Source organism: Rutidosis leptorrhynchoides, chromosome 6 (assembly GCF_046630445.1).
Source record: "Rutidosis leptorrhynchoides isolate AG116_Rl617_1_P2 chromosome 6, CSIRO_AGI_Rlap_v1, whole genome shotgun sequence".
NCBI lineage: Eukaryota > Viridiplantae > Streptophyta > Magnoliopsida > Asterales > Asteraceae > Rutidosis > Rutidosis leptorrhynchoides.
In genome coordinates, this window is record NC_092338.1 from 293,522,039 (window position 1) to 293,594,127 (window position 72,089).

Genomic DNA, 72,089 nt, shown 5'->3' on the forward strand with positions numbered 1-72,089 from the left:
AATTAGGAAAACGAACCAAGTCCGAAGAAGAAGAAACCAGTGATTCAGATTAGAGGGTTGTAATCATGCTGTGTATTATATGTATTATAATGTGCTTGTACTTTTATGTTCTATGTAAAAATTGCTTGTATTGTTTATTATTTATCTTTTACGAATCTAATCCTTGTCTATTTTACAGTATAAAAACAAAATGGACGTTAAGGGTAGACACCCGAATATTTTAGAAGACCTACCAGAGGATATGATTGAGGAAATCTTGTCTAGAGTCAGTCATAATTCATCAGCACATTTAGTTATGGCGAAATTAACTTGTTAAACATTTGAAAGACTTTCCAGAAATGCCTTAGTTTATAAAAGGCTTTCCTTTGATAGGTGGGGTATATCATATTGGGGAGACTGTAAGTTAAGCTGTGTTTTCTTTAAAGAGTTAAATACGGGGAACCCAAATGCAATTTTACGCTACGGATTAAGAACCTATTTTGGCTCAACATATCCCAATATAGGATTTCGTGAGTTAGAAAGAGCTTCTAACATGCAACATAAAGAAGCATGTTATACTTACGGGTTAGTGATGTTCGCTTCTTACCAAAGTGAGAAAAAGAATATCGGGTTACAACTTTTAAATAAAACCATCCCACAAGTGACGAATTCGGTAGTTGGGGTGAGAAACAAGGTTTTTAGATTATTACGGGGCTGTTAGACATTACGAAACCCTCGTCCTTTTGACGACATTACAACATGCTGCCTAGCCAATGGTCATAACGGTTATTTTCCACAAGACCAAGGATGGGAAGTCGTCATAGTAAAACCAGAATGCATGACTTGTTTCTGGACTTATGAATTACGTGTCTTTATTTCCTTTGCTGAATAACTTGAGTATTAACTAGATTTATCTTCAAAACTGTCATGTATCAAAGAGTACTACGAAATACTATTGACTACTCTTAAAATTCTATATGATTAACTCAATTCTTTTGGCTATTTTTAAAGGAAATGGCACCGGCGACTCGTCAGAATTTGAACATGAGCGAGGAAGACTTTCGTGTTTTTCTTGCAGCAAACATAGCCGCAGTACAGGCTGCGATGCAAAATAACAATAACTCTGGATCTAGCAGTGGAACTAATTCCACAAGAAATCGTGTAGGATGCTCCTACAAAGAATTCACTGCCTGCAAACCTTTGGAATTTGATGGAACTAAAGGACCAATTGGATTGAAACGGTAGACCGAGAAAGTCGAATCGGTGTTTGCCATAAACTGAAGAGGTCAAAGTTAAGTACGCTATGCATACCTTTACAGGTACTGCGTTAACGTGGTGGAACACCTATCTTGAACAGGTAGGACAAAATGCTGCTTACGCACTACCGTGGTCGGCATTCAAGCAATTGATGAACGAGCAGTACCGTCCTAGAAGCAAAGTCAATAAGCTCAAGATAGAGCTTAGAGAGTTACGAACACAAGGGTTCGACATTACCACATATGAACAACGATTCATAGAGTTGTGCCTATTATGTCCAGGAACGTTCGAAGATGATGAAGAGAAGATCGACGCGTTTATAAAAGGGTTACTAGTAAGGATTCAAGAAGATGTGAGTTCACATGAGCCCGCTTCCATACAAAAGGCAAGTAGAATGGATCATAAACTCATAAATCAGATTGAGGGAAGAATTAAAGAGCAGGTGAAAGGACCCGTTCATATACATTATAAACGATTCACAATAGTTGATTACATCGCGAGGTATTTGACCTCTATATGATACGTTTTACAAATATTGCATTCGTTTTTAAAAGACAAACTTTCTTTACATCAAAAATTGACGCCATGCATACCATTTCATATTACATCCAACTATAATTGACTTAATATTAATCTTGATGAACTCAACGACTCGAATGCAACGTCTTTCAAAGTATGTCTTGAATGACTCCAAGTAATATCCTTAAAATGAGCTAATGCACAGCGGAAGATTTCTTTAATACCTGAGAATAATCATGCTTTAAAGTGTCAACCAAAAGGTTGGTGAGTTCATTAGTTTATCATAATCCATCATTTCCGTAATAGTAATAGACCACAAGATTTCAGTTTCTATAAATATCCGTACACTCGCAAGTGTATAAAAGTATTCTATAAGTTGTAGGCACCCGGTAACAAGCCTTAACGTTCATGTTTTACCCTCTGAAGTACACCAGATCAAGTGTGTTTAAAATAACCTCGAAGTACTAAAGCATCCCATAGTCATGATGGGGTTTGTCAGACCCAATAGATCTATCTTTAGGATTCGCGCCTACCGTACATAGACAAGTAGTTTAATGTTACCAAGCTAAGGGTATATTTCTGGTTTAAACCCACATAGAATTAGTTTTAGTACTTGTGCCTATTTCGTAAAACATTTATAAATCAGCGCATGTATTCTCAGCCCAAAAATATATATAAAAAGGGAGCAAATGAAACTCACAATACTGTATTTCATAGCAATTATGTATATGACGGCACTGAACAAGTGCAGGGTTTGTCTCGGATTCATGAACCTATATTAAGTATATATATTTATATGTTGGTCAATATCTGTGTAACAATTTAGGTCAAGTCGTAGTGTATCACAATCCTAATGCTCGAGACCGACATGCAAAAGTCAACAAAAGTCAACTTGACCCAAAATGACTTCCAAAATCTATACATATTTATTATATAACTTATATATAGTAGTTTTATATATTTAAATATATTTATCAGATCTTATTATACTAAATAATACAAGTCATTTATTAATAAATAAAAATTTATATTAAAATTCATATATGATAAAAATATACTTTTATATATCTCAAGTAATAAAATTTATAAAATTCACTTAATATCATAAAAATATAGTGGTATGTATTATTAATGTAATTACATTACGTGTGGTAAAAATATCTTTGTACGCATATTTATTTGATAAAATAATATTGATAATAATGATAATGATAAAAATAATAAAATGATAGTTTCAATAAAAATATTAATTTTTAGTAATAAAGATAATTTTAGCAATAACATCAACTGATAACAGTTATAATAATCGTTTTAATAATAATAATAAAATTAATGATAATTCAGTTGACCATATCTTTTAATCCGTTCATCGAAACCACATGATTTCTAAATGAAAAGTTATTAATTTTTTTCTTCAGCTTTTCAACGACATGCATATCATATAACTTATCTCAGTAGCATATGTATCAAATTCGTGATTTATCATAAACTATTTAACGACGAAACTAAGCATACAAACATGCATAATCATATATACTCGAGCACTAGTCAGGGATACACTATTAATATATAAAAGATAAGATATGAATGCTCACGTATCAATATTGTGATTCAATATTGCAGGAAAGTACGTAGACGCAACGAAAATGATAAACGTTAGGTTGACCTCACGAGCAATACCCTCGATCAATACCCATAACCTTCATAGCTATAACCCATAATTTCCTTAGCTCTATCCCATTTGAAAACTTATTTTGAAATCGTCTGAATATAACTCCGTCGTAGTATTTTATGTATACTAATAATATCTTGAAATAATACTAAGTAAATATATATATATATATATATATATATATATATATATATATATATATAATTCGATTGAGAGAGTTTAGAGAAATATATTTTCAAGTTTCTATGAAATAATGAAACCTATTAAATTCTATTTATAATAGATTTTTGAATTATTAAAGTGAATTATTAAAGTATGAATTATTAAAGTGAATTATTAAAGTATGAATTATTAAAGTGAATTATTAAAGTATGAATTATTAAAGTGAATTATTAAAGTATGAATTATTAAAGTTAAAGTAAAGTAAATGTAAAGTTAAAGTATAGTAAAAGTATAAAATTATGTACGTATAATATGCGTATAAAAAAATATATATAATGTTAATTTAAATCGTTTTATATATTTAATAAAATAAAATATAAATATTGTTATCTTTATCATACTGGTTAAGTATTGAGTTGTCAAAAAGAATAGATTTCTTAAATCACAGTGGACCTCATAACATAGGCCCGTAATCATATCATAACGTATCTGATAATTCAATTATTTGATATTATCTCTTAATTCTGTCGATAAATATATCGAAACAAATATGTTCATGTAAAGTATCATATATCTAATACTTTGTTAATGTTTTCAGTTAATATTATATATTATATATACATATCTATATACACATAATTGTTCGTGAATCGTCGAACACGGTCAAAGGGTAATTGATTACATGAATGTAGTTCCAAACTTTTTGAGATTCAACATTACAAATTCTGCTTATCGTGTCGGAAACATATAAAGGTTAAGTTTAAATTTGGTCGGAAATTTCCGGGTCGTCACAGTACCTACCCGTTAAAGAAATTTCGTCCCGAAATTTGATCGAGGTTGTCATGGCTAACTATAAAAATGTTTTCATGACGAATATGAGTTGATAAATAGAGTTTTATCATCATTGAGTAATATAGATAAAACAATTTGATTACGCGAAGAGTATAAGTGAAGCTATCGCAAGAGAGTGAAATGAGTAAACGTATATTCGTTTTAACCGATGACGTAGTTATGATTGATTTTCGGAATTCATGGGATTTAAAGAAAATCTTTGCAATAAGATTTGGTTCTTCGGCGATTAAGGAAATCAGGATCTTCTTTGATTAAATGCGATAATCTGTCTCGATTTCTCTGTCTGATATTTTACTATAATTCCACCCCCTTCGTTTCTTTATTTCCACAGCTCACAACTTCTAGTCTTTCTCCCCAATTCATACTTTAAAGCATTCGTTAATATGCTTCATCCAGTATTGATTCTTGATATACTCTTAACTTTCATATCTGTCATTCTTCTTTTTCATCTACCACCGGAGGAAGTTATTTTCTTCTACCATTACCTTGGGGTTATTGTGTTTTTTATTCTCCCGTGTCTTTATATTGCTATATGCATTGATATACACAGTTTGTAATTTCGGAATTGTTATCGGGCTTTATATTCTCCATTATATTTCGGAGCTTCATGCTTTCGTTTTCTCTTTTCGACCTTAAGTCAAGCGGATAATGGTCCAGAATTCATAGATATGAATTTTTGGATGAACATAGTTAATGTTCCAAGAAGAAAATCTTAATGGCACGATCTTGATTTGGCAAATTACCAGAATATTCGAAAATATAGAGCTATCAAGATGATATGTTCTTAATATGTTTGGAAATTGGGTAGAATGTAAGAGTCGTGTAAACAGTACATGATGACGGTATGTTCTGTGAATCATCACGTTCCATTAGAAACTCAGCATGACTTACTGTAATATAATCACGTTGATCAAGTGTCATTATATTATACTAACTCATGCTTCAATTCCCAACACTACTTCAAAAACATTCCTATTTTAAATTCAAATTTTTTTTTTTTGAATTTAGAAACTAACAAAGTTTCTTTTTATGTTGTAACGCAGATATTGCGAAGAGATAAAAGATTTCGGATAAGAATAGTTGTGAAAATATCTTCAGGAATATCGAAGATATTATAATAAAAGATACGATAATATGGATGATGAAGAAGATTTGTCTGTGAAGGTTTAGAATAAGAAGTAAGTTGTTTGCTAACGATTTCAGTAGACACTGAATCATTTGGATCCTTTGAAGGCAGGTTTAGTCTTTGTGATTTGTCCACAGCCTCCTTCATGGTCTGCTCAATCCATTTTCCAGTTTCAAACCTTCTCTTTTTCTCAGCTTTACCACCATACTATTCTTTATCATCAAACTTTTGACTGTTAAAGTCGTTTACAGTTTTTGCTGCTTCATCAGCATTTTTCCAATTTTGGAGAACTAGTTCATAGTTTGGGATGTTTTTCAGAAAATTCACATTTGAAGTATGTAAGTCTAAGAGATAGACGTTATATGTATAACTTTTGACGTAAAATTGTCGCGAAATTCAAAATACTGATTGCTAATTCCCAGTAGTTGGTGTGACAATTATTGTTACAGGATGTAGGTGAGTACATGATGGGGTTTTAATGAATAAGTATAGTGGCTTTTCGGAGAGGCTTAAGTCGAAGGTTAATGAAGTTGTTGATAAGTTTACTGCTAATGTGGCGAGATATGAAAGGTTCCCCGGTAACAATGATGAAGCGGTAATTGTTATAATAAGGTTTATTCGTATAAACAAATGAAGGTGATTTGCTGGAGCTGTGACAAAACTGTCTATTTTGGAAAGAGATTGAAAAATTATATTTGGTAATAAATATCAAAGGATCTAACACGGATACGTGTTAAACTATAACTTTGGTTTCGAGAGCTTTTCAGATGCATGACAGTGGGTAATATGTGGTTGGATCATCATCTCGCATGTCTTTAGGAATTTTGAAGTGTTTGAACACATATTGTAATTGTTAATATACATATGATGTTCTAAGATTTTGAATGATACAAATATTTTTTGTGAGTTCCAAGAATAGAAATGAGGTTCTAGGACAGTTTTGAAGTCAAAGTATAGTTTTGAAAGATGTAGGAATCTAAGAGTGATGATTTCGGTTATATCTTGAATCGAATTCTGAGATTTCAAAATCAGAATATGTAATTAGATTTTGAATGAGTATGGTTGTTTTGATTTCTATAAAAGAATGTATATTATTGTGAAAGTAGGGAGTATAATGGACGATTTGCTGAATCAGATTCGAAGAATGTAACATATTAATTGTGAATTTATATATATCTCTCGGGTATTACCTACCCGTTAAAAAAATTTCACAATTAATATTTTGTACAAAAGAATTTTATTACAGTCTTTATGGAAATATATATGTGTATATTTCTTCAGATGTAATATTGATTTAATGAGTTAATATTAAATTAAACTCATTTGATTTATGGTTAAGGCTAGGATAGATAATTTCTAAACTTTAGAAATTACATAATCGCCGTAGAATGTTTCCCCAATGAAGTTATGAATCAATACTTCATCGTTGTGGTATTCCTTGGTATCTACATGGCGTATGACGTCGATGCTCGTGGGACAGATTGTGAAGTTGAGGTTTGCGATGCGGTTGTTGTTGGTGGTGGTAATGGTACTGTTGATGTTGTTGATGGTGGTACTGGTTATGCTGCTGGTGCTGCTGCTGGTGTTTGTAACCTTTGCACCATATTCTCCAAAGCCACTACCCGAGCGCGAAGCTCGTTGACTTCTTCTATTACACCGGGGTGATTGTCGGTTCGGACGAGCGGATAAATAAGATCTAGAATTTGGTGTAGTATACAATTATGACAAGATACTCTGGAAATGAGAGAGAAAATGGTGTTTCGGACAGGTTCGCCGGTAAGTGCTTCAGGTTCATTGCCAAGAGGGCAATGTGGTGGATGAAAGGGATCGCCTTCTTCTTGTCTCCAATGGTTAAGTAGATTACGAACCCATCCCCAATTCATCCAGAATAGATGATGGCTAATTGGTTGATCCATTCTGGTCACACTGCTTTCGGAGCTCATGTGGAAATCCATATCGGCATAGCTGTCGGAATCCGAGGAACTCGAACTGGTTGAGGAATCCATCTTGTATGATCAGGGAAAGAATTTTTTTGGTATGAAATAGATTGTAGAATTTAGATTTGGTATTCTTCAATACATAATTTACATATGTATATATAATACCAAAATCCCATAAATTACGGAGGAATCTTTGAAAGATGTCAGTCAAAGTTCACAGTAACAGATATGCTAAGATAAGAATTCGTCTATAAACTATTATACAATAAATGTAGGAAAAAGCGTCTAGACTTAAGAATGATAAGCAGGTAATTTCCTAAGGATGGTAAGTAGATTATTTCCGACTAAAAATGATAAGCAAAACTTTTGACATGCAGACACGGTCGAAGTCCAGACTCACTAATGCATCTTAACAATTATCAGTTAGACACACTAATGCAAGACCTGGTTCGCTAAGACCACCGCTCTGATACCAACTGAAAGGACCCGTTCATATACATTATAAACGATTCACAATAGTTGATTACATCGCGAGGTATTTGACCTCTATATGATACGTTTTACAAACATTGCATTCTTTTTTAAAAGACAAACTTTCTTTACATCAAAAATTGACGCCATGCATACCATTTCATATTACATCCAACTATAATTGACTTAATATTAATCTTGATGAACTCAACGACTCGAATGCAACGTCTTTCAAAGTATGTCTTGAATGACTCCAAGTAATATCCTTAAAATGAGCTAATGCACAGCGGAAGATTTCTTTAATACCTGAGAATAATCATGCTTTAAAGTGTCAACCAAAAGGTTGGTGAGTTCATTAGTTTATCATAATCCATCATTTTCGTAATAGTAATAGACCACAAGATTTCAGTTTCTATAAATATCCGTACACTCGCAAGTGTATAAAAGTATTCTATAAGTTGTAGGCACCCGGTAACAAGCCTTAACGTTCATGTTTTACCCTCTGAAGTACACCAGATCAAGTGTGTTTAAAATAACCTCGAAGTACTAAAGCATCCCATAGTCAGGATGGGGTTTGTCAGACCCAATATATCTATCTTTAGGATTCGCGCCTACCGTACATAGACAAGTAGTTTAATGTTACCAAGCTAAGGATATATTTCTGGTTTAAACCCACATAGAATTAGTTTTAGTACTTGTGCCTATTTCGTAAAACATTTATAAATCAGCGCATGTATTCTCAGCCCAAAAATATATATAAAAAGGGAGCAAATGAAACTCACAATACTGTATTTCGTAGCAATTATGTATATGACGGCACTGAACAAGTGCAGGGTTTGTCTCGGATTCACGAACCTATATTAAGTATATATATTTATATGTTGGTCAATATCTGTGTAACAATTTAGGTCAAGTCGTAGTGTATCACAATCCTAATGCTCGAGACCGACATGCAAAAGTCAACAAAAGTCAACTTGACCCAAAATGACTTCCAAAATCTATACATGTTTATTATATAACTTATATATAGTAGTTTTATATATTTAAATATATTTATCAGATCTTATTATACTAAATAATACAAGTCATTTATTAATAAATAAAAATTTATATTAAAATTCATATATGATAAAAATATACTTTTATATATCTCAAGTAATAAAATTTATAAAATTCACTTAATATCATAAAAATATAGTGGTATGTATTATTAATGTAATTACATTACGGGTGGTAAAAATATCTTTGTACGCATATTTATTTGATAAAATAATATTGATAATAATGATAATGATAAAAATAATAAAATGATAGTTTCAATAAAAATATTAATTTTTAGTAATAAAGATAATTTTAGCAATAACATCAACTGATAACAGTTATAATAATCATTTTAATAATAATAATAAAATTAATGATAATTCAGTTGACCATATCTTTTAATCCGTTCATCGAAACCACACGATTTCTAAATGAAAAGTTATTAATTTTTTTCTTCAGCTTTTCAATGACATGCATATCATATAACTTATCTCAGTAGCATATGTATCAAATTCGTGATTTATCATAAACTATTTAACGACGAAACTAAGCATACAAACATGCATAATCATATATACTCGAGCACTAGTCAGGGATACACTATTAATATATAAAAGATAAGATATGAATGCTCACGTATCAATATTGTGATTCAATATTGCAGGAAAGTACGTAGACGCAACGAAAATGATAAACGTTAGGTTAACCTCACGAGCAATACCCTCGATCAATACCCATAACCTTCATAGCTATAACCCATAATTTCCTTAGCTCTATCCCATTTGAAAACTTATTTTGAAATCATCTGAATATAACTCCGTCGTAGTATTTTATGTATACTAATAATATCTTGAAATAATACTAAGTAAATATATATATATATATATATATATATATATATATATAATTCGATTTAGAGAGTTTAGAGAAATATATTTTCAAGTTTCTATGAAATAATGAAACCTATTAAATTCTATTTATAATAGATTTTTGAATTATTAAAGTGAATTATTAAAGTATGAATTATTAAAGTGAATTATTAAAGTATGAATTATTAAAGTGAATTATTAAAGTATGAATTATTAAAGTGAATTATTAAAGTATGAATTATTAAAGTTAAAGTAAAGTAAAAGTAAAGTAAATGTAAAGTTAAAGTATAGTAAAAGTATAAAATTATGTACGTATAATATGCGTATAAAAAAATATATATAATGTTAATTTAAATCGTTTTATATATTTAATAAAATAAAATATAAATATTGTTATCTTTATCATACTGGTTAAGTATTGAGTTGTCAAAAAGAATAGATTTCTTAAATCACAGTGGACCTCATAACATAGGCCCGTAATCATATCATAACGTATCTGATAATTCAATTATTTGATATTATCTCTTAATTCTGTCGATAAATATATCGAAACAAATATGTTCATGTAAAGTATCATATATCTAATACTTTGTTAATGTTTTCAGTTAATATTATATATTATATATACATATCTATATACACATAATTGTTCGTGAATCTTCGAACACGGTCAAAGGGTAATTGATTACATGAATGTAGTTCCAAACTTTTTGAGATTCAACATTACAAATTCTGCTTATCGTGTCGGAAACATATAAAGGTTAAGTTTAAATTTGGTCGGAAATTTCCGGGTCGTCACAAAAGGCGGCCGAAGAAGCCAACACAAAACAACTCAAGAGAAAGTGAGAAGAAACCAGTGACAAGGGTCACCAATACAACAACAACAACAACAACAATTACAACAACAACCGCAACAACAATCGCAACAATAACCGCAATCCTAACAATAGCTACAACAAACGTTCCAACAACAACAACAACAACAACAACAACAACAACAACAACAACAACAACAACAACAACAACAACAACAACAACAACAACAACAACAACAACAACAACAACAACAACAACAACAACAACAACAACAACAACAATAACAACAACAACAACAACAACAACAACAACAACAACAATAACAACAACAACTACAACAACCGTTCCAACAACAATAACAATCCCAACAACAACCTCAATAACAACAACGGCAAAAAAACCAAAAATGCCAAAGGTGTGAAGAGTACCACCAGAATGGGTTTTGCATGACATTTTGCACCAAGTGTAAAAGAACTGGTCATGGTGCGAAAAAGTGTGAGGTCTACGGACCAAAGTTTAACAGAACTAAAGGAACAAATAGTGGCGAAACAAGTAATGCTGCCTTTGTTTGTTATGGATGTGGAAAACCGGGCCACATTAGAAGTAATTGCCCGAATCAGGAGAATACTAATGGACAGGGCCGCGGAAGAGTTTTCAATATTAATACGGCAGAAGCGCAGGAAGACCCGGAGCTTGTTACGGGTACGTTTCTTATTGATAATAAATATGCTTATGTTTTATTTGATTCTGGTGCGGATAGAAGCTATATGAGTAGAGATTTTGGTGCTAAGTTAAGTTGCCCATTGACGCCTTTGGATAGTAAATTTTTACTCGAATTAGCAAACGGTAAATTAATTTCAGCAGATAATATATGTCGGGATAGAGAAATTAAACTGGGGGATGAAACGTTTAAAATTGATTTAATACCAGTCGAGTTAGAGAGTTTTGATGTAATAATTGGTATGGACTGGTTGAAAAAGGTGAGAGCAGAGGTCGTTTGTTACATAAATGCGATTCGCATTATGCGTGAAAAGGGAAAACCTTTAATTGTGTACGGAGAGAAGAACAATGCGAAATTAAATCTTATTAGTAGTTTGAAGGCGCAAAAACTAATAAGAAAAGGTTGTTACATCATTCTATCACACATCAAGGAAGTTAAACCTGAAGAAAAAAACATCAGTGATGTTCCTGTAGCAAAAGAATTTTCCGATGTATTTCCGAAAGAATTACCGGGATTACCCCCACATCGATCCGTTGAATTTCAAATAGACCTTGTACCAGGAGCTGCACCAATAGCTCGTGCTCCATACAGACTCGCACCCAGCGAAATGAAAGAATTACAAAGTCAGTTACAGGAACTTTTAGAGCGTGGTTTCATTCGACCAAGCACATCACCGTGGGGAGCTCCTGTTTTGTTTGTCAAGAAGAAGGATGGTATATTTAGGTTGTGTATTGACTACCGAGAGTTGAACAAACTTACCTTCAAGAACCGCTACCCACTACCGAGAATCAATGACTTATTTGATCAACTACAAGGCTCGTCGGTTTATTAGAAGATTGATTTACGTTCTGGGTATCATCAAATGCGGGTGAAGGAGGATGATATTCCAAAGACTGCTTTTAGGACGCGTTACGGTCATTACAAGTTTATGGTTTTGCTGTTTGGGTTGACTAATGCACCAGCTGTGTTCATGGACCTCATGAACAGAGTGTGTGGACCGTACCTTGAAAAGTTTGTCATTGTTTTCATCGATGACATACTTATTTACTCAAAGAATGACCAAGAGCATGAAGAACATTTGAGAAAAGTGCTAGAGTTGTTAGGAAATTCTGTACGCTAAGTTTTCAAAGTGTGCATTTTAGTTGGAAGAAGTTCAATTCCTCGGTCACATAGTGAACAAAGAAGGTATTCAGGTGGATCCAGCAAAGATTAAAACCGTTGAAAAGTGGGAAACCCCAAAAACTCCGAAGCACATACGCCAATTTTTAGGGCTAGCTGGTTATTACAGGAGATTCATCCAAGATTTTTCCAAAATAGCAAAACCCTTGACTGCATTAACGCATAAAGGGAGGAAATTTGAATGGAAGGATGAACAAGAAAAAGCGTTTTAATTGTTGAAGAAAAATTTAACTACGGCACCTATATTGTCATTACCTGAAGGGAATGATGATTTTGTGATATATTGTGACACCTCAAAGCAAGATCTCAGTTGTGTATTAATGCAACGAACGAAAGTAATTGCTTATGCGTCTAGACAATTGAAGATTCACGAGCAGAATTATACGACGCATGATTTGGAATTAGGCGCGGTTGTTTTTGCATTAAAGACTTGGAGGCACTACTTATATGGGGTCAAAAGTATTATATATACCAACCACAAAAGTCTTCAACACATATTTAATCAGAAACAACTGAACATGAGGCAGCGCAGATGGATTGAATTGTTGAATGATTACAACTTTGAGATTCGTTACCACCCGGGGAAGGCAAATGTGGTAGCCGACGTCTTGAGCAGAAAGGACAGAGAACCCATTCAAGTAAAAACTATGAATATAATGATTCACAATAACCTTACTACTCAAATAAAGGAGGTGCAACAAGGAGTTTTTAAAGAGGGAAACTTAAGGGATGAAATACCCAAAGGATCGGAGAAGCATCTAAATATTCGGGAAGACGAAACCCGGTATAGGGCTGAAAGAATTTGGGTACCAAAATTTAGAGATATGAGAGAAATGGTACTTAGAGAAGCTCATAAAACCAGATACTCAATACATCCTGGAACGAGGAAGATGTACAAGGATCTCAAGAAACATTTTTGGTGGCTGGGTATGAAAGCTGATGTTGCTAAATACGTAGGGGAATGTTTGACGTGTTCTAAGGTCAAAGCGGAGCATCAGAAACCATCAGGTCTACTTCAACAACCTGAAATCTCAGAATGGAAATGGGAAAACATTACCATGGATTTCATCACTAAATTGCCAAGGACTGCAAGGGGTTTTAATACTATTTGGGTAATAGTTTATCGTCTCACCAAATCAGCACACTTCCTGCCAATAAATGAATATGACAAAATGGAGAAGTTAGCACGACTGTATTTGAAGGAAGTCGTCTCCAGACATGGAATACCAATCTCTATTATCTCTGATAGGGATGGCAGATTTATTTCAAGATTCTGGCAGACATTACAGCAAGCATTGGGAACTCGTCTAGACATGAGTACTGCCTATCATCCACAAACTGATGGGCAGAGCGAAAGGACAATACAAACACTTAAAGACATGCTACGAGCATGTGTTATTGATTTCAGAAACAGTTGGGATCGACACCTTCCGTTAGCAAAATTTTCCTACAACAACAGCTACCATTCAAGCATTGAGATGGCACCGTTTGAAGCACTTTATGGTAAAAAGTGCATGTCTCCGATTTGTTGGAGTGAAGTGGGGGATAGACAGATTACGGGTCCAGAGATAATAAAAGAAACTACCGAGAAGATCATCCAAATTCAACAACGGTTGAAAACCGCCCAAAGTCGACAAAAGAGTTACGCTGACATTAAAAGAAAAGATATAGAATTTGAAATTGTAGAGATGGTCATGCTTAAAGTTGCACCTTGAAAGGGCATTGTTCGATTTGGTAAATGGGGAAAATTAAATCCAAGGTATATTGGACCATTCAAGATTATTGATCGTGTCGGACCAGTTGCTTACCGACTTGAATTACCACAACAACTCGCGGCTGTACATAACACTTTCCATGTCTCAAATTTGAAGAAATGTTTTGCTAAAGAAGATCTCACTATTCCGTTAGACAAAATCCAAATCAATGAAAAACTTCAATTCGTCAAAGAACTCGTCGAAATAATGGATCGTGAGGTTAAAAGACTTAAGCAAAACAAGATACCAATTGTTAAGGTTCGATGGAATGCTCGTAGAGGACCTGAGTTCACCTAGGAATGAGAAGATCAGATGAAGAAGAAATACCCGCACTTATTTCTGGAAGATACGTCAACACCTCCAACTGCTTAAAATTTCGGGACGAAATTTATTTAACGGGTAGGTACTGTAGTGACCCGAACTTTTCAATGTTTATATATATTTAATGAATTTGATATTTACATGATTAAGTGTTTCCAACATGTTAAGCAATCAAACTTGTTAAGACTTTATTAATTGAAATAGGTTTCATATAGACAATTGACCACCCAAGTTGACCGGTGATTCACGAACGTTAAAACTTGTAAAAACTATATGATGTCATATATATGGATATATGGATATATGGATATATGGATATATATATATATATATATATATATATATATATATATATATATATATATATATATATATATATATATATATATATATATATATCATATCATATCATTAAGTATATTAACAATGAACTACATATGTAAAAATTAGACTACTAACTTAAGGATTTCGAAACGAGACATATATGTAACAATTATCGTTGTAACGACATTTTAATGTATATATATTATATTAAGATATATTAATACATCATGATATCATGATAATGTAATAATTTAACATCTCATTTGATATAATAAACAATGGGTTAACGACATTTAACAAGATCGTTAACCTAAAGGTTTCAAAACAACATTTACATGTAATGACTAACGATGATTTAACGACTCAGTTAAAATGCATATACATGTAGTGTTTTAATATGTATTCATACACTTTTGAAAGACTTCAAGACACTTATCAAAATACTTCTACTTAACAAAAATGCTTACAATTACATCCTCGTTCAATTTCATCAACAATTCTACTCGTATGCACCCGTATTCGTACTCGTACAATACACAGCTTTTAGATGTATGTACTATTGGTATATACACTCCAATGATCAGCTCTTAGAAGCCCATGTGAGTCACCTAACACATGTGGGAACCATCATTTGGCAACTAGCATGAAATATCTCATAAAATTACAAAAATATTAGTAATCATTCATGACTTATTTACAAGTAAACAAAATTACACATCCTTTATATCTAATCCATATACCAACGACCAAAAACACCTAAAAACACTTTCATTCTTCAATTTTCTTCATCTAATTGATCTCTCTCAAGTTCTATCTTCAAGTTCTAAGTATTCTTCATAAATTCTATAAGTTCTAGTTTCATAAAATCAAGAATACTTCCAAGTTTGCTAGTTTACTTCCAATCTTGTAAATTGATCATCCAATCTCAAGAAATCTTTCTTATTTACAGTAATATATATTTCTAATACAAGGTAATACTCATATTCAAACTTTGATTCAATTTCTATAACTATAACAATCTTATTTCGAGTGGAAATCTTACTTGAACTTGTTTTCGTGTCATGATTCTGCTTCAAGAACTTTCAAGCCATCCAAGGATCCTTTGAAGCTAGATCTATTTTTCTCATTTTCAGTAGATTTACCTACTAAAATTAAGGTAGTAATTATGTTCATAACATCATTCGATTCATATATATATAACTACCTTATTCGAAGGTTTAAACTTGTAATCACTAGAATATAGTTTAGTTAATTCTAAACTTGTTCGCAAACAAAAGTTAATCCTTCTAATTTGACTTTTAAAATCAACTAGACACATGTTCTATATCTATATGATATGCTAACTTAATGATTTAAAACCTAAAAACACGAAAAACACCGTAAAACCGGATATACGCCGTCGTAGTAACACCGCGGGCTGTTTTGGGTTAGTTAATTAAAAACTATGATAAACTTTGATTTAAAAGTTGTTTTTCTGTAAAAATTATTTTTCTTATAAACATGAAACTATGTCCAAAAATCATGGTTAAACTCAAAGTGGAAGTATGATTTCCAAAATGGTCATCTAGACGTCGTTCTTTCGACTGAAATGACTACCTTTACAAAAATGACTTGTAACCTGTATTTCTGACTATAAATCTATACTTTTTATGTTTAGATTCATAAAATATAGTTTCATATGAAAGCATAGCAATTTGATTCACTCAAAACGGATTTAAAACGAAGAAGTTATGGGTAAAACAAGATTGGATATTTTTTGATTATTGTAGCTACGGGAAATATTGTAACAATTCTATACAAATCATATCCTAGCTAAATTATATTGTATTATACTTGTATTCTAATATATTATGTAATCTTGGGATACCATAGACACGTATGCAAATGTTTTGACATATCATATCGACCCATGTATATATATTATTTGGAACAACCATAGACACTCTATATGCAGTAATGTTGGAGTTACTTATACAGGGTTGAGGTTGATTCCAAAAATATATATACTTTGAGTTGTGATCTAGCCTGAGACGTGTATACACTGGGTCGTGGATTGATCCAAGATAATATATATCAATTTATTTTTGTACATCTAACTATGGACAACTAGTTGTCGGTTATTAACGAGGACAGCTGACTTAATAAACTTAAAACATTAAAACATATTAAAAATGTTGTAAATATATTTTGAACATACTTTGATATTTATGTACATATTTGTTATAGGTTCGTGAATCGACCAGTGGCCAAGTCTGTTACTTCCCGACGAAGTAAAAATCTGTGAAAGTGAGTTATAGTCCCACTTTTAAAATTTAATATTTTGGAATGAGAATACATGCAAATTTTATAAATGTTTTACGAAATATACACAAGTAAATGAAACTACATTATATGGGTGAATGATCGAAGCCGAATATGCCCCCTTTTAGCTTGGTAGCCTAAGAATTTGGGAACAGACCCATAAATTGACGCGAATCCTAAAGATAGATCTATTGGGCCCAACAAGCCCCATTCTGGAATTTGGAATGCTTTAGTACTTCGAAATTATCATGTCCGATGGGTGTCCCGGAATGATGGAGATATTCTATATGCATCTTGTTAATGTCGGTTACCAGGTGTTCACCATATGAATGAATTTTATCTCTATGTATGGGATGTATATTGAAATATGAAATCTTGTGGTCTATTATTAAGATTTGATAATATATAGGTTAAACCTATAACTCACCAACATTTTTGTTGACGTTTTAAGCATGTTTATTCTCAGGTGATTATTAAGAGCTTCCGCTGTTGCATACTAAAATAAGGACAAGATTTGGAGTCCATGCTTGTATGATATTGTGTAAAAACTACATTCAAGAAACTTATTTTTGATGTAATATATTCTTAATGTAAACCATTATGTAATGGTCGTGTGTAAACGGTATATTTTAGATTATCATTATTTGATAATCTCTGTAATGCTTTTTAAACCTTTATCGATAAAATAAAGGTTATGGTTGTTTTAAAAATGAATGCAGTCTTTGAAAAAGGTCTCATATAGAGGTCAAAACCTCGTGACGAAATCAATTAATATGGAACGTTTATAATCAATATGAATGGGACATTTCAAATTTAACATCTCATTAGATATAATAAACAATGTGTTAACAATATTTAACAAGATCGTTAACTTAAAGGTTTCAAAACAACACTTACATGTAACGACTAATGATGACTTAACGACTCAGTTATAATGTATATACATGTAGTGTATTTAGATGTATTATTACACTTTTGAAAGACTTCAAGACACATATCAAAGTACTTCTACTTAACAAAAATGCTTACAATTGCATTCTCATTCATTTTCATCAACAACTCTACTCGTATGCAACCGTATTCGTACTCGTACAATACCCAGCTCCTAGACGTATATACTATTGGGATATACATATAATCAGCTTTTAGCAGCCCTAGATAGTCAACAAATATGTGGAACCAACAATTAGACAACTAGCATGACTTATGAGCAAGGAAACAAAAACAAGAACTCCTTTTAACCCCACTCACCTTCACCACTCACCACCTACTCCATTTCACTTCCAATTCTCTCTCAAAACACACACACTCTTCCATGAACGTCTAAGTTACTATTTTTCTAGCAAAAATCATCAAATACAAGCTTTGGTTATTACCTATAATCATCATAAAAATAATTACTCAAGAACATATCAAGAACACTTCCAAGTTTACAAGTTTACTTCCAAGTTTCCTAATCCATTCCAAGCAATCATCTAAGATCAAGAAACCTTTGTTATTTACAGTAGGTTATCTTTCTAAATCAAGGTAATATTCATATTCAAACTTTGATTCAATTTCTATAACTATAACAATCTTATTTCGAGTGAAAATCTTACTTGAACTTGTTTTCGTGTCATGATTTTGCTTCAAGAACTTTCAAGCCATCCAAGGATCCTTTGAAGCTAAATCTATTTTTCTCATTTCCAGTAGGTTTATCCACAAAACCTGAGGTAGTAATGATGTTCATAACATCATTCGATTCATATATATAAAACTACCTTATTCGAAGGTTTAAGCTTATAATCACTAGAACATAGTTTAGTTAATTCTAAACTTGTTCGCAAACAAAAGTTAATCCTTCTAACTTGACTTTTAAAATCAACTAAACACATGTTCTTTATCTATATGATATGCTAACTTAATGATTTAAAACCTGAAAACACGAAAAACACCGTAAAACCGGATATACGCCGTCGTAGTAACACCGCGGGCTGTTTTGGGTTAGTTAATTAAAAACTATGATAAACTTTGATTTAAAATCTATTCTTATGGGAAAATTATTTTTCTTATGAACATGAAACTATATCCAAAAATCATGGTTAAACTCAAAGTGGAAGTATGTTTTCCAAAATGGTCATCTAGACATCGTTCTTTCGACTGAAATGACTACCTTTACAAAAACGACTTATAACCTGTATTTCCGACTATAAACTTATAATTTTTCTGTTTAGATTCATAAACTTAAGTTCAATATGAAACCATAGCAACTTGAATCACTCAAAAAGTATTTAAAACAAAGAAGTTATGGGTAAAACAAGATTGGATAATTTTGCTTGATGTAGCTACGTCAAAATTGGTAACAAATCTATATTAATCATATCCTAGCTAACGTATATTGTATCATACATGTATTCTAATATATTATGTAATCTTGGGATACCATATACATGTATGCAAATGTTTTGACATATCATATCGACCCATGTATATATATTATTTGGAACTACCATAGACACTCTATATGTAGTAATGATTGAGTTAGCTATACAGGGTTGAGGTTGATTCCAAAAATATATATACTTTGAGTTGTGATCTAGCCTGAGACATGTATACACTGGGTCATGGATTTATTCTAGATAATATATATCGATTTATTTCTGTACATCTAACTGTGGACAACTAGTTGTAGGTTACTAACGAGGACAGCTAACTTAATAAACTTAAAACATTAAAACATATTAAAAATATTGTAAATATATTTTGAACATACTTTAATATATATGTACATATTTGTTATAGGTTCGTGAATCGACCATTGGCCAAGTCTTACTTTCCGACGAAGTAAAAATCTGTCAAAGTGAGTTATAGTCCCACTTTTAAAATCTAATATTTTTGGGATGAGAATACATGCAGCTTTATAAATGTTTTACAAAATAGACACAAGTATGCGAAACTACATTCTATGGTTGGATTATTAAACCGAATATTGCCCCTTCAAGTCTGGTAGCCTAAGAATTGGGGAAATGACCCCTAATTGACGCGAATCCTAAAGATAGATCTATGGGCCTAACAAACCCCATTCTGGAATTTGGAATGCTTTAATACTTCGATTTATATGGTGATTGCGATTACCAATTTATGACATACTTTCGAGTATGCGGGGAATATTCTATATGCATTATGTTAATGTCGGTTACCAGGTGTTCATCATAGAATGATTTTTATACACTTGCGAGTGTAAGATTATTGAATAAATGAAATCTTGTGATCTATTATATTAATTTGATAATATATAGGTTAAACCTATAACTCACCAACATTTTTGTTGACGTTTTAAGCATGTTTATTCTCAGGTGATTATTAAGAGCTTTCGCTGTTGCATACTAAATTAAGGACAAGATTTGGAGTCCATGCTTGTATAATATTGTTTAAAAACTACATTCGAAGACTTATGTTGATGTGTAATATTATTGTAAACCATTATGTAATGGTCGTGTGAAAAATGCTATATTTCAGATTATCATTATTTGATAATCATCGTAATATTTTAAAGGTTATGGTTTGTTTTAAAATCGAATGTAGTCTTTGAAAAACGTCTCATATAGAGGTCAAAACCTCGCAACGAAATCAATTAATATGGAACATTTATAATCAATATGAACGGGACATTTCATTTTGGAGCTCTTTGCCTTTTTATTATCTTCTCGACCTCTAGTAAAGAGAGTAACGGTCCAGAATTCGTAAGTATGGAATTTCGAATGAACTTAATGTTCTAAACAAAAAAGAACGTAACAGCACGATTTGATTTGTCAAATTACCAGAATCACTGAGAATAGAACTATCAAGAATATATTTTCTTGATATGTTCAGAAGTTAAACAGAATGAAAGATTTATGTAACATGGCACATGATGACGTTATGATCTGTGAATCATCACGTTCCATTAGAAACTCAGCATGACTTACTGTAATATAATCACGTTGATCAAGTGTCATTATATTATACTAATTCATGCATCAATTTCTTTACATTTCTCCAGAATTCATTCATAAATTAAATTTAAATTTTACAGAAGTTTCCAATATAATGAAACACAGGAAGCACGAAGAGGTATATAATTTCGGATGAGAATATTTATGAAAATATCCTCAGAAATATCGAAGATATTTATGATGATATTTTGGAATTTCCAAGTTCGAAGGTTGATGAAGAAAAATTTTCCGCAAGATTTTAACATGACTTCGGAGCAAGATATTCTCTAAAGATTTCAACAGATCCAGAATTACCTGGATTCTTTGAATATAGAGTATGGTCCTTGTATTTGTCCTTGGTCTCCTTCGTGGTAAGCTAAATCCGTTTTCCAGTTCCAACTTTTCTGAGCTTTTCCAACATACTATTCTTTATCATCAAATTTCCGACGATTAAGGTTATTTACAGTTGCCTACAGTTTTCTGCTGCTTCATTCAGCTTTTCAAAGTTCAATGTTTTGATTCGTAGGCTGGGTGCTTTCAAAATTTCAGAATTGAAGATCGTAATTCTAGAAGATAATTGTTATATGTATACATATAACTATTGATGTAGAAACGCTGCGAGATTCAAAATACTGATTGCTGATTCCTGGTAATTGGTAAGGCAATTCATGTTACAAAATGCGGATGAGTATATGATAGGGTTTAAATAAATGTAATGATTTTTCTGAAAATCAAAGATCAACAAAGTTGTTGGTAAGTTTACCATTAATGTGGTGGAATATACGCGGTTCCCCGGTAACGAAGACGAAAAGAAAACGTATATATCAAGGTTATAATAAGGCTAGTTCGGCTGAAAAGTCGAAGTTGACTTGCTGGAGCTGTGACAAAATTGGCTAATTTGGATAGAGCTTGCAAAGTTATTTTCGGTAATAACAACGCCAAAGGAGTTAACACATATATGTGTTAGACGTTTACTTAGGTTCTGAGTGTTTTCAGGTGCATAATTATATGTATCAATCTTTTCTTCCGTAGATGAAGTGCGGTTGGTTCATCCTCTCGATTGAAGTGTTTTCAAAAATCATGAAAGGTTTGAACGCAGATTGTAATCGTCAAGATACAAATGAGGTTTAAGATGAAATCAAGTGGCAAACTTGAAGAATTGTTTAGTTTCATATGTTATAATCAATATTATATTTCATTTTAATTGTCCAATGTTGGTAGTCCATCGTTAGCAGTCCACAGTTACTAATTCAATAATTCATATATAATTTATAATATTCGAATTAATTAATACGTATCGTGACCCATGTACATGTCTCAGACTCGATCACAACTCAAAGTATATATATATGTATTATTATAGAATCAACCACAACCCTGTATAGCTAACTCCAGCATTACTGCTTATAGAGTGTCTATGGTTATTCCAAATAATATATATAGATGCGTCGATATGATATGTCAAAACCTTGTATACGTGTCCCGATATTTAAAGTGCGTAAAATAAATAATAGAAATTAAATGACGATAAAATTGCGAGAATTTAAATTGCGATAAATAAATTACGATAATTAAATTGCGATAAATAAATTGCGATAAATAAATTGTAATATAGAATTAATCAGTTAGCTAGGAACAGTTAGCTAGGAACAGTTAGCGTGGATTCTTATCAAAATTCTTCTCATAATTAAATTATTTGTTTCTAAAAAGTTTTATTTTTGTCCAATGTTTTCTTCATTATGCCACTTGTTGGATTTTGATAGGTCAAAATCCAAATATGAAATTGAATGAAAATGGTTATTCTGCGGTGAACGGATACGTATATCTGTGGGTGTAAGTAGGATAGTAAATGACTGTTGAATCAGATTCGAAAAATGTACAGTGTAACTTATTAATGTAAAATCTAAATATTCCTCGGGTATTACCTACCCGTTAAAATATTTTCACCATTAACAGTTTGTACGAAAGAATTTTTAATTACAATCTTTATGAAAATATATATACATATATATATTTTATTCAGATGTAATTATGGATTTAATGAGTTAATATAATATTAGTCTCATTTGATTTACCGTTAGAACTAGAATACATAATCTCTAAAATATTAGGAATTACATAATCGCCATGAAGAACGAAGATAATTGATGTAGAACGATACGTAGAACGATGATTATACTCGAGGTACAGAATGAGATGTTGAGTCATGGATTGTTGATGGTACTAGTGTTGTTTATTGATGGTACTGTTGGTGTCGATGATATTGCTGAAGCTGGTAGATTTTACACCATATTCTCCAAATTGATTATTCGAGCGCGAAGTTCGTTGACTTCTTATATTATTCCGGGATGATTTTTGGTCGGAACGAGTGATTGAATAAGGTTTAGAATTTTAGATAGAATATAATCGTGGCTAGATACTTTGGAAATGAGTGTGAAAATGGTATTTCGAATGGGTTCGCCGGTAAGTGCTTCAGGTTCTTCGCCAAGAGGTGAATTCGGTTGACGGAAAGGATCGCCTTCTTCGCGTCTCCATTGATTAAGTCAACTTCAAACTCATCAGATGAATTGGGGATGGATGATTGGTTGATTCATTCTGGTTATACTGCTTTCGGAGATCGAGTGTGTTTCCATATCGGAATAACTGTCAGAATCCGAAGAACTTGAACTAGTGACGAGCTCCATTTTGTACGATTTAGTAAAGGATTTTTCGATAAGAATTAGATTATAGGATGTAGATTAGTACCCTGCAATACATAATTTACATATGCATATATAATACTAAAATCCCATAAGTTACGGAGGAATCTACGGAAGCTGTCAGGCAAAGGTAACAATAACAGATACGCTAAGATGTGAATTCATCTATACACTGTCTATGCAATAGAGGCAGTAAGACGTGTCTAGACTTTAAGGATGATAAGAAAATAATTTTTGACACTAAATGATAAGCAAAACTTTTGACATGCAGACACGGTCGAAGTCCAGACCCACTAATGCTTCTAAACAACTATCAGTTAGACACACTAATGCAAGACCTGGTTCGCTAAGACCACCGCTCTGATACCAACTGAAAGGACCCGTTCATATACATTATAAGCGATTCACAATAGTTGGTTACATCACGAGGTACTTGACCTCTATATGATACATTTTACAAACATTGCATTCGTTTTTAAAAGATAAACTTTCATTACATCGAAAGTTGACGGCATGCATACCATTTCATAATATATTCAACTATAATTGACTTAGTAATAATCTTGATGAACTCGATGACTCGAATGCAACGTCTTTTGAAATATGTCATGAATGACTCCAATTAATTTCTCTAATATGAGCAAATGCACAGCGGAAGATTTCTTTCATACCTGAGAATAAACATGCTTTCAAGTGTCAACCAAAAGGTTGGTGAGTTCATTAGTTTAACATAAATATTCATTTTCATCATTTTTAATAGACCACAAGAATTTCATTTCCAGGTCTCATAAATATGCGTCCCATGCATAGAGACAAAAATCATTCATATGGTGAACACCTGGTAACCGACATTAACAAGATGCATATAAGAATATCCACTATCATTCTGGGAAATCCTTCAGACATGATAAAACAATATCGAAGTACTAAAGCATCAGCGACCATGGATATGGTTCGTTAGGCCCAATAGATCTATCTTTAGGATTCACGTCAATTAGTAGATTGGTTTACTATATCTTAGGTTACCAAGCAAAAGGGGCATATTCGGCTTCGATCATTCACCCATATAATGTAGTTTCAATTACTTGTGTCTATTTTGTAAAAAATTTATAAAAATTACGCATGTATTCTCAGCCCAAAAAATATATAGGGTAAAAAGGCAAATGAAACTCACCTAATGTATTTTGTAGTAAAAATACATATGACAATATTGAACAAGTGTAGGGTTGGCCTCGGATTCACGAACCTATATCATTTATATGTATCTTAATACATATAATCGTAAGCGAATAAATTTATATATTATATCTTAAATTATATATCTTATCTATTTAACTTGTATATATATATTTAATATAGATAATGATTATATAGTTTTATATATACATATGATTAATATTATATCAAAAATTAACAATTTGTTATATGTAAATATTTATATAAATAACCTTAATATATATAATTAGATGTATTGAGGTAGTTGTAAATAATATGCTCTTATATAGAAAATATTTGTTTGTGGTAATAATATTGTTAATATGAAAATAATAATGATAATAATAATAATAATAATAATAATAATAATAATAATAATAATAATAATAATAATAATAATAATACTGATACTAATAATAATCTAAATGATAATTCTAATAATAATATAAATTTTGATAATAATAATAATAATAATGTTAAAAATAATAATTTTAATGTTAAAAGTAATAATGATGATAATAATAATAATAATAATAATGTTAATGATAATAATACTTTTACTAATAATAATAATACTAAAAAAATGATAATAATAATAATAATAATAATAATAATAATAATAATAATAATAATAATAATAATAATAATATTAATAATAATAATAATAATAATAATAGGTTAACTACCTCAAAGAAGTACCCCTAAAAAATGCCCAAGTCCAGGTTTGAACCCGCGACGTCTCGCTAATCCGATTATTCCTTTAGCCATCCAAGCTAATCCATTTTTCTGATTAATTCCTATATTAATTCTATATAACCATATTTTCCGTTTTCCCTTTTCTTCTTCCTCTACAGACAAAACCCATGAGTCATCATCATCTTTCCACCCTAGTCATAATCCTCATCGTCATTACCTTAACCTTTCCTCTATCATCACCATATGGTTTCACAGCCCATCACCCATGAATCATTAACGTACCATCATCATTTAAACATCATCAATCCACATCAACATAAAATTATTCGAACATCATCCTCAATACCATCATGATTATCTTCAAAAAATCAAAATCATGGAATCATAATCCATGATCCTAATCATAATCATATCGTCTACTCATTTTCTTTAATCCTTTTCGCCATCATCTTTAACATTTTTCTTGTCATCCACCATTTTCCTCATTCATCATCATAATGGAACCATCATTATCAAAAAAATATATCACGGATCTTTTATTCTAATCATAATATCCCATCGGCAAAACTTAAGTGAACCATGGCCAAAAATCACGGCCCAATAACATACTCAAATCAAATGGCACTATAACTAGAATAAGTTCTTGGCCCAATTTGTTATACTCATATATTTGTTGTCTGTTTACTAATACATCAAGGATAACAGCAAGTTTATGTGTTAAATAAATTAATCAAGGGATTTGTGGGTACTGTGGCTCGACAGAAAACGTACACACCTCATCTTTATTTGTTACTAATTAATCAAAATCACCTTCTTATTATTATATTCGGACTTTTCACTAACTGCACTCAATAGCTGTCGGTTGTGTTTCGGTTCAAAAGGAAAGGAAAAAAAAAATATGATAATCAATCATTCATGTTACATCACTTGGTAGGCCATGTAAATTTCAATTTGTTCCCCATGATTCATTCGCTAGTGAGCTGTAAAGTGGCATAAATTATTTCCAAATTGTCAACTTTTTAAATTGTGAGCCTCATCATACCAATACTCATTATCGTTATAGTTTACTCATCAATAAATATCGGTTTGTTTGTTTTTCAACTAAAGTACATGGCTATCAATTCACTCACTACTATCACCAAGTTCATGCTGTTTGGTCGACTGTAAAAGATTAGTAGTCACTTACTAATTTGTCGAAGCTAGCAAGAAGAAAAAGATGAAGGTGGTGAGGTGGTTGTTTATTCAATACCCGAATAATTGGATCATGGTGGTGTGCTTAGCCTATTATAATTCAGCAGCATAGCAGCCTGGTTTGACATCGTAACAGAGATGATTTGCAAAGCAGTAATCATGTAGTAACCCAAGTTGTAAAGTGATGGGTTTGGTTTGGACGGAATAGAAATAAAATAGCAGGTGGGTCTTAATTATGTGTCGATAGTTATCAATGGTTAAATGGTGTTTAAATGGCAACGGTTCTTGGTTGTGAGGGTGTAAAATAGGAGTCGAGTAATGGTGATGGTTGTCGAAGATATTAAGGTTGTGGTTTAGTTTCATGTAATAAGAATATGTATGTGTAGATATATGAAGATGATGTGATGATTTACCTTGGTGATGGAGAACGATTGTAGGGTGGCGGAAGAAGGTGGCGGTGGTGGATAGTTTGTCATGGTGGTGATAGTTAAGGTGTTCGAAGGTCGAAATGATTTGAAGTTGTATCGAATAAGATAGTGTTGGAGAAGGTGTTTGTGACTCTCATCAATATTAGTATGCAGAGAATATGAGATGGTTGATTGATTTTTGTAGAGTTGTTGATCGACAAGGAGCCACAAGTAATACAGGAAATCAAAAATAAAAGTTGATGTTGAAGTATAACTAATCTGTACTGGTAATCGGTCACCCACAGTTATATTGACAAATTGAAACAGATTTGGATCCTATGATTTAATTACGGATTTATCTGTATATTAAATATATAAATAATCATAAGGACATTAATTATTCAAATGTTAATATCTGGTTTTAATGAAACGAATAATAACAATAACAATAGAATTAATAATGATAATAATACTAATATTAATAATAGTACTTGTACATATCAAATTTTATATAAATATATATACTTTATATAATAATATTTATGATACAAATATTAATAATAATATTAAAATTAATGGTAATAATATTAACATTATAAATATATTACCATTTATTATATCATATTTACCAATTATATAGTTATTGAATCTTTAATATTTTTAAATTACAATATATATATATATATATATATATATATATATATATATATATATATAATATTACCTATGTATAGAACTTATTTATACACATATATTTACATATTTATTTACATACAATTGTTCGTAAATCGCCAATAGTAGTCAACGGGTAAATGAACCCATATAAATAGTTCAAAAATTTTGTGACTCGGTTTAATAGACTTTGATTATCGTATCGAAATCATATAAAGATTAAGTTTAAATTTGGTCGGAAATTTTCGGGTCGTCACAAATGCTGCCATTAGAGTCCCTATATCTTTTAAACAGGTCAGACTAAATTTCTTTAACATATCTTTGATATATTTATCTTGACTTATAAAAATCCCATCATCAAGTTGTTTAATTTGCAATCCTAAAAAGTATTGCAAATCTCTTTGTAAACTCATTTCATATGTCTTTGACATAAGTTTTGAAAAATCTTGACAATGTTTTTCATTTTTAGAACAATAAATAATATCATCCACATATATTTGTACTAGCAAGAGATCACTATCTATCTCCTTTGAGAACAGAGTGGTATCAATTGTTCCAACTTTAAAACCTATACAAGTGAGATACACATGAAGTGTCTCATACCATGATTTTGGTGCCTGTTTTAGGCCATATAGAGCTTTGTCTAACTTGTAGACATGATCTAGATATTTACTGCTTACAAAACCAAGAGGCTGTTTGACATAGACTTCTTCTTGCAGCTTCCCATTTAGAAATGTAGACTTAACGTCCATCTGGAATACCCTAAAGTTCATCTTAGCAGCATATGTCAAAAATAATCTGATAGCTTCCATCCTAGCCACTGGTGCATATGTCTCTCCATAATTCAATCCTGCTTCTTGTCTGAAACCCTGAGCTACCAATCTAGCTTTGTTTCTGACCACAATCCCATCTTCATCCATCTTGTTCTTGAAAACCCACTTGGTACCAATGATCTTCTTTGTTTCATCATCAGGTTTAGGTACGAATGTCCAAACCTTATTCCTATCAAACTGGGAGATCTCTTCTTGCATAGCTCCTGCCCAGCTAGGATCTTTCATTGCTTCTTCGGGACATGCAGGTTCAATGGTAGATACAAAGTTTACATGCATACAAAAGTTGCTGGTTGCATGTCTCCTTGTCTTAACACCACTAGCCAAATTACCAATAGCCGGTTCAATTGGATGCTCCTTTCTCCATCTAATGTTATGAACATGTGAGCTTTTTGTGGAACATAAAACATCTTGATCATCAGCTGGTTTAGCAGTATGAACAGCAGTAGCAGACAACTATTCATTATGAGTGTAACCAGTACCAGCTTGTGATCCTTCAGAACCAGTAGACCTTTGTTCAATTTGTAGTACTTCAGTTGAGCCAGTAGGTCTACATGGTTTAGACACAGATGGAACAGAATATTCCATCTCATCATCAGAGAACTCAGCAACATGGATTGGTGAGGGAGTTGCAGCTAGTTCTTCATTATCATCAAGAGCTTGCTGAGTTGGCTCTTCAAATAGTAACTCCTCATCTTCTTGACCAGAAGATGAAGTAGGGGCAGTTTCATCAAATGTAACATTAATGGATTCTTCAAAACAGCCCCTTCTTTTGTTGAAAACCCTATATGCCTTTAACATGTTGGAATATCCAAGAAATATACCTTCATCAGCTTTAGCATCAAACTTACCAAGCTGATCCCTATTGTTTAGAATGAAACAGGGAGTGCCAAAAACATGAAGAAATGAAATCGAGGGTTTTCTTCCTTTGAGAACTTCATAAGCAGTCTTCTGATGTCTTTTCACAATTAAAGACCTATTCTGGGTAAAACAGGCAGTATTCACAGCTTCTGTCCAATATGAATTCTTCAACCCACACTCAGCCAACATAGATCTTATTGCTTCAATGAGAGTTCTGTTTCTTCTTTCTGCAACACCATTTTGTTGAGGTGTTCTCACAGCAGAAAAGTTCTGTAAAATATCTTTGTCAGCACAAAATTCTTCCAAAGTTTCATTTCTGAATTCTGTACCATGATCACTTCTTAGCTGATTCACCAGTTACCCATTCAATAGTTCCATTCTTTTGATAAAATTGATAATTTCATCAGCAGCTTCACTCTTTTGCTTCAAAAAGAATACTCAAGTGTACCTGGAATACTCATCAACAATAACCAGTGTATACTTCTTTCCACTACAGCTGGCTACATTAACAGGACCAAAAAGATCCATATGAAGTAGGTGAAATGGTTTCTCAATCGACGAAATCTGCTTTGACTTGAATGAAGCAAGGTGATGCTTTCCTTTTTCACAAACAGGACACAATATGTCCTTCACATAAGACATTGTGGGTAGCCCAGACACCAAACTTTTACTAGATAATTTGTGAATATTTTTAAAGTTGAGATGTGAGAGTCTCTTGTGCCATAACCACTTGAGGTTGTCTACTGCCTTTGAATAAAAACAAGTATCGGTTGTTGTGACTGTTGTGTTCATGTCAATTTGATACATGTTCTCATGTCTTTTTGCTATCAGCAGTGGCTTCCCTGTCTTGTCAAAAATAGTGTCAATTTTTCTTCTGAATTGGACTATCTTACTTTTGCTTGTCAGTTGGCTTATGCTGAGTAGATTGTGTTTAAGCCCAACGACATATGCTACATTTGAGAATGTAACATTACTATTTGTTTAAGTATCAAAACCCTTTGTGTAACCCAACAAATTATCTCCATAAGAAACGACTGGACCATCTTTTTCTTGATAGTCCATTAGCAGGGACTTACATCTGGTCATATGTCTCGAAGCATCCACTGTCGAGATACCATATTTGCTTGTTTTGAATGCCCTGCACAGTAGCTAAGAGATTAGTTCTTTTTGGGAACCCATCCAAGGATGGGTTCTGGAAGGGTCATCTTTGATGATCTCTTCCTGTCTGCTGGTTTGCTTGAAGAGGAAGCAGCAAATGAGGTCTGGGTTTGAGTACACTGGTTGGCCAAGTGAAACTTGCTGCCACACTTGTAGCATTTTCTCACTTTTGGTCTTGGTGACTGGTCATACACAGACTTAATGGGAGCAGTAAGATCAGGTCTGCTTTCAGCTATAGCAGCTATGAGCTGGTCAAGCTTAACAGTCATTATCTCAGTAATAGATGACCCAGCACATGATTCCACAATTTGGTCCACTTTAGCCTTTCCCTTAAGGGCAGTTTTCTTCTTGGAACCAGTACCATAATCATGGTATACTGATTTTCCTTTGTTATTTGAAGAGCCAGCGTGGAAAGTTACTGGCTTGTCAGCTGATACTGGTTGACCAGTATGAATTTTGATTGATGCCTTTGACTTGCCAGTATTGTGTATTGATGGCTTGTGTTCAGCTACTGGTTGACCAGTACAGTCTTCATCAGCTGGCTCAGCATTGGTGGAATTTGAATACGAAGGGGAATCAGTTGTTTTTTACTTTCTTCGATTGTTTTTGGTGATTTCCCTTTTAATACGTCTTTCCTTTGAAGTCATGTAGTAGATGCTAGATGGCTCAGTAGTCTCATCAGTTGAGGTACTGGCTTCTCTTGCTCTTTCTTCATCCTCTATTATTTCTTTCATGGCAGGTGGTGGGTTAGCAGCAGGTCTTACAAATTTATTTGTGAAGACCACATTACCATTAACTATTTTGGCAAAAGTATTTGGCAAGACAGCATCAGGATCAGTTTTGAGCACATGGTCCATGAAAGTGACTTCAACATGTGCAGAAGCAGCAGCATAGTCATCAACAAAGAATGCCTTAACCTAGACAGGTATCTGCTCATTAATGCACTTGGCTGTGCGTTGAGCAAATAAACACCAAGAGGCTACCACCTTTTTAAGGTCAATAAACTGGTTTTGAACTACTGCTGCATCTGAGTGAAGAGATTTTAAAGCATAATTTGTTTTTCAAGTTTAGAAATTTCATCTTTTAAGATCTTAATTTCATCAGATCTGCATTTAAGTTTTTCATTTAAAGATTTCAGTTTTGAAAACTTCTTCACGTTTGTTGCCTCTACTTAAGTCAATTCTCAGGTAGTCAAACATTTCAGATTTTTCATCGTCAGTATAAGTTCAAAAATTTTTAGCCTTATACAGCATTTTAGATTTCCATTGAGGTGAATCCCTTTTCAAGTCAGCTTCCCTCATATTGGCTACAAATGTACTACCATTATCATCCTCACCAAACTCCTCAACCTCTCTGGCCATCAAATACAGCTTTTTACCAGAAGCATAGCCAGCACCATCATCATCAGTTTCACTGTCAGAAGATGAAGATGAACTGATTTCATCCCAATCATGATGCTCAGCTACTAGTACCTTCTCTGGCTTCTTCTCCTTTTTACCTGCCTTTGAGATTTTCTTCATCTGAGCCTTCATTGCTTTGTACATGTTCTTGTACTTTTCAGCTTTTGAGGAGTTAGCATGTGATGTTGAAGGTTTCCTGGACATGCATTTAGCAGTAAAATGTCCAACCTTTCCACAATTGTAACACTCAGATTTGGGGCCCTTGACTGATTTGCTACCATACCTAGCACTTGGCTTCTTACTCACTTTGTATGGCTTGCTGGTTCTACTACAATTGAACCTTTTGAACTGCCTAGCCAGCAATGTCATACCTTAAGCAAACCCTTCCACATCATCCTCATCATCACTACTTTCCTCAAACCCATTACCACTATCCTCCTCTTCAGCTGACTCTTCTTCTGCCATCAGCTTTTGAACCAGTAAAGCCTTTTGAGCTTTCTTTTTAGCAGCAGCAACAAGATCAGTATCATCTGACTTTGTAGATTTTGAAGTGGTGGGAGCAGACTTAAAGTTTTCTTTCAAATTAAGCTCAAGTTTGACCTCTGCTTTCTCATGGTTCCAAAGTGTACCATACAGAGAAGACATGTTAAAATTCTTTAAAGTCTGAGTGGTTCTTAATGGGTCAGTAACAGGTTTCCATATTGTAGGCAGTGAGTCAATGAATTTGTTGACTTATTCAAAATCAGTATATGTGACCTTCAAGGTGAGCAAGTCAGCAACTAAACCTAATGAAGGTTTTCTTAAAGGTCTCACTTTTGTAGGTAAAGAACATTTCATATTCTCTTTTCAAAGCTATAATCTTATTTTGCCTAACTTCATCCATACCCTCATATGTAACATCAAGATAGTCTAACATAGCTTTAGCATTTGATTTTCCCTTAATCAGTTTAAACAAATGGTTAGATAAGGTTATAGCTAACAAGGTTATGTTCTTAGGGTCAAGTCCAACACGACGTTTGTCCTCATCCACCCATCTAGATGGGGGAAGAAGAACTTATCTGCCAGGAACAACATGAGTCTCTGCTGTATAAGGAACACTATTAATTGTTTCAGTGGGGATGAATCGACCATCAGTAGCAATGTCAGGCATGAGTGGATCAATAGACTCACGATGAAGCAGAAACCTAGCCTTCCAAGTTTCATACTCATCTTCATCAAACTTAGGTGGTGTATTGGATGACCCATTTTTAAGGTAAGCTGAGTTTGTGTATGCAGCCATGAGAGAATTTAGATCCAAGATATGAGATTATCAAGACTGAAGCTCTGATACCAGTTATTGGTCCCTTGATTAACAACAGGAGTATTGTAAAGGGGGGTGAATACAAATCTTTTTGATTATCTTAACAGTTTAAGCAAATTAGTATTCATGCAAGTATATCAGATAAGAGTCAAAGGTAATTTTCAACGATTATTCTTTATTGATATAAATCACAAAGAATCACAACTATCCTTGGCGAAATGATAGTTGGTTGATACAGATTCACCTAAGTTAAAGCTATTGAGGTTATCTAAAGCTATTACACGTTTGGACTCTTAATAAATAAAATCCACACCACTAGTTGTTACAATAGTGTCTACATCAATTTATAGTAGTTCTATTAACCGTGTAATTGTTCTATTGTCTACTGGTACATAGGATGTCTGTACTTGTGGGGACAACTGCATCAGAGAGCGTGCTCTCTTCTTTCCTCTTTGGTAGCTATTTGCAGGAACACCCCAATTCGGTTTGGCACCACTATTTGATTAAACAAATAGAATGTTGTGTTCCATAGGAGTTGACAAAGAATAACACATGTCTGCACATGCATTAAACTTCTGCATTCTCACATGGTCTTGTAAGGTCACTTGTCAGCCGCCGACGCGTGTCCTTTTCTGTTCAACTTTTTCTTCGAATTCTGTTGATTAGTACAATTGATGTAGACCACTCAGGAAACCACTATGCTTATAATGGAGCATAGTTGTCTTGTATAGTAATCTGCTTTCCAGCCATGCTGGTTCTTCTATGCTGATTGACCTGATATTCTTAAATTGCTGGGTACACATCCTGGGCTAGTTGAAGAGTACTGTCTACCTTGTACTGGTAGACTAGGCAACAAACTAAACACTCGACACATCAATATTTGTTGTCTATACATAAACAAACATGTGTTGGCTGCACATCACATTCTAGTGTACATATCTGCTGTTTTGTCATAATTAAATCCTTAATTACATTTGAGACTCAACAAGTTGCTTGTTCTTGAGAACCCAGCTCAGCCAACTTTGTTGGGTCTTCTGTTTCTTCTTTACCTAGCCTCACACTTCGTACTGGGTCTTCTATCTCAACATCAGTTGAGTCTTCAATTCTTGGCACAACATCTTCATCAACTACCTCAAATAAGGGCTCAGACCTCAAAGGTGAATTATCCATGGATCTGTTTTGACCCTTTGTCTTCAGTTCTTCGCACAACATCTTCATTAAAATGGTATTGTGTTTACTTGGGAGACAATCTAATTTCTTGGTCTTCTAAACGCCAACCGACACTCTCTCGTTCTAGTGCCGAAGCAGAGTATCGTGAGGTAGCAAATGTTGTTGCTGAATCGTGTTAGTTACGTAATTTATTATTAGGGATGGCACCAGCGGGTCGTGGGAGCGGATCCACCACATCCATCACCCGCATCCGCGGATTTTTTGAAGATCCATTAGCCTGCAGATCTTGGTTAACGGATTTATTTTTAGATCTATGCCCGTACGTACCCACGGATATTCGCGGATCTCGGGTTTACCCTCGGATCTTATTCATGAAGTATATGTAAATTATTCAAAAATCAGTAATAAATATCATTACATAATTTAAAGTGACATGAAAAACATCATTCAATCATATACGCATATTTATGATATAATAAAATGAGAAAATATATATTAATTTTACTTTTTTTTGCTAATATATGTAATGCTACAAAGTTTAAAATTAACAATCAAAATTTATTTGCTAAACCTAATCATATAGTAGGTTGACGAATTACTTAAGTGATATGTAAAAACTATATTTAATAGAATGGTCTAATAAACGAAGCAAACAACAACATGCTTTGATTATATAATAAATGTAATGTGTAGTTGTGAGATGTTCTGGTTACTAAAAAGTTCGATACCAAAATGATACGAGGAATATAGAAACTTATACGGAGTAGATTATTACCTATTTTCCATTTATTCAAGATGGAGATTTTCACCCATTTAGAACGGGTATATCCGTGGATTATTCAAATGGTTATTACGGATTTTCGGATCGAATTTTACCCGCAACGGATCAATTACATCCATCACCCACCCGCGACCCGTCAGCGGGTACAAGATAACATCCATCGCCCACCCGCGGGTAAAGATTTTTGATTTTATCCGCCAATCACGGATGCGGGTATCTGCGAATCTCGGATTTTTTTAGATCCATTGTCATCCCTATTTATTATTGAACTTCATTGTCCAATTTCTAAAACGCCATTAGTATTTTGTGACAATGTCAGTGTTGTTTATTTATCTCGGAATCTTGTTCAGCATCAACGTACTAAACATGTCGAGTTGGATATTCACTTTGTTCGTGAGAAACTTGCACGTGGCCAAGTTCGTGTATTACACGTGCCTACTCGTTTTTAAATTGCCGATAATTTTACCAAAGGATTACCTCGGTTATAGTTTGATGAATTTCGTACGAGTCTTCGCGTGTATCCTCACGTCGCTCCGACCACGGGGGAGTAATAGCCGATATATGTATGCTGTAACTAAAAGATATGCTTTGTAATCTAATTAGAAAACTATTGTATTAGAACTGTAATAGGATTATATGTCTTGGCAAGCAAACTAATATTGGTGTATAAATACCCATTGATTATTAATGAGAAGATCAAAATTTCAATCTCCAATAAATATGATATATTCCACTTTGTTGATGTAATGGCCACGTTTATGGCCCGGGAAATGACAATAAGTCAAGGACAGCGTTTGGTATGAAATTCGGATGGTTTTAGTTGGTAGTTTCATGGTTTAGCTAGTATTGTTTTTTGATTTGTACGGTCTAGCTAGGTTTGTGATTGTTTGTGTGATCGCAAGGCGCTTGTGGACGTTACTCATTATTCTTTTTATTATTATTTTTAATAATATATATGGGGTAAAACCCTTTACCAAAAAAAAAAAGATAAAAAAAAGAGTTTTTTTAACATGACTTGGGCCATTTCCCCTTACACCAACATTTGTGTGACTGTGTGCAAAAGCATACAGCCAAGAGTAGGTACCAAAGAAGTACTCGTATCTGCAGAGAGATTAAACTAACGAGTTATATAAGGGAAATTGATCCACTAATAATAGGATAACAGTAATTTATTAATACTAATAAATTATATGTCCTGCAACTGTTGGTATCGTGGTGGCACCATTACCTTTAAACCTCGATCCACTTCTTCCAGACCAACCAATAAAATGCTAATAATAATGAGGGTGGAGGTAATTAGGGAAAGGAAGCCTTAGTGGGAACATATTTGGCCACAATCAAGCCATTGTATTGTATGCATCATATTATATCATTGATATTGATATCATATTTTACATTTAATAATAAATTACAACCTACATATTGCTAGCGAAATGTGCTTTTATGTTGACTTGGTACAGCTAGCACTCGATATTAGATTTTCAAAGAAAACTGTCTTTTTTTTTTTTACTATGCCAAATTGTTCAAAAAGGGTGTGTGACTAAAGGGTGCGCATAATGCGCAAGTCACCTGGTACCAGGTCTTGCGCTCGAAAAACTTGATTACCCGAGGTTTTACCTTCTTTGAAAGAGTCAATGTGCTCGTTCATATGAGGGTTTCCTCGGTTACAAAAAAACAAATTTACTGACATTCATTCTGATTATAAACGAGCTACTTCATGGGCGCATGTCATTATAGAAAAATAAATTGGACAATAGCTAACTTGATGCAATACCAACTTAATTTATATATTTGGTGCATCTTCGGTCTGTATTATGTTTCATACTGGACTGCTTGTGATGCGCACATATTTTTTTAGATATATCAGCAACCTGCATATATCATACGTTCTCAAGATGCTCAACAGCATACTTGGCTAATTAAAAAGTTAAAGGTTCATGGTCTCAGTAAATAATATTATCCCATTAATCATTTGACCATATATATACATATATATGAAATATATGAATGAATAGATATCCAGATTCAAGAGAAAGCATATTCTTCTAGTTATACCTTGATACCTCCTCTTCATATTATAAAGTTTATAGCATATAGCATATATTTAACAGACTCTTTTCCAGTTTTCCTAATTCTTTCGGCTCTATTAATTGAGGCAATTACAAGCGTCGACTTATTCGATTTGACTGCCTCGTAGAGCCTAAATTGATTTTCAGGCAGACTTTAAAATCCATGAAAATTTGATTCTATCATTTTCACGGCGACCATTTTTTTTTTTGCCGGAGATCCTAACGGAAGCAATCTCTCTACCCTGGAGTAAAGAGAGGGATGACTTTCTCTTCCTAGGGGTGGAGAATTATTTCTCGACTCGTGGTTAGAAAAACGACTTATCTTCTATTCTATGGTAGAGGAAGGATTGTCTACATCTCACCTCCCATACCCGGGATTGGGATTGGGATTGTCAATATTTGTTCCTTAAATGAAGTCTGCTGCGAAGTAAAATATAACTAAAAAACTACATTGATCATCATATCATACTAATTAACAAAATAAACTTGCTTATATATAGCATTAGAAGGAATTCAGAAAACAAACCTATATGACACCTAGCTTCCATCGTTAGCTTCCACCCATGCACTGCTACGTTGTCTTCATGAGATCAAAAAGCACCACGTACTTGATCTTGTCAAAAAAAAAAAAACAAAAAAAAAAACAAAAGCAACTGATCGATCGACAAGATTCTCTTATCTTGATACGAAAGAACATGAAAATGTAAAATTTAATATTCTCTTACTACGCAATGTCGGTCAAATAACGCACTCGACTAGAGCTGCCTGCAACGCATGAATGATCTGATAGGTGGAACTGATGCAAATGTCGCTTTTGTTTCCTTACATAAATAATGACTTGTACAGACAAGTACTTGAAATTTATTCAAATGTCGCTTCCACCGTTAGCTTCGACCCACACACTGCTACGTGGTCTTCATAAGATCAAAAAGCACCACATGATCCTGTCAACAAAAGAAAGAAACTGACCGATCGACAAGATACTCTTATTTCGATAAGAAAGAACATGAAAATGTAAAAAAATTAATATTCTCTTAATGCCCAATGTCAGTCAAGCGCGTGCACTCAACTACGGCTTCTAACAATTCATGTTTTAGAATGATCTGATCATTGTACTCGTCAAGTGGAACTGATGCAAATGTTGCTTTTGTTTCTTTACATTGAATGACATGTCCTTCAATTATATTCATCCATGGATAATGACTTGTACATACATGTATCCTAAATTTAATCAAATTTTAAAAAACTAATGAAAGTAAGGAAGTTGGTCAATATCAGATTGAACCTGCTTCACTACCCTGTAAATCTGTAATAAAATGCGATAACTCTTCAAATGATTTTCATGAAAAGCATATAGAACAAATGATTTGTGGACTTGCCAGTTATTCATGATTTTCAATTCAATCGAACCGTAATCAATTTGAGTACTCTCATTTACTAAAAAAATTTCATTAGTTCTCAAGCTCTCTGCATCAAGTTATATATCAAGCTTATAGAACATACATAGCTTATACTGGTAGCCTAACCATTCATTTTTCCGTTTTAATAATTTTTCCAGCTCCTTTAAGTTTATATAGTCATACATGTATGGCGTGTTTGTAAGCATGGTAACCTGCATTGCAAGTTGCACATACACAATAAGAGAACATTCATCAATATACTAAACAATAAAACAACTGGTCTGATATCCTAGTGCATGTCTTTGTCTTATGATGTTTGTAAACTAGCTTTCGAGACCTGTATCTGATATCCTAGTGCATGTCTTTGTCTTATGATGTTTGTAAACTAGCTTTCGAGACCTGTATCATATTTAGTGCTGGAAATAAAGTCTTAGCTAGGTTCAATGATCAAATTCTTTGCAGTACAGACAGGGTCATCCCGTCGATTCCAATTTTAGTATGGGCCTTGTTCAATTAATAAAAAATAGGCCTTTTGTATACAAAAGTTTTAAATATATGTAAGAGTAAGTTCAGTAAATACTAAAAAATTAAGTTAAGTATCAGCATCAGTCATAACAAATATATATGAATATTTATGAGTACTACACATTGTTGGGTAGGCCCCTTTGGATTATGGGCCCTGTTCGACCGCATGTGTTGCAAGTCCTCAAATTCGCCCCTGAGTACAGAATTGGTGAGAAGAATCCACTTAGTATAGTAGCAGATGTATATATGTCAAAGTGTTGATGGCTAGCTAAACAGTTGTAAATGGCATTGCATCATCATTAACGGCCCCATTACGAAAAATACAACAGTGTATCACACAGTATTCTTACGTTAGCAGCACTAGAGCGGAAATATTACATGATCGAGTTACAAGGCGATTAACAACAGTATTCTGCACGATGTTACTGTGATTTCCTTCGTTGACGGCCTATCTTGACACAACAAAAATATGGCTCGATAGAGAGAACCCAAAGATACCACAAACATATAACTGACGTTAAAATCTGATTGGTTTCATTACTACATCAGTATAATTTAAGTAGCATTATAATACTGTTGATAGATAATAGATTAATAGATTACTTCTCCTAAAGAAAAGCAAGAAGATTGACTACTTATGTTCTGTGAATTAATAAAACGTTCTGTAAATTAAAACTTTTGGTAAATTAAAATATACGATAAGGTAGATATCCTAATTCCTAATTAAGATCAAAATAATAATTAAATTATGATAAAAATAAACAAAAAAAAAAAAATCCAAAGTAAATTAAGAATTTAAGATAACGATCATACCTTGCAAATGGGTCAAGTTGGGTCAGTTTGGTTAATCGGTCAAAACGGTTTTGGGTTGAAATGGGTCATGAGTCAAACGGGTCAGATTTTTAAATGGGTCCAAATGCGTCAGGTTGGGTCGGGTCAAAACGGGTCAAGGGTCAAACAGATCATTAGTTACTGCTTGTAACACTGATTACTATATATCACTAAGATATAGGCTATTTAGGAACAGGAAATAGTATGTGGATAGGTCAACAACTGCACATGAAGGTGTATGTATATTTGATAATGCAAGTTGCAATTGATTTTTCCTGTATATCATAATGACAAAAGAAGAGCAAGTGATGATCAACTCTAAAGTTAGTGGATGCAAGCATTAGCATACCATAGTGAAACTTTTTAACAAATAGAGAAATGAAAGTTGAAGTCTACTTTTATCTTAATTTGGGTTCTAATGCTAATGGAAGTTGGCCCATTCTGATGTAGAGCCTGCACCATTAAGAAAAAAAAAAAAGCTAACCAATACCTATTCCCTTCTAAAACTAGTAAAAAATTCATTCATCTGTAATATCAATCTCATATCTTTATCCATAAGGGTATACTACAGTAACCCCTTTTACAAGTAAAAAAAAAAAAATGACCCGTTTCGACCATATTCCAAGCCTCCCTTTTTTTCTGGGTATCATTTCATCATGGTGTAGTTGATTGTTATCCCATTTTTCTATTAAGATCATTATTTCATGACAATAAAAGAAGGATTCACAATAATTTAATCATATATTTGTAATTTAATTACAAAGTAGTGATCATGAACATGAATATACATTGCCTACTCAACTACAAAGAATGTAAGACCAAATGTTAGTAGCAATTTAAACCCGAAACCCCTTTTTTGATGATCCAAAAGTCACAAGATGTTGCAATTTCTCCTAAATTACCCGCATTCAAGTTGTCATCATACGCTCGACCTCTACTGTATATTTACATATTTACAGTCATAACATGTGTACATGTACGTACATTTAGGCTCGTTTGGCTAGATTGAAAGTTCTCTTCAAGAATTGATTCGCAACGCGATCTTTTCTATGGCACAAAACACGCAACATAGTGTTGGGATCACTACTGCTCCACCTACCAGTTGTGGGCGGCATCGGTAGTGTTTGGCCGGAAGCTAACCCTAAACCGCTAGCTTCATAAGCCACAACCGTAAAATCTTCCACCAATTGCTCGGTTGACTTCCCCATTAACGCCACCACTCCTTCCACCGTATCCGCCTCTTTTTCAACCACATCTTCTTGAATAAGACCTTCTTCGTAAGTCGAAAACACCCTCTTCAAATGCTTTAAATCATCTTCAATCATCTCGTGATCCGCTTTCGTGAAACTTCTAGCGCTTCCTCCGGCTATTAAAACCATAAGATAAGCTTCAAAAGAAGCCTTCATCACTTCTTTGACCGCTAATGCTTGAGCCCTTTCCGTTACAATCGCGCTTAATAAAGTCAAATTTTGCTTCAAAACTCGAAGCGCAGGGCTAATTCGGGCATTTACCACATGACCTATGTATAAACTCCCATACAAAACAGAGTTCGAATCAAGGAATATTAACCGGTATGCTGCAACCTCGGAGACATGTTGAGTGGCTCCCACAATGGCCGACCGAGTTTGGTCAAAGTGAGCTTGTCGTCGAGGGTTCCCGTTAGCTAATCGGTTCTTTTGGGAAGGAATAATCTTTGAAGAATGCGGAAGGCATTTTTCTAGGGTGTTAAGTTGAGACGTAATGTAATGTAACGTGTTGAGCCGAATGTAGAGACGTTGTGTTCCACGACTAGTTGACGCGCGTGGATTGTTTCCTTCCTCTTCTAAACCCAAATGATACGGGCTCAGCCCTGATACAGCGCAAGGTGTCGCCATTTTCCAAAGTTTGACAATTTTTGACCCTCGGCTACATCGTGTTAAGGGAGGAAGTGTCGGAATATAGTTCTGCTTCGAACCTAAATCATCAACAATGGACTAAATATTATATAAATAAAAAAACTCAAATCTTTAAAAAACTAATAAAAATTGTCACAGTATAATAGTTGTACCACATGATGCAACGAAAGTTGTATAATCCCGAAGAATTTCTTCTATACCGTCTGCGAATTCATAAACCAAATCTTCAGATATTGCAATAGGAATATCGAAGAAGGCAACCACAAGTTCTTTAGCTTGCTTCATTAGCTCTACAGCTGATTGTGCGTAAGGTTCGGTCTTTGACTTTGGATTCCATGTCTAAATGAACAAACATGTTAGTCAAACAATGTAATCTAATAAACCGAAACAGAACAAAACAGAATTGGTTTAAAAAGGATAATTAATTACTTCGGTTTCTTTAGCTCTTTGGACAACGTCTTTGATTCTCTTGAGCCTCCCATAAATTGATTTTGACAAGAACTTAACAATGATGGCATCAACTTCAAACGGAATCATCTCCCTAATGACCGTTTTGCCCCCATCCTCACATTCGACGGAGTCTTCAACCACCATATTTACTAACACCTTTTCTAGCTTATCAGCCCTTTGCAACAATGTAAGCATCTCATTATTAATGTCGGAGTTACATGTTAAGAAATGCTTTAATAATGCACCGTAACATGAGTGCAGTGTAACGGCTGCAACTCCAGCTGATATCGGGTGCCATCTCTTTAATACCATGCTAAAACTTCCTTTTTCCTTAAACGCCAATTCTTCTGTTTCATTTGCTAATCGAAGTAGTGTTTCACACATTTGCTGAAACGGCATTGTTCTGCTTATCGCGTTTCCATTTCCTACCATCTGTCGTAACATTATCAAAACTATAATTCATATTCATACATTATATTACTCACTCCGTCCCAATTATATTGTCCCTTAACTAAAAACACGCAGTTTATTAAAATGTCAATTATCAAACTGTATCTTTGATTACTTTACAGTTTTATCTTTACCTTTTATCTAACATTTTTTCTTACATGTATACATCAAGGGTATTAAAGAACTTTATCTTACTCTTACTCTTTTTTGTGAACCATTAATTTGAGACAGCGAGAAAAAAAGATTTGGGACCGAGGGAGGATTAAATTTAGAAGTGTTCGTGTATAATTGATTAAAAGCGATTTACCTTGGCGAATGCATTTTTCAAAGAAGATCTGGTATAATGATCAACCTTATTCCCAGCAGAATCTGATATTATGTCACCTTTATCTATTGCAGCTGTTTCTTCCAAGATTCTGGTGGCCGAGAAAACGAGAGGTAAAATATGCTCCATCACTCCGATCGTTCCCTCGTTGAAACTTTGATGGTAATCCATCAACCGCTTCTCACACCACGTGGTGATTGAAGTCAATACAGACGACAACATTCGTACATAAATAGGTTCTCTATCAACTTTTTTGGCATCGTTCGCTACTTCAGTCAACATGGTCAACGAGGCACTAAGAAGATCGTTCTCCACTTGTCCTGTTTTAACATATTGTTCAAAAAGAACCCAAGTGAAGCACAAATCATGCATTGGCTTGTTGATTCCTAAAGTGGGCCATGTTTTCTTCATAAGCTCGATTAGCTCGTCCACCTCATCAAGGATGGAAGTCTCGTCGTTCAAGTCAAAGATGGAGCGGATAAGGGAAACATAGAGGTTGACGTTGAATGGAAAACCGTCAGCCCAGTGACAAATGTCGGTTGGTCCAACAGCGCTTCTCCATGCCAATGAAACAACACAATTGCATACGGTTCTCATTGTCTCTGAGGTTTTACCAGTGTCAATAGGTTTAAGATCACTGCTATGAATTATGTCCCGAAGACACATTGCAAGGTTGTCGGCCTTGTCTAAAGGATTAAAGGGGTAGATAAGGAGTCCCGCCTCGAGAATCTTGAGTTGACGTTTTTGCCATGTATGATACTCGTTTGAATCGTTGAATTCAGACGGTTTAAGATGTCGAATGAGCTCTAATGGTAGAATGATCGTTTCCGCGCGTCTCCCCATCTTGCATTTGAATTCATTTTGTTACTTCAAAGATTTCATATGTATATGCTACATGCATGAAAATTAATATTTGTAAAACGGATGTCTATCACTTTTAGCCATACACCACTGAATATGCTTTAGCGTGTTGTACAGTACAATGTTAAGCATATTTAGCGGTGAATGACTAAAAAGTAGTGGTGGTAATTAGATAAATAATTACCTGGCCGACGAGGGTTCGCATGAGGGTCTTACGAAGCCTATTATCGCTAGCCTCGGACACTATCATTTGTTGTCTCATGATCTCAGCGGACGTTAACGGCCTCCTTGACCTGCCCCCGGGAATGGTGGAGAACCCAATGCTTGGGGTGGAGGCAGGAGCTGATGGTAATGGATTCGGGCTACACGAGTTGCTTGTGCGAGAAGGTGATCTTTTGAGCATCTTCAACCCAAGCGCTCGTTTAACTCGACTAGCCATTAACCCCTGTGCCGCATGATCCTTTGAGCCAGAGCCATTAACATCTCCATTAGTATGATCAGATGAGTAAAACTGAAGGGCGTTACGGCCTCCAAAACCTGGGGAGGATCTGCATGACGTGAAGAATATTTCATAGGCGGTCGTGCGAATGTCGTCCGGGTCAAGACCATCGACGGTTCCAAATGGAGAAGAAAGATCCACGTCGGAAGGGAGCATGATTAGATATTTATAATTTTAATAATTTATTATTAAATATAATGGTAATTCAATAAATGGGTTGAAGATGGCAATTGTTTTGTCAAATTCCGTCGAAAAGGTCAAATCGTCAAACACCCTGCGGAAAAAGACAAACAAGCATTTCTTCCGAAAATCAAGTTGTTTGCAAAGTTGAAAACTTGTATTTTATCATAGAAATTTTTTAATTACAGAATTTTTTGGTTTTGCGCAATCTACGAAACCGAAATTCGGGGTGGTTAATTTATTGGATTGACTCGATATCTATTTATATGTTTCTATCTAAAGTTACACTTCACACCACCCCCAATATTTTCCAAAAGTTTATAAATAAAAATCTAATGTTTAGTAGATATACAACTATTATCTGTATGATGCTAATGCTAATGATTTTTTATTTGTCACATATATCTGTATCGAAACAAAGTATAATGCGGGGATATATTAAGATTTTATACGATATAACTCCGTACCATTTTTTTTTAAGAAAATGAAAGCCGACTAGCAATCGCTCGTTTTTCTATCAATTTGACTTTTTCACATTATATCGATGTATTCGGATTCTCGAAGTCTCCAAAAATTTTCATTGTACTTGATGACAAATGGTTATAGACAAATGGTTATTATATCGAACTGAAATTATCTTAACAGCCTATCAACCTAAGCATGTGGACCCAAGCAAGCGTGCCTCGAAGCTAAAAAACAGCTAAAAAAAAAGGGAACATCTATACAAACTAAACCCTGTCTAGACAGGAGTCTCACCCACCAAACTAACAACCTCAAGCAAATAAACAACAAACCGAACCAATACAATCCAACTAAACAAACATCCGTAAAACCTGATACTAACTAAACCACAAAGAACACGATACCACAAATTACACCCAGATTGTCCACCAGTAGAGAAGCTTTTTCAGAAAATGCATTTGTATTTTTACTCCAACAACCTGACGAGACATCATTAACAAAATTTCAATTTGTAGTTACAATACTTAAAAATTGTGTCAATAAATATTTATTTTTATTTTTTTGGCGAAAATAACGAATACTCATATAGAACTTAGATCGTTTTCCAAGGGCGTTCCTCAAAAAAAGAAAAAAAAAATTTCTCTTTTCAAGCCGAAAAGAACATGCTTTTTACTCGACTTCAACTACCTAATAAAAATAGATTCTAATTTTTTTTTTTTTTACCTAGGGCTGAAAATTTTCAAGAATACGTAAGCATACAAAACAGTAAGAATTATTAGTCCAACAGAAACCATATAAAAGCTCCAAACATAAAAATGATCTGCCATACCAAATATACCATACATCAAGATTGATTGGTACCTTCTTTCACAAACAGCACCTAACAAAGGTGGGTAAAGCAGATGAAGGAATTGAGTAATAACTTAATAAACTCACTTCAATAAAAAGGAATATTTGAGCAAATGCGTCAAATCTCAAAACAAGAACCCAAACTTATCACAGCCACTTAAATTGAATAATTAGCTTACTCTTCCTAAGAAACTAAGGATCAGAAGTATCAATTTCCATCTACCATCTAATAACTAGAGAGATTGTTGAGATGCCACTCCATTTTATCAATAATCCTCCTAATTAGTGGTAAAATAAATAAGATTCAAAAGTTAACTTCTTAACCAAATTCTTATTAACATACCACCACAAGCTATATCCATGAATGAAAACTCCATCCCAATGAAGAATGCATCCATCTAATGAGACTCGGCATCATTACTTCTAAGCTCCACTTTCAACACAATCAATCAAATTCAAATCCTTGTATGAAGCTCAGCTTACTCACTTCACTTTTACTCGAGCATCTTTCTCCTCCTGTATAACACAAGTGCACAGGGGACAAATGATTATGCCATTCTCAAAGTTCAACTACCACTACCGTTACGCTACCATTATCAATACCTTTACCACTAGATGAACTACAGTATCCTAAAGATAACTTTACACTTTTAGTCCTACAAGCAGCTTAAGTATATCTTCTTACTCCTGTCACTTTCAAAATTTATAGAAGACTACCAAACACCTTACACAAGGTTGTCTGCAAATTAGCTTCACCTGTAAAAGGCTCCATAATATTGCCGCATCACAACATATATCAGCACAGCAGTAAGTATGTTAGAATAATACATGATAATTAACTTAAGAATACCATTATAAAGCAGCCCCATAACAAAATCTAGTACACACTATATAATAAGCAAGCCAAACAGAAACCGAAATTATAATTAAGAAGCAAATGATTAACCAACTCTACTCCTCAAAAATACGACTTATTTTAAAACCAGTAAAATAGATATAACAAACTACTAAGAATCAAGCAAGCCAACCATTCCATCTGCAAGCACGAATTCTCGACGCCCGACCCGCAACAGAACGATTGAATCACAAGTCCAAGATCAAAATCTCTATTTTAACCCTGCCGAGCTGGAGCACCACCATAACCATCATACCCTGCTTGTGCACCATTTCCTTGACCACCATAGTTCCCAGAAGCTTGTGACGGGTCCGCCCTCCACCCTGAGTTACCATAACCCGAATTACCATTCGCATCACCATACCCACTACCCATATAACCACCACCGCCCGATTGCATATCTCCGCCAGGACCTACAGCAGCACCAGAATTGCTATTTGGTGCACCACCAACACGGCCTCCAACAGCACCATACCCAGCAGGATTACCATAAGACCCGTCACCACCACCGTACCCGCCACCATAGCCGTAACCTTGATTCCCATACCCAGCAGCTCCACCTGGAGATTGACCGGTAGGTACTGCCGCTTGTGGACCACCACCGCCAGCAGAACCACCCCACGGAGCATTTCCATAAGCTCCAGCACCACCATATCCGGAAGACTGCTGAGCATTCCATGAACTTCGTGCAGCACCAGTCGGGCCAGTTCCATAACCTGCACCTTGTACATTTGGATTTCCATAAGGTGCACCAGTTGGAGCACCATACCCTTGATTTGCACCGCCATAACCACCATAACCGTTGTAACCCATTCCGTTACTTCCAGGACCATATCCATACCCAGGTGTGCCATAATTTGGAAAACCTCCACCAGCATTTTGAGATTGCATGTACCTGTTTGAATCCATTCTATTATCATAAGAACCTGAGTTTACCCCAGATGACCCACCATAACCTTGATAGCTTCCACCACCACCGCCGCCCATTGAACGTCCACCACCACCACCGCCAGGATTGGCATCTTTGGGAAGAGCACGTTTAACTTCTACTTGTTTCCCATTCAAATCATGAAATGTCTTGTGTAAAACCCGATCAACAGCATCTTCGGAATCGAATGAAATGAATCCGAACCCACGTGGCCTATTAGTCTGCTGATCATACATTACTACTACATCAGTTACCTGCCCATAAGCTTCAAAGTACTGACGAAACCCTTCTTCACTCAGTGTGGGTGGCAAGCCCCCAACAAAAATTTTCTTTGTCCTCATATTACCACCACCACCACCACCACCACCAGAAGCTCTACCACCAGCATTCGGGTTTCCAGCTTTTGACACCTGTTGTTCCTCTCTTGATAGGGCTCTCTTAGCCTCAACCTTTAAAAAAATGAAGGAAAAAAAAAAAAAAATAGACATCATTAGAAGCATTTATTTTACTAGAATATATAAAATAAATAAATAAGCATGTTGACAAAGTATAGTGCAGTTGAATCCAGCTTTCATCAATCGACCGCAATAATCAAAGAATTAATTTCTTGAGTAATCCAATTGAATAGGTTTAATCAAATTTGGTTACTCAACAAATAAGTTTAATAAAGTTGATAAAATTTTAACTCATTGGAGTGTGTAGCAAATATCAACAAGGGACCAATAATCAACCCTTTAATTTGAAAAATTAGGGATAAATAGAGATCTAGGGTTATAATAAGGATAGAGATGTGTGGTACCGTTCGGCCATCAATGGTGTGTTTTTCTTGAAGAACAGCATCGATTACAGAGGGATCTGAAAAGACGACGAAACCAAAACCACGTGGCTTGCCGGTGATCTTATCTCTCATAACGACGGTCTGAAGAATATCTCCATAATTACCGAAATACTCTCTGAGCTTGTCTTCTGACGTCTCCCATGATATTCCTCCTATAAATAGTTTTCCTTGATCTGAATCCATTAAATAATTATCTATCTATTCTATAAATTAAATAAATATATGTATCGTTTCGGATAGTTAGGGTTTATATAACCCTAACTCGTTATAGTTCGAGAAAGAGGGGTTTGGTTGAGTGTGAGAGGCAGGTCAGACCAGATGACGATGGAGATGATGAAGATGTGAGCGACAGAAGAAGGGGCAGAGAATAAACACAGTGATTTGCGGGATGATATGCTCTTTAACCTAACCAACGGTCCAGATTTAATCTCCAACTTTTCATCCGTTTTAGAATTAGGTTTTTTTTCCCTTTTTCAGATCCTTCCCATAGATATTTTCACCTCCCAATCATCCATCTCTCCTCCTTTTACATATATTACCCCTATTGCTCTTCACATATTTTAGCCCTATTGTTTGTTGGGTAAATTATATAAAAATGTAACATATTTTTCATATTTTTCTATTCTGATTAATCTATTTATTTAATTTTAATTTAATTCATATATAAAAATAGAGTCTTTTTCAAAACTTAATCTAAAAAAGGGGTGCCGTTCACTTTTATTAACTTTCTCAGTTAAGTGTCAACTTCGCTTAACATGTTAATTCCTTTATCGACCAACATTTTCAACTCGCGATTTCGACGCACGTTTTTGACGTGCGTTTTCGACGCGCATGTTTTGAGGCGCGTTTTTTTACCAGAGTTTTCGAACAGCATTCTGAAGGCGTGTTTTCAACTCGTGATTTTGAGGTGTGTGACGCCCCGTACAAAACCATCGTGTACGATTCGTCAACAACAGGATCTTTACAAAGTCAAACACTATATGCTGTTTGAAAACCAGTTTTGCATTCATAAAAATATAGCGTTTACAAAAGATAACGTGACACAGAGGTCATTACAAAGCCATTATTCAAATAACATAAGTTGTGAATGCAAGATAAAAGTTTCATGATTGAGACATCTCTAAGTAATGCAGCGGAAATCTAACACAGCAGGTCCATAACAGCAAGTCTATAACACCAAGACAGCAAGTCTAACAGCGGAAGCAACATCGTCTAAGCGCCTGAGAAATACACGCTTAAAAGTCAACACGAATGTTGGTGAGCTATATGAAAGGACCCGTTCATATACAATATAAACGATTCACAATAGTTGATTTCATCGCGAGGTACTTGAACTCTATATGATACATTTTACAAACATTGCATTCGTTTTTAAAAGACAAACTTTCTTTACATCGAAAGTTGACGGCAAGCATACTATTTCATAATACCTCCAACTATAATTGACTTAATAATAATCTTGATGAACTCGACGAATCGAATCCAGCGTCTTTTGAAATATGTCATGAATGACTCCAAGTAATATCTCTAATATGAGCAAATGCACAGCGAAAGATTTCTTTCATACCTTAGAATAAACATGCTTTCAAGTGTCAACCAAAAGGTTGGTGAGTTCATAGGTATATCATAAAACAAAAAAAATTCATCATTTTGATAGACCATAAGATTTAAATCCTGCATGGTACAAATGGACCCGAATTCTATACCCACCTGTAATGTACATGCGATATCTTTTAAATACAGTACACCTTTCTCGTGTACGAAATCATCTTTCATAAATCTTAGTAACCGTACACATATCTTGTGCACAAAAAGTATAAAATCATTCTCTCGATACATAACATTCACTTTTCATTGCTTTCATAGCTTGGCTTGGTAACCGACCTTAACATATAATGCGCATCAATAATATCCCCAAAACAGAACATCTCGTCTGTATAATAATCATATAAACTTCGAAGTACTAAACACCACGCCCACTAGCCCTTCCGTCTAGTGAATATTCTGGGTGGGGGTGTTAAACCCGGTAGCTACCTTTAGGATTCGCGTCAATTAGGCGTGCACTAATTCTCAAAATTAGTGATGTTCCCTAATTCTTAGGTTACCAAGCAATAATAATCAGGGAGAAAATATTCATATCAATTGTGGCAATTATCACGTCCACATAATTCAATGGTGGCAATTATCACGTCCACATAATTCATTCCTCGAATGTTTTGCTTGTGTCTATCTCGTCAAACATTTATAAAAGCATTTCATGTATTCGCAGTTCAAAATGTATTTCAAAAACATTTAATAAAGCAGTTGTAAAAGTAGCGCATGTATTCTCAGTCCCAAAAATGTAAAGAGTAAAAGGGAATCAAATGAACTCACCATACTGTATTTTGTAGTAAAAATACATAAAACGACATTGAACAAAAGTAGGGTTGGCCTTGTATTCACGAACCTATATCATTTGTATATATATTAAAACAGATACTCGTAATCGAACAATTATAACCTTATATATTACGTAATTAATTTTTATATATATTTGAAAATGATTATTATCTATATAGATATATATATATATATATATATATATATATATATATATATATATATATATATATATTGAAAATACTTTTCTATTATTCATCGTCTTCTTCTTCATGAATTCCTTCGACTGTGAAAATGTAATCATAACAATTGACTATAAAATAGAATGGGTTTTAGGATTTATAAATGACCAGAAACGATTAGTGCTGGATTTGAATTCATTAAACAGAATAAAAAAAATAACCTGATCACAATAAAGAACACGTTTAGAACTTTAAATTTGATTTTGAAATTAAGAACGTTTTAGATACAGATTCCTAAATGAAAAAGGTTTTAAATCTTAGTTATAAACTTTATGAACCGTAAATTTAACTTGAAACTTCGAACAGAACTCAAATTTTACTAAGAACACTTAGTTTGACTTTTAGAAAACTAACCTTTGACTCCAAAATTGGAGCTCGATGGAAAGAATTAATGTTTGATATTTTTCAGAAAGATTGGGTAGAAGAAGCCTAACACTTCCACATTAATACATTTTGAAATTTACTTCAAGATTGATCAAATTGAAAAATGGGAGTAATACAGAGTATTCGTTATGTTCTTCCCCTTTTTATGTTCAAATTCGATAAATTAAAAAACTGTTAAGGAAGTTCATAATTGATGAAAGATAATGAAAAATCATATTGTATTATTTACAACTGTAATTAAACGTTTTATATAACAAAGTTCCTCGACAGATTGATAAATCGTACATGGAAAAGAGAAAAATATATATATATATATATAAGGACGATATCAATCTGTACTAGCATGGATTATACTGATAATTTGATACAGACTTCTAACAGAATTGGAGACAAAAACAAGAAGTAAAAACAGTTGATGGAGATAGACTACTGGTTTCGATCCAAATCTGATTCTATATATTTTATTTTAAATTTTTTTATTAACTCTCAATATTTATAATACAGATTTTGCATACATATCTGTTTCTATATTTCAGTATATATAAATAACTATATCGGTTTTTTTTATATACATGTATATATATATATATATATATATATATATATATATATATATATATATATATATATAATATCAAATTCCTATTTTTTTAATTAAATAATATAATTATTCTAATACTTATTAATATTATTCATAATACTAATAATAATATTAATAATAATATGATTAATAAAGACTAATAATAATGAATGACAAATATTAATATGATAATATTAATTCTAATAATGAAAATTTTAATTATTAATAACGACAATAATATTATAAATAATAATAATAATCTTATTAGTTAATATTTTTAGTAATGATAATAATATGAATAAGAATATAACTTATACATGTAAAATTTTATATATATATATATATATATATATATATATATATATATATATATATATATATATATATATATATATATATATATATATATATATATATATATATATTTATATCTCGTATTAAAATTAATAATATTAGTATTACAAATATTATTATATAGTATTAACCTTAATAATAATAATGAAAATAATATTGATATATCCTTTATATTCTAACTTGAAATTTCAAATAATATAATTAACTTTACATTTCACTACTTAGATAATACATATTCTATTAAACAACATATTAGAATATTTATATATATTATATATATTTTACTACATTCATATAATATTAATTGTGTACCTAATTCATATACATATATATCTATACATATTTATTTTAATAACATCTTAATTATTTTGTATATTACTTTACACATTTAATTCAGATGATTGACTGGTATTATATTCATTCAATTTAATATATACATTTATATTTTTATTTACATATTTAATTACACATAATTGTTCGTGAATCATCGGGCATGGTCAAATGACTTCATAAAATCAATTCAATTTCTTGACACTCAGATTAATAGACTTTGCTTATCATGTCATAATCATATAAAGATCAAGTTTAAATTTGGTCGAAAATTTCCCGGTCGTCACAGTACCTACCCATTAAAGAAATTTCGTCTCGAAATTTGAGTGAGGCGGTCATGGCTAACAATAAAAATGTTTTCATGCCGAATATGAGTTGATAAATGGAGTTTTATTACCGTAGAGTAATATGGATAAAACAATTCGATCACTCGAAGCGTACGAGTGATGCTATCACAAATAGTGAAATGAAGAAAAGTAAGTTTCGTGATATCTTTTGACATAGATGGGGTTGATTTTCGGAGTTCAGGGAATTTAGAGAAAATCTTTGTAATAAGATTTGATTCTTCAGAATTTTAAGGAAAATAGGATCCTCTTTGATTAAATGTGATAATCTGTTTTGATTACTCTGTCGGATATTTCACTATAAATCCACTCTCTTCATTTCCTTTATATTTTGGAGTTTCATCCTTTTGTTTTTTTCTTCCCGACTTAAGTCAAGCGAACAATAATCCAGAATTTATAAATATGAAATTTGAAGTGAACATAGCTAATGTTCTAAGAGAGAAATTGTAATAGCACGATCTTGAGTGGTTAAGTTACCAGAATTCAAGAGAAAAAATAGAACTATCAAAAAATTATGTTTTCAATATGTTTAGAGATTAGAGAGAATGTAAGAGTCATGTAACATGACACATGATGACGTTATGGTATGTGAATCATCATTTTTCATTAGAAACTCAGCATGACTTACTGTAATATAATCACATTGATCAAGTGTCATTATATTATACTAACGCATGCTTCAGTTTCCAACACTACTTCAATAACATTCTTATTTTAAGTTCGATTTTTTTTTTTTTAGAATTTAGAAATTAAAACAGTTTCCTTTCTGATGTAACACTGATATCGTGAAAAGATAAATGATTTCATATAAGAATAGTTATGAAAATATCTTCAAAAATATCGAGGATATTTATAATGAAAGATACGATAATATCTTAGAATTTTTAAATCAAATTGTGATGAAGAAATTCATTCACGATGATTTAGAGTGATTAAGGATCAAGATATTCGCTAAAGATTTCATCAGAATCAGAATCATCAGGATTCTTTAAATACAAATTTAGTCCTCGTAATTTGTTCAAAGTTTCAGGATGAGAGATCATAATTCTAAGGGATAAATATTATATGTATATATAACTTTTGATGTAGAAACGCTGCGAGATTCAAAATACTGATTGCTGATTTCCCGATACTTGGTATGGCAATTCTCGTTACAAGACGCCGATGAGTTCATGATAAGACTTCAATAGATAAATATAGTGATTTTATCGAAGAGATTTAAGCCAAGGAGCAACGAGGTTGCTGGTACGTCTGCTGGTAATATGATGGAATATAAAAGGTTCCCCGGTAACAATAAAAGAGCACACATATATATCAAGGTTATAATAAGGTTGTTCGAACGAAAAGTCAAAGTTGACTTGTTGAAGCTGTGACAAATTTGGCTAATTTGGAAAAAAATTGAAAAGTTATTTTCGGTAATAATAACGCTAAAGGAGTTAGCACAGCTATGTGTTAAACGTTTACTCAGTTCCCGAGTGTTTTTCAGGTGCATAGCTAAATGCATAAATCTTTCCTTCCATAGATGAAGTGCGGTTGGTTCATTCTCTTGCTTGAGGTGTTTTCAAGAATCATGAAGGTTTGAACGCAGATCGTAATCGTCAAGATACAAATGAAGTTTAGGATAAAATCAAGTGGCAAACTTGAAGAATTGTTTAGTTTCATATGTTATAATCAATATTTTAATTTATTTTAATTGTCCAATGTTGGTAGTCCTCAGTTGATAGTCCACAGTTAGCAATATATAATATTCGAATTAATTAATACGTGTCGTGACCCGTGTACATGTCTCAGACTCGATCGCAACTCAAAGTATATATATTATTGTAGAATTAACCTCAACCCTGTATAGCTAACTCCAGCATTACTGCATATAGAGTATCTATGGTTATTCCAAATAATATATATAGATGCGTCGATATGATATGTCAAAACCTTGTATACGTGTCCCGATATTTAAATGCATAAATAACAGTATTTAAATGACGATAAATAAAGTGCGTAAAATAAATAACAGAAATTAAATGATGATAAATAAAATTGCGAGAATATAAACTGCGATAATTAAATTACGATAAATAAAATGTAATCAGTTAGCTAGGAACAGTTAGCGTGGATTCTTAACAAAATTTCTCATAGTTAATTGGTCTGTTTCTAACAAATTTTATTTTGTCATATGTTTTCTTCATTATGCCACTTGTTGGATTCTGATAGGTCAAAATCCTAATATGAAATTTAATGAAAATGGTTATTCTGCGGTGAACGGATACGTATATTGGTGGTTGTAAGTAGGATAGTAAATGAACGTTGAATCAGATTCGAAGAATGTACAGTGTAACTTTATTAATGTGAAATCTAAATATTCCTCGGGTATTACCTACCCGTTAAAATATTTTCACCATTAACAGCCTGTACAAAAGAATTTTTAATTACAATCTTTATGAAAATATACATACCTATATATATTTTCTTCAGATGAAATCATGGATTTTAATGAGTTTATATGATATTAACTCATTTGGTTTTCGGTTGGAATTAGAATGAATAATCTCTAAAACATTAGAGATTACATAATCATCATGTCGATGTCGAACGAAGATAAATAATGTAGAATCGTAACGCAGAACGATGATTATACTCGAGGTACAGAATGAGATGTTGAGGCATGTGATGTTGAAACTTGGGTTGTTGGTGGTACTGTTGGTGTCGGTGATATTGCTGAAGCTGGTACGTTTTGCACCAATTTTTTTTTTCAAGGCTACAACTCAGGCGCGTAGTTCGTTGACTTATTACTCCAGAATGATTGTCGGTAAGAACGGACGAATGAATAAGGTTTAGAATTTGAGATATTATGTAATCATGACGAGATATTCGAGAAATGAGGGTGAAAATGATATTTCGGACTGGTTCACCGGTAAGTGCTTTAGATTCTTCGCCAAGAGGTGAATTTGATTGATGGAAAGGATCACCTTTTTTTTCTCTCCAATGATTAAGTAGGCTACGAACCCATCAGATGAGTTGGTTGATTCATTCTGGTGACACTGCTTTCGGAGCTTAGGTGAAACTCCATATCGGAATACCTGTCGGAATCTGAGGAATTCAAACTGGTTGAGGGATTCATCTCGTACGATCAGATGAAGGATTTTTCGATAAGAAATAGATTATAGGATGTAGATTAGTACCCTGCAATACATAATTTACATATGCATATATAATACTAAAATCCCATAAGTTACGGAGGAATCTACGGAAGCTGTCAGGCAAAGTCTACAGTAGCAGATACGCTAAGATATGAATTTTGTCTATACACTATTCATGCAGTCAATGCAGTAAAACGTGTCTAGACTAAGAATGATAAGCAGATAATTTCCGATAAGAAATGATAAGCAAAACTTTTGACATGCAGACACGGTCGAAGTCCAGACTCACTAATGCATCTAAACAACTATCAGTTAGACACACTAATGCAAGACCTGGTTCGCTAAGACCACTGCTCTGATACCAACTGAAAGGACCCGTTCATATACAATATAAACGATTCACAATAGTTGATTTCATCGCGAGGTACTTAACCTCTATATGATACATTTTACAAACATTGCATTCGTTTTTAAAAGACAAACTTTCTTTACATCGAAAGTTGACGGCAAGCATACTATTTCATAATACCTCCAACTATAATTGACTTAATAATAATCTTGATGAACTCGACGACTCGAATGCAACGTCTTTTGAAATATGTCATGAATGACTCCAAGTAATATCTCTAATATGAGCAAATGCACAGCCGAAGATTTCTTTCATACCTGAGAATAAACATGCTTTCAAGTGTCAACCAAAAGGTTGGTGAGTTCATAGGTTTATCATAAAACAAAAAAATTTCATCGTTTTGATAGACCACAAGATTTAAATCAGGCATGGTACAAATGGGCCCGAATCCTATACCCACCTGTAATGTACATGCGATATCTTCTAAATACAGTACACCTTTCTCGTATACGAAATCATCTTTCATAAATCTTAGTAATCGTACACATATCTTGTGCACAAAAATAACATACACATAACCTGTGTATAAAATCATTCTCTCGATTTATAACATTCACTTTTCATTGCTTTCATAGCTTGGCTTGGTAACTGACCTTAACATATAATGCGCATCAATAATATCCCCAAAACAGAACATCTCGTTTGTATAATAATCATATAAACTTCGAAGTACTAAACACCACGCCCACTAGCCCTTCCGTCTAGTGAACATTCTGGGTGGGGGTGTTAAACCCGGTAGCTACCTTTAGGATTCGCGTCAATTAGGCGTGCACTAATTCTCAAAATTAGTGATGTTCCCTAATTCTTAGGTTACCAAGCAATAATAATCAGGGGGAAAATATTCATATCAATTGTGGCAATTATCACGTCCACATAATTCAATGGTGGCAATTATCACGTCCACATAATTCATTCGAGGAATGTTTTGCTTGTGTCTATCTCGTCAAACATTTATAAAAGCATTTCATGTATTCGCAGTTCAAAATGTATTTCAAAAGCATTTAATAAAGCAGTTGTAAAAGTAGCGCATGTATTCTCAGTCCCAAAAATGTAAAGAGTAAAAGAGAATCAAATGAACTCACCATACTGTATTTTGTAGTAAAAATACATATACTGACATTGAACAAAAGTAGGGTTGGCCTTGGATTCACGAACCTATATCATTTGTATATATATTAAAACACATACTCGTAATCGAACAATTATAACTTTATATATTACGTAATTAATTTGTATATATATTTGAAAATGATTATTATATATATATATATATATATATATATATATATATATATTAAAAATACTTAATTTGTTATATATGGTTATTTATATAAAGATTATTAATCTAATTAATTTATACTTATATGTAATATACTTATAAGTATATCTTTATATACATAATAATATATAACATAAATAATAGTAAATAAAATTGTGTTTGAATATGATGATAATATAAATAATAATGATAATAACAGTAGTTTATAATAAAATAAATAATTTAATAGTAATGATAATGAAAATATTAATTTTGATAATAATTCCTAATACCTATTAACAATAACAATCTTATTACTAAATATAATATTAATCACAATGATAATACCATTAATAGTGATAATATTAATAATAACAATATTAATAATAATAACTATAATTGTAATTATAATTATGTTACTTTTAATAATAACAATATTAATAATAATAACAATATACTGTTTCTATTATTCATCATCTTCTTCATGAATTCCTTCGACTGTGAAAACGTAATCATAACAATTGACTATAAAATAGAATGGGTTTTAAGATTTATAAATGACCAGAAATGATTAGTGCTGTATTTGAATTCATTTAACAGAATAAAAAAATAACCTGATCACAATAAAGAACACGTTTAGAACTTTAAATTTGATTTTGAAATTAAGAACGTTTTAGATACAGATTCCTAAATGAAAAAGGTTTTAAATCTTAGTTATAAACTTTATGAACCATAAATTTGACTTGAAACTTCGAACATAACTCAAATTTTACTAAGAACACTTAGTTTGACTTTTAGAAAACTAACCTTTGACTCCAAAATTGGAGCTCGATAGAAAGAATTGATGTTTGATATTTTTCAGAAAGATTGGGTAGAAGAAGCCTAACACTTCCACATTAATACATTTTGAAATTTACTTCAAGATTGATCAAATTGAAAAATGGGAGTAATACAGAGTATTCGTTATGTTCTTCCCCTTTTTATGTTCAAATTCGATAAATTAAAAACTGTTAAGGAAGTTCATGATTGATGAAAGATAATGAAAAATCATGTTGTATTATTTACAACTGTAATTAAACGTTTTATATAACAAAGTTCCTCGACAGATTGATAAATCGTACATGGAAAAGAGAAAAAAATATAAAAGGACGATATCAACCTGTACTAGCTTGGATTATACTGATAATTTGATACAGACATCTAACAGAATTAGAGACAAAAACAAGAAGTAAAAACAGTTTGATGGAGATAGACTACTGGTTTCGATCCAAATCTGATTCTATATATTTTATTTTAAATTTTTTTTATTAACTCTCAATATTTATAATACAGATTTTACATACATATCTGTTTCTATATTTCAGTATATATAAATAATTATATTTTTTTTATATACCTGTACATATATATATATATATATATATATATATATATATATATATATATATATATATATATATATATATATATATATATATATATATATATATATATATCAAATTCCTATTTTTTTTAATTAACTAATATAATTATTCTAATACTTATTAATATTATTCATAATACTAATAATAATATTAATAATAATATGATTAATAAAGACTAGTAATAATGAATGACAAATATTAATATGATAATATTAATTCTAATAATGAAAATTTTAATTATTAATAATGACAATAATATTATAAATAATAATAATAATCTTATTAGTTAATATTTTTAGTAATGATAAAAATATGAATAAGAATATAACTTATACATGTAAAATTTTATATATATATATATATATATATATATATATATATATATATAAATATATATATATTTATATCTCGTATTAAAATTAATAATATTAGTATTACAAATATTATTATTTAGTATTAACCTTAGTAATAATAATGAAAATAATATTGATATATCCTTTATATTCTAACTTGAAATTTCAAATAATATAATTAACTTTACATTTCACTACTTAGATAATACATATTCTATTAAACAACATATTAGAATATTTATATATATTATATATATTTTACTACATTCATATACTATTAATTGTGTACCTAATTCATATACATATATATCTATATATATTTATTTTAATAACATCTTAATTATTTTGTATATTACTTTACACATTTAATTCAGATGATTGACTGGTATTATATTCATTCAATTTAATATATACATTTATATTTTTATCTATATATTTAATTACACATAATTGTTCGTGAATCATCGGGCATGGTCAAAGGTCAAATGACTTCATAAAATCAATTCAAATTCTTGACACTCAGATTAATAGGTTTTGCTTATCATGTCATAATCATATAAAGATCAAGTTTAAATTTGGTCGGAAATTTTCGGGTCGTCACACTATAGTTTGTATTCAGTAATGTAATATAGACCACGAGATTTTGTATTCAAACAGTATGAAAAGTATATGCTTATCCGTGGGCACCCGGTAACTAACTTAACGTAATAGTAATACCCCCTAAAAGTACACTTGGCGAGTGCGTATGTCCTCAAAGTATCAAACACCCGTTAAATGCTAGCGCGACTAGCCCGAGTGGGGATGTCAAACCCTATGGATCCATATCCAATATTCGCGTTCTCCGGTTCAAAAACCAATGATTAAACGTTACCGTGCTAAGGGGAAAGTTTATGCCGTTATATAACCTACACATATGTAAAGTTTAAGTACTCGTGTCTAGTATGTAAAACATAAAAAGCGCACGTATTCTCAGTCCCAAAAATAGTCAAAGTATACAGGGAAGCTATAACTCACAGTGATAAATGTGGTAAAGTCGATATACAAAGTATGCAAGTAGTAAGTCGGTCCGAAAGGTCGTCAACCTAAGTCAAAGGTCACTAGGTCAGTATGTTGTCCCAATAAGTGTAAGAGTGAATAAATTAAGTTTAAGTGTCATTATCAACATCATCATTATCATCATCATTCATCAACACTAAGGTAAGTTTAACAAGAATAGAGATCGAAACAAAAGGCTGATTCGGACAGCTGTTACGACCTCTATACAAATCGAAAAAATGCATAGTCAGTGGCCATGGCTCCGTATGTGAGTTCTCTAACCGCTGACCAATTTTCTGAACCTAACTCGTCTTCGTTTGACCGTGGAGACAGTTTAAGTGCGAGTATGTCAGAAATTTCAGCACAACGTTACAAAGGCGTAGTGACTTTCGGAAGGCTATAAATCCTAAACCGTATATCGGATTAAGTCAAGGCCTAAAAGGGAAGTCATCTACTCGACACGAACTATCTGAAAATCAATTTTCCAGAAGCCCAGGAGTCTGATCAGACCCTGAAAAACAGCAAATAAGTGCTCCGGTGAGGTTCTTGGTGCTTGATGCTCATCACGGTTCTCATCCTTGATGCTTGTAAGCTTTAAGTGTACAAATCTTTGATGTTTTAGCATCAATTTGACCAAGGTTCAACCATCAATACACAACTAAGAGTAAAATCTATCATTCTACAAGTTTTGAACATCAAGATTGCCTCTTTATTGCATAGATACAATAAAGCTTCAACCTTTGTCCTTTTTACACAAGTTTATGCATCTCCATCATATGTGATGATGAAGACTTGATCTTTATCATCACAACAAACACAAAAAGGTTCTAAGTAAGTGAGATCTACAATAATAACTTAGATCTCAAGTATTAAGAAAACCCTAAGCTAGAAAGCTTGGATCTTTACAAGATTAATGAGACCATAAGCTAGAAAGCTAAGATCTTTAACAAAATAATGAAAGTAATGAGACCATAAGCTAAAAGGCTAAGATCTTTAACATAATAATGAAACCCTAAGCTAGAAAGCTTGGATCTTTAGTGTTCTTGAAGATCTTGAAGAATAAAGCTTGGATCTTTAAGATACATGAAGATCATAAACATAAGTTTTGATCTTTCTAACAAAGCAAAGAAATTACAAGCTATATCTAACAAGTAAATGAAGATTCCAAGCTAGAAAGCTTGAACCTTTCATGTTCTTGAAGGATTCAAACCCAAGTTTGAATCTATAAGATATAACAATATCAAAAGCTAAAAGCTAGATCCATAAAATGATGATGATGATGTCGACTTTATGAAGAAGAAGAAGAAAATTTAAAACTTACACTTTTTAGAGTGAGAAAGGCTAGAGAGAGAATTAGAGAGTAAGTGTGTGTAAATTAAAAATGAGATCAAGTGTAGAATGGGTGAAATAAGTCTTGTATTTATAGGTGGTGAGGAGGTGGGAGAGGTGTGGTGGTCGTGGGTATGGAAGGGGGATAAGGGGGACAACTTTTTGCTTTTTGGTTAATGGTTGTCTAAAGTTGGTGCTTATATTATGATCTCATGCAACATTAAGGATAATGCTTATCAAAAATGCTAGTATGTTCCCTCTAATAAATGGGCATTTGTCTTTCATTAATATGGGTCACTAACTTATTATAATTGGGCTAATTAAATAGTCCACTAGCTAGTGTAGGGTGGACTAAGGTCCAACAAGGTAGAAAGTCCAACAAGACCAACTAGTGTGCTCTAGTAAATTACTAAGCGTAATTAAGCATCCAAAAACCCAAGTAATTGTTATTATAAAATAACAATTAGTATTTCGTAGTCGTAATATTCCGGTTACGACAAAAGTTAAACGTGTACACAGCACGCAGTTCGTTCTAAACGTCAAGTGACACTAACGGTCATAAAGGCTTCCGGGGGTTCAAGTTAAGTAACCTACGTACTTAAAGGCAGGTTTTAATATATAAATGAAAGTAATCAACATGTAGGAAGTTCCCAGAGTATAATATAGCTCAGTACGTACAAATACGCAGTTTCGCAGAAAGTACAAAGCACAAAAGCAAGTCAAAAAAGTCGGGTCGTTACATTACCCACCTGTTAATGAAAATTTCGTCCCAAAATTTTAAACTGAGGTAGATGGTAAAGTTGTGAAGAGGTGAGGATATTTCTGTTTCATCTGATCTTCTCGTTCCTAAGTAAACTCAGGTCCTTGTTTAGCATTCCATCGGACCCGGACGATCGGAATCTTGATGCGTTTCAAGGCCTTGACCTCACGGTCCATAATTTCGACAGGTTCTTCCACGTAGTGGAGTTTGTCATCAATCGTAAGCTCTTCAAGTGGTATGACAAGTTCTGGTTCGGCAAGACACTACTACAGATTCGACATGTGGAAAGTGGGGTGAACAGCACTCAACTGAGTCGGAAGGTCCAAATGGTAAGCAACGGGTTCAACATGCTCCAAAACTTCAAAAGGACCAATATATCGCGGATTCAACTTCCCACGCTTTCCGAAACGGATTACATCTTTCCAAGGTGAGACTATCAACATAACGCGGTCGCCGATTTGAAATTCGCGATCCCCGCATTTAAGGTCGGCATAACTCTTTTGGCGATCACGGGCCGTCTTGAGCCTCGCTTGAATTTGGACAATCTTCTCGGTTGTTTCATGGACGAGTTCGGGTCCGGTGAGTTGTTTTTCACCTACTTCGGCCCAACAAATAGGAGAACGACACTTGCGGCCATACAACGCTTCAAAAGGTGTGGCATTAATACTCGAATAATAGCTGTTGTTATAAGAAAATTCGGCTAGCGGTAAATGCTTCTCCTAAGCTTTTCCAAAATCTATAACACAAGCATGCAACATGTCCTCTAAAGTTTGAATCGTGCGTTCGCTTTGTCCGTCGGTCTACAGGTGATATGCGGTACTCATGTCGAGATGTGTTCCCAAGGCTTCTTGTAAGGAACGCCAAAATCTAGAAGCAAAACGGGTATCTCGGTTTGAAATAATCGATAAGGGTACACCGTGTCGAGATATAACTTCCTTTACGTATAATTGCGCGAGTCTCTCCATCGTATCAGTTTCCCTCATGGCTAGGAAGTGTGCATATTTGATAAGATGGTCAACGATAACCCAGATGGTATCATAACCTCCTACCGTTTTCGGTAGCTTCGTGATGAAATCCATTGTTATTCCTTCCCACTTTAATTGCGGGATTTCCGGTTGTTGAAGTAATCCAGATGACTTCTGATGTTTGGCTTTGATCTTGAAACAAGTTAAACACTTTCCAACGTAAGTCGCAACATCCTTCTTCAGGTTCGGCCACCAATATTGAACCTTGAGGTCGTGGTACATCTTACCAGCTCCTGGATGAATTGAATACCTTGACTTGTGGTGTCATACCCCCAAATAGGGCCGGGGAAATATGACTTCACAATATCACAACACAAGTATGTATAAACGAGAATGACTCTAAATGAGACGTTTTAATAAAACAAAATTTGATTTGCAGCGAAAACATAATAATGTTTTACATAATGAAATTCAAATGATAAGTCTAATATGTGGACTCCAATGCAACAGCTAAGTAAGCATCATAGGGCAGCACACAAGCTAATCTTCACCTGAGACAAACATGCTAAAAGTGTCAACACAAAGGTTGAGTGAACATCATAGGTTTAGCAATTATAATAAGTTTTAGACCACAAGATTTAATTTAAAATATCAAAATATCAATATGCCATGAATTATAATATCGAACTAAACATTAACCTCTGACACTGTACGGGTGTCGACAATCATTATTATGTACCCCCTTGACGACCATGCCAATGGGTAGAGACGTCACTCTCAATAGGCCTACTCACAATAATTAAGCTTGCAAATTTCAATTCCAGCAATTAACGATATTATGGCGGGGATTCGCATGTAATAATAAATACATGTTTAACAAAAGACTCACGAAATTGCATATCAAATAGTTTAGGTTCTTGTGTCTAAATTGTAAATCATTTAAAAGCAAGCATGTGTCTCACCCCAGAAGTTGTAAAATAGTTAATAAATAGTAAAAAAGAGGGGCTATGAAGTTCACCTTAGTAGCAAGTAAGAAATTCCACGCAAGTTGTATGAACGGAGTGTGTAATCGGAGATCTCAACCTAGAGATATAATGTTCGATTAGTTAATTTCCAATAGACATAAGTTTGTTTATTAATATAGTAAACTATATTAACAATGACCATTTTTCGAGAAAAGTTACTATTTCTCAAAAGTTTCTATATTTGGAAACCTACTATTTATGGAAAGCTTCCTGATGTCGTGCGAGGTGTATATAAAATAGCTATTAAATTTTACAAGAAATACTATTAAATACGATACAATTTTACACAAGATATTTATTTATTTAGAGAATGGATATACTTAAACCTTGCTACAACACTTATAGGCAGTGTACCTAATCGTACAGTAGTGTAGTTTTTAGTAAGTCCGGTTCGTTCCACAGGGAATCTTTTTAAACAAAGCTTAACGCTATATTTGTTTACTTTTATAAAAATACAAATATATATATATATATATATATATATATATATATATATATATATATAAGTAATATTATTATTATAAAGGGGGTTTTTTACCGTTTAATGACCGGTTTGTCGATTTTAAAACTTTAGTCGCAGTTAAAACCAAATGTAAAATAATAAATACAAGACTTAATTTAAAGCGTAAAGTAAATAACGATAATGAAATTGCGAATAATAAAAGTGCGATAAAATAAACTTGTGATAATTAAAAAGTACAATAATTAAAAGTGCAATTAAATACAATAACAATAAAAAATGCGATAATTAGAAGTGCAATTAAATATAAAATAAAGGAAATAAAATATGAAATAAAATAATTATGCTTATTTAAACTTCCGTAATCATGATGTTTGACATGTTCATTTTAGTTTTATGCCCATGGGTTAATTGTCCTTTGTCCTGGATTATTTAATATATCCATACGAATTTGTCCATAATAGTCCATCAGTCATAAATATAAAGAGCGAAAGCCTTCGTCAAATTATTCTTATTCCTGAAGTCAAATATTCCAACTAATTGGGGATTCGAATTGTAACAAGGTTTTAATACTTTGTTTAATGAATACACCAGGTTATTGACTGCGTGTAAACCAAGGTTTTACTACTTTGTTAACAATTACACCAATTACCCTTGAATGTAATTCACCCCTGTTTCAACAAGTCTATTAACTATTAATCCAGTTCCGTGTCCGGTAAAATGAATAATTATTGGTATTTATAGATATCCCGCCCACCGTACCCAGTCAAGCGTATGTGGTTATATATAAATACGTCGAATTATAAGTTTGTATATTAAATTAACAAGGTATTGTTTAGTTAATATAAAACCCATTAATAGCCCATAGTCTAATTTCCACAAGTGTCGTTCTTTTGTCCAAACCCCAATTATGGTACAAAGCCCAATTACCCAATTTTAGTAATTAGCCCAACATCATGATTACTTTAGATTAAATAAGCATAATAATAACTTAGCTACGAGACATTAATATAAAAAGGTTGAACATAACTTACAATGATTAAAAATAGCGTAGCGTTACACGGACAGAATTTCGACTTACACCCTTACAATATTCGCTAACATACCCTTATTATTAGAATTATAATTAAAATTAAAATTAAAATATAAATATAAATATTTACGTATTATGAGAGAAGAAGAAAAAGGATGGATTTTGCGATCAGAATTCGGTTGCTTTTATAGGGAGTTTCAGAAATTGGGGCTCCGCGACTCGCGGCATTTTTTGCCTTCAAACTCCGCGTGTCGCAGAGTTTGTAAATACAGCTCACACAATTTGGAGTCTTTCTTGCCGACGGTTTTTATTTATTTATATAATATATAAATAATTATAAGAATTATTTAAATATTATATTATATTTATGTGCATAGTTGACTTGTAATTTTTAGTCTGTTGCGTCGAGCGTTGAGAGTTGACTCATGTCCCGGTTCCGGATTTTCGAACGTCCTTGCGTACAATTTTATATTTTTTACTTTGCGTTTTGAATCTTGTACTCTTGTAATTTCGAGACGTTTCTTATCAATAATTGGAACCTCTTTGATTGTATTTTGTACTTTTGAGCTTTTTGGTCGTTTGCGTCTTCAATTCGTCGAATCTGTCTTTTGTCTTCACCTTTTATTATTTAAACGAATATCACTTTTAAATAGAACAATTGCAACTAAAAGCTTGTCTTTCTTGAGGAATAATGCTATGAAATATATGTTCATTTTTAGCATTATCAAATATTCCCACACTTGAGCGTTGCTTGTCCTCAAGCAATATCGTCTTGAAATACTAGAATCACTTCTTTATTCTTCACACTTTGTACATCAGTGATTTCTTTACGGCGGTATAAACAATGGTAGTAACGATATGGTTTACAGTCCCACATGACTATAAAAATTTAGATCCATTAAGGAAATTGGATCTTTATGAAAACATTTGATCTTTTGAAAATTAAATCTAGTTTTTACCCTAGATAAGTTTTCCGGAATAACCCTTTACCGGTGTTTGCAAAATATTTTTGTGGGTTTGGTGGGTTTCAGATTTGAAAATTTTAGCTCAAAACTTATGGTTTTGTGTCACCCACTTGCTAACCTTGTATTTGGAAAGCAACACGTCCAGTTTACTTGTCCCGTATATTACCTTTCGGTAAACTATCGTCCGGTTGTAAAGGAAAGCGTTGAACAAGCAACTGTTAAGGCAATGTCCCCTGACATGCTTTTAATTATGGTCTATAACGTGTCAGACGCAATTACTATCCTTGGTAGGAGCAATAGTAAAGCTCACCCTTATAATTTTTCGGTCTGGCACAAGGTCCTGTCTTTGACCACTATGCAACCACCGTTCTTACGGTTGACACCCGATTTGGTTCAGGTGACCTAATGAATTCCAGGTGAATTCCTAGGATTTTACGTTCAATGGTAATGAACGCATTGAAAATAGGGTTTTCAGAAAACAAATCGGTTTGTAATTTTTATCAAAATATTTTCTCGTTCAAGCTCGAGTTTAGATATCATCGAATTCCATGAGTTTGTAATTCTCAATCTTTAAGGTCAATCTCAAGGATTGAGTAATATTAGGCTTAAAAGCTGATTTTTAATCTTTAAGGAGATTATCCTTTCTGGGGATCTGATTCATTAGTCTTATCCAGCTAATTTGCATGGTGCCCCCCATTTTACGAGATAAATCCTTCTCATGGTTAGGATAAATCTGACCACTTGGCGACCCTGTTTAATGCTGAGGTCCGTGGATTTCCTGCTGATTTTAGTGATGACTTTTCTAGATTTTTCGTCAACCTACAGCTGGTCTGGACGACAACTTCTTGACCTAAATCAAGAAGCGCGTGTCTTTTTCGGAAGAATTTACTTCCTTTTAATGATGGAATTGATTCATCGTGTAGATCCATCTTTTTTACAGTAAATCAGGTAAAAAAAAATTTTTTAGTTTAGTCCAAAGCAAAAGTATTTTCAGTTATTTGTACAAAAATATGTGACATATGTTTTGAATAACTTGGAGAATTTTCTCACACTTGGCTTTTATTTTCCTTTTTATCGTCCTCTATTCCATTTTAAATGAATTTTAACATTTTGGTTTGTTTCTCAATTTATGTCCTTTCTGAGGTAACAATAATTTCGGTGTTAAATCCTAGTTTTATCGTTCATAAATATGTATAAACATGATTTTGAGTTCATTTAATTGAAAATTTTGAAAAATTTTACTAGAATTGGGTAGTCAGTATATAAGACTATGGCTGTTCTTTATTATCAGAGAGCACTAGATTCTAATAAAACTACTGCTTTACTAGTATTTTTAATGGTAACCCAGTGTTTAAGATAAAAATTTTAAAATCCGAAAGAATTTAACCCCTTCCCACACTTAAGATCTTGCAATGCCCTAATTTGCAAGAAATCAGTAACAATTTAAATTATTGAGGGTGATTTGTGTGAAAATGATTAAATTTTTACCAAAGTTTCCAAATATATTGGCGTTTGTTTGCTGAATGATAAATGGTGCACATCATTTGTTCATTCCGTCTTGTTGTTATTTCACATATATTTTGCATCTTGTCGTCAAAATTAGTTGCTTTTGCTGAACTTAATGCCAGTCTTTGAAAATGCATTGTTTTACCCTGTTGTGTACATAAGATAAACTGCAAACATTTATACATATTTTTGAAGTTTGGTATATTACCCCACATTCAAAAATTATTAAAATCTAAGAATAAAAGTTAGAAAATTATAAAAACTATTACAATATTAACATAAGTATTAAACATATCAACATTACAAATTACAAAATAAATAAAACTAAGTAGACTAGGGATGATACTGATACCAATAGGGGTTCCATGCATAACCATAGGTGCTATAAAATGCTTCGGCAGGGTTATACGTAGGATACGGTGGTTGCATCTCTATAGACCAGGGAGGGAATATGGGTTTTGGAGTAGGAATATAGTTTCTACCTATATGTTGGCAATGAGCTATGATTTGGTTTTGATGAACTTGCCAATCTTCAAATGCTCTCTGTCTAGCATTTTCGTACTCCTGTGAAGCTATAAACCTTTGCATTTCTTGCATTTCATTTCCCCCTCCTACATTACCTTGCTGTTGGTTTCTCTCAACCTGTGGATGTCTACCATGGTATTGTACTGCGGCGTTATTTCGCCTCTTCAAAACTTTCACACCATGGTATACATTTAAACCTATAGTATCGCGGGGTTCTGGTTCTTCGACTAATAATCCCCCCCGACTTATATCCACACCGAGATATTCAGCAATCAAAGTAATAAAAATACCACCTCCTATTATGCTATGCGGTCTCATCCCCCTAACCATAGCTGATAAATAATAACCCACACAATAAGGTATACTTACAGCGCTTTGTGGGTCTCGAATACACATATGGTAAAACAAATCCTGTTCATTTACCTTTTCCTTGTTCTTACCTCTTTGTGTAATTGAATTAGCTAAAACCCTATGAATCACTCTTAATTCAGCTCTATCTATATCCAAATAAGAGTAATTTCCCCCTTTGAAACGGTGATGGCTTGTCATTTGACTCCATACACCATGTGTATCAAAATTTTCATCTATCTTTCTACCATTTAGTATCAACCCTCTACAATCGGCAGATGCTAACTCCTCAGGCGTATATATACGTAAAGCCTGAGCCATGTCTAGTAAAGACATGTGGCGCATCGAACCTCCTAACAAAAATCTAATAAAAGATCGATCGGTTAAACTAGCTACCCGATCATTTAATTCTATACTACACAACAATTCTTCACACCATACTTTATATACAGGTCTACGCATGGTGAATAAACGTACCCAGTCATTAAAAGTAGAATTACCATACCTCTGTACAAGTAATTCCCTAATTGGCCCGGCCAATTCTACAGCTTCTAATGGTCCCCATTCTATGACCCTAGGTACCTCAACAACTTTAGAATGAAGAGTATGCAAACCCCTTTGGTATTTTGGATAATCTATCCAAAGTCTGTCAAATCTCAGGTTCGGGTGCAAATCTTCCAAGTGCATATCAGAAAATGTCATGACTGGATGAGGTATATCTTGCTTGTAGTAGTTATCTACCTCCTGTTGTTCCGCATTCTCAGCCGGAGCATTGCGAGCTTGGGATGAAGATTCACCCCTTTCAGTCTGCAAAACACATCAAACACAATTTTTGTGCATCCAAATATGCATTAGTGTCAGCAAAATCATCAATCAAAATAATTACAATGACATGATCAATTTATATCAAACTTAAGCTCATTTTCATATTTTCATCAAATCTATACTTTTTCAAATAAGCATATACGAAAATGTTCACCAAGTTCATAAGCATTCAACTCAAATAACATGTCAAAATAATCATTACTAGCAATTAAACAAGTTTCAAATGGCATTATCTCTCAAAAATCAAGTTCATGAATTTTAGACTTGAAAAAGTCCACTTTAATTCTCAAAATCATGTTTAGGCTCAAAGTTTGGATCATTTAACTACCTAAACATGTTACACTACTTAATTTAGCATCAATTCATGACAAAAATCGGCCATAACCTGTTTATATCAAAAAGCCCCAAATTTACTCAAGAACACAAACCCTAGATTACTCAAAATTTGAAGTTTAAGGCTTCTAATCATGTTAAATAGCATCAATCTAGGTTATACAAGCATAATACATAAACAATTTAAGCATAATTACATTAAAAAGCATCAAAATCAAATTGGGGAAAAAATTGCTCAAGAACACTAATTTTCGGATTAAATGGTGTTTAGGTGTAGAAATTTACCGTTTTTCTTGAGTAATTCCTTGATAGCATCCTTCTCAACATGATTTTAGTAAAAGATTTGATGATTAACGGTTAAAAATTGTGATTTTGGGGGTGTTTTTCGTGTTTTTTCGCGCAGGTTTTTCGCAGTTTTTTTTTCTGTGTTGGGACTGATCAGTTCAACCAGTATATATTTTTTTTCTGGTTTTTTCATCCTCCGCGAGTCGCGGTGGATTTACCTTTCAAACTCCGCGACTCGCGGAGTTTGTATTTTTTTTTTTAATTTTTTTTATATCTTATATTAATTAAAACAATTAAGTAATTAATTTTAAAATTTTGTTTCCCTTGTTATTTAGGACGAGGTCGTTTCGGATCGATGTCCTAGTGCGTCCTTCGACAAAATTTTGAAATTTGTCTTTTTGTAGCGA

The 72,089-nt window shown here is 33.1% G+C and overlaps 2 protein-coding genes across 6 annotated transcripts; both read right to left on the reverse strand.

Moving 5' to 3' along the window:
• Positions 1-41,252: 41,252 nt before the first annotated feature.
• Positions 41,253-45,307, reverse strand: LOC139852779 (protein unc-13 homolog). Its single transcript, XM_071842111.1, has 5 exons — positions 44,628-45,307; positions 43,565-44,425; positions 42,787-43,239; positions 42,510-42,696; positions 41,253-42,416 (listed from the first exon to the last, which is right to left on the reverse strand). Exons 1-5 carry the CDS (start codon positions 45,096-45,098, stop codon positions 41,449-41,451), a joined length of 2,940 nt encoding a protein of 979 aa, XP_071698212.1. The 5' UTR covers positions 45,099-45,307; the 3' UTR covers positions 41,253-41,448.
• Positions 45,308-45,751: 444 nt separating this feature from the next.
• LOC139856049 (heterogeneous nuclear ribonucleoprotein 1) lies at positions 45,752-49,585 on the reverse strand. Of its 5 annotated transcripts, XR_011761647.1 has the most exons (5): positions 49,056-49,585; positions 47,462-48,705; positions 47,037-47,189; positions 46,777-46,949; positions 45,752-46,063 (listed from the first exon to the last, which is right to left on the reverse strand). XR_011761647.1 is itself a non-coding variant. In XM_071845280.1 (2 exons), the coding sequence occupies exons 1-2, from the start codon at positions 49,275-49,277 to the stop codon at positions 47,545-47,547; spliced, it is 1,383 nt and encodes a 460-aa protein (XP_071701381.1). In that variant the 5' UTR covers positions 49,278-49,585; the 3' UTR covers positions 47,259-47,544. The 5 variants fall into 5 exon arrangements, 1 of the variants encoding a protein (XP_071701381.1); XR_011761646.1 differs by lacking the exon at positions 45,752-46,063 and having other exon boundaries at positions 46,357-46,949; XR_011761649.1 differs by lacking the exons at positions 46,777-46,949; positions 47,037-47,189 and having other exon boundaries at positions 45,754-46,063.
• Positions 49,586-72,089: the final 22,504 nt, after the last annotated feature.

Bases quoted from the DNA above. Each gene is read 5' to 3' on its own strand.
- LOC139852779 (XM_071842111.1), bottom strand. From the start codon at position 45,098: ATGCTCCCTTCCGACGTGGATCTTTCTTCTCCATTTGGAACCGTCGAT. The intron at 43,240-43,564 runs GTAAATCGCTTT...ATGTTACGACAG, and splicing joins TGAAAAATGCATTCGCCAAG to ATGGTAGGAAATGGAAACGC. The intron at 42,697-42,786 runs GTAATTAATTAT...TTGTTCATTTAG, and splicing joins AAAGAGCTAAAGAAACCGAA to ACATGGAATCCAAAGTCAAA.
- LOC139856049 (XM_071845280.1), bottom strand. From the start codon at position 49,277: ATGGATTCAGATCAAGGAAAACTATTTATAGGAGGAATATCATGGGAG. The intron at 48,706-49,055 runs GTACCACACATC...ATTTTTTTAAAG, and splicing joins ACACCATTGATGGCCGAACG to GTTGAGGCTAAGAGAGCCCT.